General features: G+C 46.4%; 3 protein-coding genes, 1 long non-coding RNA gene and 1 pseudogene across 4 annotated transcripts; 4 read left to right on the forward strand and 1 right to left on the reverse strand.

Moving 5' to 3' along the window:
- The first annotated feature begins 17,153 nt into the window (after positions 1-17,153).
- Positions 17,154-19,147, forward strand: LOC147982200 (secreted RxLR effector protein 161 pseudogene; annotated as a pseudogene).
- A 3,734-nt stretch (positions 19,148-22,881) lies between these two features.
- LOC147982201 (uncharacterized) lies at positions 22,882-24,197 on the forward strand. Its single transcript, XM_087516235.1, has one exon. It carries the CDS (start codon positions 22,950-22,952, stop codon positions 24,195-24,197), a length of 1,248 nt encoding a protein of 415 aa, XP_087372361.1. The 5' UTR covers positions 22,882-22,949.
- Positions 24,198-24,479: 282 nt separating this feature from the next.
- LOC147982202 (uncharacterized) lies at positions 24,480-25,301 on the forward strand. The gene is made up of 3 exons (XR_015600002.1): positions 24,480-24,765; positions 24,874-24,931; positions 25,019-25,301. It is a non-coding gene; the product is annotated as an uncharacterized LOC147982202 (long non-coding RNA).
- A 12,127-nt stretch (positions 25,302-37,428) lies between these two features.
- LOC147982203 (uncharacterized) lies at positions 37,429-39,238 on the forward strand. Its single transcript, XM_087517290.1, has 3 exons — positions 37,429-37,629; positions 37,727-38,677; positions 38,768-39,238. The coding sequence occupies exons 1-3, from the start codon at positions 37,612-37,614 to the stop codon at positions 39,236-39,238; spliced, it is 1,440 nt and encodes a 479-aa protein (XP_087373416.1). The 5' UTR covers positions 37,429-37,611.
- Positions 39,239-40,349: 1,111 nt separating this feature from the next.
- Positions 40,350-41,815, reverse strand: LOC147982204 (uncharacterized). The gene is made up of 3 exons (XM_087517291.1): positions 41,741-41,815; positions 41,310-41,459; positions 40,350-41,047 (listed from the first exon to the last, which is right to left on the reverse strand). Exons 1-3 carry the CDS (start codon positions 41,813-41,815, stop codon positions 40,460-40,462), a joined length of 813 nt encoding a protein of 270 aa, XP_087373417.1. The 3' UTR covers positions 40,350-40,459.
- Between the last annotated feature and the right edge of the window lie 30,274 nt (positions 41,816-72,089).

A 72,089-nucleotide genomic window follows, 5' to 3' on the forward strand; every position in this document is an offset into this window, starting at 1 on the left:
AAAGATGACCCTTGGGCTCCGGAAACCCAAGGGAAAAAGAGGATAGGTGGCAAATGATAAAACCAAGGTTGGGCATTGCTGGAGGAGTTTTATTCAAGGCGAACTGTCTAGGGGTTCCTATTATAACCCAACCGCGTAAGGAACGCAAAAATTCGGGAACATAACACCGATATGACGGAAACTAGGGCGGCAAGAGTGGAACAAAACACTAGGCAAAAGGCCGAGCCTTCCACCCTTTACCAAATATATAGATGCATTAAGATAACAAGATAATATAGTGATATCCAAACAATAAACATGTTCCAACAAGGAACGATCTCCAATCTTCACCTGCAACTAGCAACGCTATAAGAGGGGTTGAGCCAAGCGGTAACATAGCCAAACAACGGTTTGCTAGGACATGGTGGGTTAGAGGTTTGACATGGAAATTTGGGAGGCATGATAAGCAAGTGGTAGGTATCGTAGCATAGGCATAGCAAAAGAGCGAGCATCTAGCAAGCAAAGATAGAAGTGATTCCGAGGGTATGGTCATCTTGCCTGCAAAGTTCTCAGAGTTGACTTGATCCTCGTAAGCGAACTCAACGGGCTCCTTGTTCACGAACTCGTCTCCCGGCTCTACCCAAACAAGAACAACAAGACAACGGAACACAATCAACCACGTGCAATGCTCAAACAACATGATGCAAACATGGTATGCTATGCGGGATGCGGTATGTGATGCATATGCAAGATTTGACAAGGAATGATTGAACCTGGCCTCAACTTGGAAATCCAAGAGTGCCACTGGAAAGGTGAGGTGATTTCGGTTAAAATTGATATAAAGAACACCGGAATCAGATGCACGGTTTGGAAATGGCAAGCAAAACAAATATGGCATCGGTCTGCGATAATCAGCAAGTGACCAACTAAATGCATCAAGATAAATATACTACAACACTCGAACATGACAAAAAAATACATGACAGGGATCCACTCATGATGCTTGATAAAAGATGAACACTGAGCTATGGCTAATTCATCCATTAACAGGTTCAAACAAGCATGACAAAAGTGCAAATGATAACAGGTTTCAGACTTAGTGAAATTAACACAAGTCTGGAATTTATCATCAGGAAGCACACTTTAGAGCATGAAAACTACATGCTATAGGAACTTAACATGGCAAAGAAGGGCATGGAATGAAGCTACTCAAAGCACTTAACAAAAGTCCCTTAGTGATATTAAGCCAAAAGGGGTCAGAAAATACAATTGCAAGCATGTGAACATAGAAAAAATATAAACAGATTCAGACTTAGTGAAAAACTGGAGCATGCAAATCAGTTAACGAGTAGGCATGTTTACGAGCTCGATGCACTCGCTACAGATCATGGCATAACAAACTAAGCATATACCCATCAATAAGACATGGCATAGGAGCTAGACATGGCAAGAACAACAACATAGCATGCACGGATCAATAGCAACATCCTCGGCAAAATCGCTAAACATGTCAACAATCTGCCAGGATTCACTTTATAGCAAAAGTAGAGCTCGATTGACTCAAGCTAGGGTGCTCCATAAATGCAAACAAAGACATGGATGGATAGAGCACCACAATGTTAACAAAACATCCTTACTGATCATCCTCAAAAGAGGCACAGATCACTAGGAAACAACATGAACATATGGCATAACAACAAAATCAGGACACAAATTATGCTACTTTGCAAGCTTGTGCTAGTCACCACAAATATCACAAAAATACATGGAAAGCACCTCTGTAAAGATGACATGGCATATAACAAAACACATGTAGAGCTCAAGATCATAGCATGCACACATTAATCATGGCAAAAATGACAAAATGCCATTTGCTGAAACAGATCTGCCAAAATCATCACATAGCCCTCTTCCAACAGTATTTCGGGCATCAAGATGAGCTCAAATGAAAATGATGCAATGAGATGAAATGGTGTACTCGTCGAGACGAACATTTTTATATGCTACACGTACAAATCGCATCTACGATGAGAGAGTTATGACATGCCAAAGTTTGCAAAAAATAACTGGGAGAGGCAGAAGAAGTCAACCGGATCTAGGGTTTGCATGTGCCCCGAGGTCAGATCCGAGCTCGCCGGAGGTCATGCCGGCATCAACGAACGGTGGCGGCCGGAGTGCGCCATGGGGAGGAGGAAGAGGAGGCCGGCCGGGCTTCGGAGGTCGCTGGAGTGGACGGGGCGGCGCTACGAGGTCGGCGAGGGGCGGCGCGCGACGGCCGGCCGGAGTGCTACGACGGCGAGGCGGGCGGCGGACGGAGCAAGGCGGTGCGGGGCGGCGGGCGATGCGCCGGCGAGGAGGCGGACGGCGGCGGACGCGTGGAGGCGGCGGCGGGCGACGCGCGGGCTTCGGGGGCTCTCCCCGGGCCGAGCAGGCCGGAGCGGGCGCGGGTGGCGGCGCGCCACGTGGCGGGATGCCACTGGGCGGGGCAGCGGCGCGGTGGCGTCCGGCCAGACCGGATGTGTCCGGCGCGGCGAGAGGGAAAGGATCTAGGTTTAGGGTAGGGAAGACCCGAAAATTTCGGGGGAGACCTAGTTTTATAGGTAGGAGGAGCTAGGAGGCTCCAAATTGAGCACGGTTTTCGGCCACGCGATTGTGATCGAACGCTCTAGATTATGGAAGGGTTTTTGGTGTGTTTTGGGACAAATTGGAAGGGTGTTGGGCTGCAACACAAATGAGTCCTTCTCGGTCCCTCGGTTAACCGTTGGAGTATCAAACGAAGTTCAAGTGACACGAAACTTGACAGGCGGTCTCGGTCCAATACAGAAATGTTTAACCCCCACACACGAAAAGAGGTAGAAAGAGGCACCGGAGGACATAGGAGCGCTGGAATGCAAAACGGACAACGGGGAAAATGCTCAGATGCATGAGACGAACACGTATGCGAATGCAATGCACATGATGACATGTTATGAGATGCATGACAAAGGCAAAAACACACGGAGACAAAAACCCGACACCGAGGAAAATAAAATAACTTAGGCCGAAAACGGCAAGAGTTGGAGTACAGATAAGGTAAATTACATCCGGGGTGTTACAACACTCCACCACTACGAAAGGATCTCGTCCCGAGATCTAGGACTGGAAAAACGCCGGGTACTCAGAACGGAGGTGATCCTCGCGTTCCTAGGTGGCTGCACGGTCGGAATGGTGTGACCACTTGACTTTGAGAAATTTGATTGACTTGTTGCGAGTCTTGCGCTCAGTTTCTTCAAGAATAGCAACGGGGTGCTCACGATAAGAAAAGTCTTCTTGGAGTTCAATGTCTTCGAAGTTGACGGTGCGGTCAGGGGTCTTGAAGCACTTGCGGAGCTGAGAGACATGGAACACGTCGTGCACATTCGCAAAGTTTGAACTAAGCTCGAGTTGATAGGCGAGATCGTCTCTCTTGCTGATGATCTTGAAAGGACCCACGTATCTAGGGGCAAGCTTCCCTTTGATACCAAAGCAACGAGTACCTTTCATTGGAGAGACGCGGTGGTAAACATGGTCTCCGATCTCGAAAGCCAAATCACGATGCTTACTATCATAGTAGCTCTTTTGGCACGATTGCGCTGCTTTGAGGTTATCACGAATGACTTTGCACATCTCCTCTGCCTCTGTGATCAAGTTATTTCCGAGAAGTTGACGTTCACCAGTCTCTGACAGTTAAGAGGTGTACGACACTTCCTGCCATAGAGAATTTCAAATGGGGCCTTGCCCGAACTCGCTTGAAAGCTGTTGTTGTAGGAGAACTCGGCATATGGAAGACAATCTTCCCACTTCATACCGAAAGAGATAACACAAGCCCTGAGCATATCTTCAAGGATCTGATTGACACGCTCGACTTGGCGGCTAGTTTGGGGATGGAAAGCTGTGCTGAAACAGATGTTGGTGCCCATGGCCTTCTGAAAAGAATCCCAAAACTTCGAGGTGAAGATGCTACCACGATCTGAAGAAATCAACTGCGGAATGCCGTGCAGAGAGACAATCCGAGAGGTATAAAGCTCTGCCAATTGAGCTGCAGTGATAGACTCTTTGATAGGCAGAAAGTGAGCCACTTTAGTGAGTTTTTCGATGACAATGAATATAGCATCATTGCCACGCTTGGACTTTGGAAATCCCGTCACGAAGTCCATCTCAATGTGGTCAAACTTCCATTCTGGAATGGCAAGAGGTTGGAGGAGACCAGCTGGTCGTTGGTGTTCTGCCTTCACTCTTCTGCAGACATCACATTCATTCACGAACTGAGCAATCTCACGCTTCATTCGAGTCCACCAATATGCCTGCTTGAGGTCCTGGTACATCTTCGTATTCCCAGGGTAGATGGAGAGGAGAGAATTGTGAGCCTCGTTCATAATGACTTTACGAAGGTCACCTTTAGGCACAACAATGCGATCCTCGAAGAAGAGAGTATCGTTGTCATCAAGGCGATAGCACTTATACTTGGATTGACTCTTGGCAATCCCAATCTTCACCTTCTTCACCATAGCATCAAGAAGTTGAGCCTCGCGAATCTGATCTTCCAAAGTAGGAGAGACTTGAAGGTTGGCGAGGAAACCTTGAGGAACAACTTGTAGATTGAGTTTGCGGAAAGCTTCGCAAAGCTCGGGTTGGTAAGGCTTGAGAATCAGACTGTTGCAGTAAGCCTTCCTGCTCAATGCGTCAGCAATTACATTGGCCTTGCCTGGAGTATATTCGATGCTCGGATTATACTCTTGAATCATTTTGACCCAACGAGTCTGCCTGAGGTTGAGATTAGGCTGAGTGAAGATGTACTTAAGACTCTTGTGGTCAGTGAAGATGTCCACTTTTCCTCCCAATAAGAGATGTCTCCAAGTCAAAAGAGCATGCACAACTGCCGCCAACTCGAGGTCATGAGTGGGGTAGTTCTTCTCGTTGGGCTTCAACTGGCGAGAGGTATAAGCCACAACTTTCTTCTCTTGCATCAACACTGCACCAAGACCTTGAAGAGAGGCATCACAGAAGACCTCGAATGGTTTGGATTCATCAGGAGGAGTCAGAACTGGAGCAGTGACTAATTTCTCTTTCAGGGTGTTGAAAGCGATGTCACATTCCGGAGACCAAACGTACTTGACGTGCTTCTGGAGAAGGTTGGAAAGAGGCTTCGCGATCTTTGAAAAATTCTCAACGAACCTTCGATAATAGCTTGCGAGACCAAGGAAGCTGCGGAGTTGCTTCACGTTCTGAGATGGTTCCCAATTCACAATTGCAGACACCTTTTCAGGATTCACCGCTATGCCCTTGGCAGAGATGATATGCCCAAGATAGAGAACCTCATCGAGCCAAAACTCGCACTTTGAAAACTTGGCATAGAACTGATTTTCTCTGAGCTTATCGAGCACCAAACACAAGTTCTTGGCATGATCTTCCTTGTTCTTGGAAAAGACCAAAATGTCATCGAGGTAGACCAAGACGAAGTCATTTGTGTAGGGGTTGAAGATGAAGTTCATCATGCGAGAGAATGTTGGAGGAGCGTTGACGAGGCCAAAAGACATGATAGTGTATTCATATGAACCATAGCTTGTTCTGAAAGCCGTCTTGGGGATATCTTGCTCACGAATTCGAATCTGGTGATAGCCCATACGGAGATCAAGCTTGGAGAATACTTGAGCACCTTTGAGTTGTTCAAACAGCTCATTGATGTTGGGAAGTGGGTACTTGTTCTTTATAGTCTTCTTGTTCAATGGACGGTAGTCAACACAAAGTCGGTCCGTTCCATCCTTCTTCTTCACAAAAAGAACTCTACAACCCCACGGAGAAGAACTAGGTCGGATGAGACCCATACGCTCTTGTTCATCGAGTTGTTTCTTCAGCTCCTTCAACTCTTTGGGTCCCAGCTTGTAAGGACGTTTGCAAACAGGTTCCGTGCCATGCTCAAGATCGATGACGAATTCAACTGGCCGGTGCGGAGGCATTCCTGGAAGCTCTTCTGGAAAGACGTCTTGATATTCGCAAACGACTAGAATTTGAGAGATGGCATCCAGTTCGTCCTTCTCATTGAGAGAAAACAGACGGATTGTATTATCCCGAGCGGCAAAGACAATTACATCCTCAGACGAATGAGTCAATTGAATCTGCCTGGCTGCACAATCAAGATGAGCCTTGTGCTTAGAAAGCCGGTCCATTCCAATAATAAGATCAATATCCGAGTTACCAAGAACCACTGGAGAGGACAGAAACTTGTAGTCGCCCAACATGATAGAGACATCGAGAGCAACCAAACTAGAAGTCAAAAGCTTGCCGGGAGAAACAACTTGCATGACTTTGGGCATAACCTCAGTATCAACATTGTGCTTCGATGCAAATGGAATGACAAGAAAGAATGCGATGCACCAGTGTCAAAAAGTACTTTTGCAGGAACATCGCTAACAGGAAGGTTACCCATGATGACATCTGACGAGTCCTCTGCCTGAGCTGCATTCATCAAATTGACCTTGGCGTGCTTGGGGTTATGCTTGACCACAGCTGTACTTGCCGATCTCACAGGAGGAGGAGGAGGGAGACGCCTCTGATTGAAGCATTTGTTGGCATAGTGACCGTTCTGTTGGCACTTGTTGCACGTGACCTCCGAGAGCGGACGGTGATACGGAGTACTCGATCTTGGAGCTTGAGACGAAGTCTTGTTCTGAAAGCCAGGGTTGGGTGGGTGGGAAGATCCACTGCCACCTTTTCTCTTCTGCTGATAAGGCTGACGGAACGGAGGAGGAGGAAGCCAATACTTTTGCTGCTTAGCCACTTGAGTTGAGGAAGAAGGATTTGCATCTCTGACTCGCTTCTTGGAAGCATCACACTTCAGTTGAGCAGTCTCTTGCTTCATTGCAATGTTGTAAAACTCATCGTACTTCTTGGGCTCAAAGAGGACGAGAGCTAGCTGGATTTCTTCTCTGAGACCACCCCTGAACTGATATATCATGCTCTTCTCGTCAGGGACGTCCTGCTTAGCAAAACGGGTGAGCTTCTAAACATGATGTTGTACTGGTAAACAGACATAGTGCCTTGCTTCAGGTTGTGGAATTCCTCACGCTTGCTCTCAGCCACAATCTGAGGAATATGATGAGCTTTGAAGTCTTGACGGAATTCATCCCAGGTAATCACACGACCTCCTCTGGAATCTTTGTACTGCTGAAACCATTCTGCAGCTTGGTCTTTGAGTTGGAAGGAGGCGAACTTGACAAAGTCCTCAGGCCTGACGTTACTACACTCGAAATGCTTGCATATGTCCACGAGCCAATCATCATCGTCTGTTGCCTCAACACAATTGCTGAAGGTCTTTGGCTGGTTAGCAAGGAACTGGTTGAGTGTAGCAAACTGATTCTGATTGTTGCCATGGCCCTGGTTCCCTTGGTTGCGCTCTTGAAGAAGTTGCATGATCAGCTGCGTGTTTGCATTGGTAGCGGCCATCACATCTTGCCATGCCTCCGGAGGTGGAGGTGGTGGTGGCGGATCAGGATTTGGAGTCGTGCCCGTTGGAGGAGCCATCCTGAAGAGGTTGACATCCGTTAGCAACTTGACAGACAAATATTTGAGCTGAATCAAACGGATTGAAATTGCAACATAAAGTCTTCACATCCGAAAAAAATGAACAAATGCATTCCAATTGAAATGGTCACATATCCATAAATTAAGAAGCCACTTAGAATTGAGGTAGAAGAAAAACAACAAGGTACGGAACAAGAACAAATACTTGGTGAGGATTACTCAATCCCAAACCAACTATCCGCGGAAGAAGAACTAGAGCTACAAGAATTCCCACCTATGAAACTCCCGAACCTTTCCGGTTATGCAATCAGGTGTTGGGGATACAGGGGAAGCATAATATCTCACCCAAAACTAGCAAATCATACATCCAGCTGTATCCATCCTTCAACACATAACCAAGAAACCTTCGGAAATCATTTACCTCAACCTTCGAAAATCATCCGTTATACAAGTTAGGGCAATACTCCCGAACTCCCGCCCCAGTACTGGGTGGCGTCGAGGTTATCTCACCAACAACTGCATAAAAGAGATTTTCGATGTCGGCGAAACTCAGGTATTCCAGAATCTCAACGATAAAATTGTGACGACAACACCTCGGAGCTCAACTCCCCGGGACACTGCCACAACCCCTAAATGACAAGAGGCACCAAGAACAATATTCTCGTCACAAATCGACCGGAACGATTCCAAGATACCCGCGTGATCCTAATTTTTTTAGTGAAATTTGAGAAGAGAAGAGTCAAAACTCTACGTCAGGATTCCTTACCAGAGCAACGAAGGGACTGGGGAGTAAAAAGAATTCCTAACTCTCCGATATATATAATCCTAGATGACTCAAAACATTTTTCTAGACTCAACAACGCCAACGATTCGATCAAGCAGGGGGCTCCTAAGGTCGGGGAAGTCTCTGATTACCAACTTATAACGCCCTCGATGCGTCTATATCTCCTACGTGTCCAAGCACGTCTTAGAGGCATAACTGCATTGAAAGCAATGTCGCAAGTAAGGTAATCTTCACAACAACCCATGTAAATAGATAGAAGGGGAAAAAGGATACATAGTTGGCTTACACTCGCCACGTCACACAAATACATGAATAACATTACAATCATCCAATACACTCATGGTCCGACTACGGTACCAAAATAAAGATCAACCCCCACATGCGACACGGTCCCCGATCGCCCCAACTGGGCACCACTACTGATCGTCTGGGAAGGACACATAGTAACGGCGAGAGTCTTCATCGAACTCCCACTTGAGCTCAAGCGCATCGTCTGGAGCGGTATCATCGGTCCCTGCATCTGGTTTGGAAGTAATCTGTGAGTCACGGGGACTCAGCAATCTCGCACCCTCGTGATCAAGACTATTTAAGCTTATAGGTAAGGCAAGGTATGATGTGGAGCTGCAGCAAGCGACTAGCATATATGGTGGCTAACATACGCAAATGAGAGCGAGAAGAGAAAGCGAAAGCACGGAGGAACAACTATGATCAAGAAGTGATCCTAGAACAACCTACGTCAAGCATTACTCCAACACCGTGTTCACTTCCCGGACTCCGCCGAGAAGAGACCATCACGGTTACACACGCGGTTGATTCATTTTAATTAAGTTAAGTTTCATGTTATCTACAACCGGACATTAACAAATTCCCATCTGCCCATAACCGCGGGCACAGCTTTCGAAAGTTCAAATCCCTGCAAGGGAGTCCCAACTTAGCCCATCACAAGCTCTCACGGTCAACGAAGGATATTCCTTCTCCCGAGACATTCCGATCAGAGTCGGCATCCCGGTTACAAGACATCCTCGACAATGGTAAAACAAGTCCAGCAACACCGCCCGAATGTGCCGACAAATCCCGATAGGAGCTGCACATATCTCATTCTCAGGGCACACTCAGATGAGACATCCTACGAGTAAAACCAACCCTCAAGTTGCCCCGAGGTGGCCCCGCAGTCTACTCGGTCGGACCAACACTCAGAGGAGCACTGGCCCAGGGGGGTTTAAATAAAGATGACCCTTGGGCTCCGGAAACCCAAGGGAAGAAGTGGATAGGTGGCAAATGGTAAAACCAAGGTTGGGCATTGCTGGAGGAGTTTTATTCAAGGCGAACTGTCAAGGGGTTCCTATTATAACCCAACCGCGTAAGGAACGCAAAAATTCGGGAACATAACACCGATATGACGGAAACTAGGGCGGCAAGAGTGGAACAAAACACTAGGAAAAAGGCTGAGCCTTCCACCCTTTACCAAGTATATAGATGCATTAAAATAATAAGATAATATAGTGATATCCCAACAATAAACATGTTCCAACAAGGAACGATCTCCAATCTTCATCTGCAACTAGCAACGCTATAAGAGGGGCTAAGTCAAGCGGTAACATAGCCAAACAACGGTTTTCTAGGACATGGTGGGTTAGAGGTTTGACATGGCAATTTGGGAGGCATGATAAGCAAGTGGTAGGTATCGTAGCATAGGCATAGCAAAAGAGCAAGCATCTAGCAAGCAAAGATAGAAGTGATTTCGAGGGTATGGTCATCTTGCCTGCAAAGTTCTCAGAGTTCACTTGATCCTCGTAAGCAAACTCAACGGGCTCCTCGTTCACGAACTCGTCTCCCGACTCTACCCAAACAAGAACAACAAGCAAACGGAACACAATCAACCACGTGCAATGCTCAAACAACATGATGCAAACATGGTATGCTATGCGGGATGCGGTATGTGATGCATATGCAAGATTTGACAAGGAATGATTGAACCTGGCCTCAACTTGGAAATCCAAGAGTGCCACTGGAAAGGTGAGGTGATTTCGGTTGAAATCGATATAAATAACACCGGAATCAGATGCACGGTTTGGAAATGGCAAGCAAAACAAATATGGCACCGGTCTGCGATAACCAGCAAGTGACCAACTAAATGCATCAAGATAAATATACTACAGCACTCAAACATGACAACAAAATACATGACAGGGATCCACTCATGATTCTTGACAAAAGATGAACACTGAGCTACGGCTAATTCATCTATTAACAAGTTCAAACAAGCATGGCAAAAGTGCAAATGATAACAGGTTTCAGACTTAGTGAAATTAACACAAGTCTGGAATTTATTATCAGGAAGCACACTTTAGAGCATGAAAACTACATGCTACAGGAACTTAACATGGCAAAAAAGGGCATGGAATGAAGCTACTCAAAGCACTTAACAAAAGTCCCTTAGTGATATTAAGCCAAAAGGGGTCAGAAAATACAATTGCAAGCATGTGAACATAGAAAAAATATAAACAGATTCAGACTTAGTGAAAAACTGGAGCATGCAAATCAGTTAACGAGTAGGTATGTTTACGAGCTCGATGCACTCGCTACAGATCATGGCATAACAAACTAAGCATATACCCATCAATAAGACATGGCATAGGAGCTAGACATGGCAAGAACAACAACATAGCATGCACGGATCAATAGCAACATCCTCGGCAAAATCGCTAAACATGTCAACAATCTGCCAGGATTCACTTTATAGCAAAAGTAGAGCTCGATTGACTCAAGCTAGGGTGCTCCATAAATGCAAACAAAGACATGGATGGATAGAGCACCACAATGTTAACAAAACATCCTTACTGATCATCCTCAAAAGAGGCACGGATCACTAGGAAACAACATGAACATATGGCATAACAACAAAATCAGGACACAAATTATGCTACTTTGCAAGCTTGTGCTAGTCACCACAAATATCAAAAAAATACATGGAAAGCACATCTTTAAATATGACATGGCATATAACAAAACACATGTAGAGCTCAGGATCATAGCATGCACACATTAATCATGGCAAAAATGACAAAATGCCATTTGTTGAAACAGATCTGCCAAAATCATCACATAGCCCTCTTCCAACAGCATTTCGGGCATCAATATGAGCTCAAATGAAAATGATGCAATGAGATGAAATGATGTACTCGTCGAGGCGAACATTTTGATATGCTGCACGCACAAATCGGATCTACGATGAGAGAGTTATGACATGCCAAAGTTTGCAAAAAATAAGTGGGAGAGGAAGAAGAAGTCAACCGGATCTAGGGTTTGCACGTGCCCCGAGGTCAGATCCGAGCTCGCCGGAGGTCTTGCCGGCATCGACGGACGGTGGCGGCCGGAGTGCGCCGCGGGGAGGAGGAAGAGGAGGCCGGCCGGGCTTCGGAGGTCGCCGGAGTGGACGGGGCGGCGCGGCGGCGAGGTCGGCGAGGGGCGGCACGTGACGGCCGGCCGGAGTGCTGCGGCGGCGAGGCGGGCAGCGGTCGGAGCGAGGCGGCGCGGGGCGGCGGGCTATGCGCCGGCGAGGAGGCAGACGGCGGGCGACGCGCGGGCTTCGGGGGCTCTCCCCGGGCCGAGCGGGCGCGGGTGGCGGCGCGCCACGTGGAGGGATTCCACTGGTGTGGGGCGGCGGCGCAGTGGCGTCCGGCCGGACCGGACGTGTCCGGCGCGGCGAGAGGGAGAGGATCTAGGTTTAGGGTAGGGAAGACCCGGAAATTTCGGGGGAGACCTAGTTTTATAGGTAGGAGGAGCTAGGAGGCTTCAAATTGAGTACGGTTTTCGGCCACGCGATCGTGATCAAATGCTCTAGATGATGGAAGGGTTTTTGGTGGGTTTTGGGCCAAATTGGAAGGGTGTTGGGCTGCAACACAAACGAGGCCTTCTCGGTCTCTCGGTTAACCGTTGGAGTATCAAACGAAGTCCAAATGACACGAAATTTGACAGGCGGTCTACCGGTAGTAAACCAAGGCCGCATGGCAAGTCTCGGTCCAATCCGGAAATATTTAACCCTCACACACGAAAAGAGGTAGAAAGGGGCACCGGAGGACATATGAGCGCCGGAATGCAAAACGGACAACGGGGAAAATGCTCAGATGTATGAGACGAACACGTATGCGAATGCAATGCACATGATGACATGATATGAGATGCATGACAAAGGCAAAAACACATGGAGACAAAAACCCGACACCGAGGAAAATAAAATAACTTAGGCCGGAAACGGCAAGAGTTTGAGTACGGATAAGGTAAATTACATCCGGGGTGTTACAGTGTACCTGTTTCTTCTCAGGCATAATTTTTGTAATGCATTTTACATAGTGAAAATATTGCTAATTATTCCATGGTGTGTTGTATAGTAAATTTTTAATTAGCCCGCCTGTTTTGCGTATGTACCCTTTGCCTAGACAAAAGAGTTTGCCGCTACCTTAGAAGTTAATTATATTCATTGCTTCGGTTCAGTTGTAGCCTCAATCATTTACATGCGTGAGTAGGTATTCCTTTAATCCCTTCACATGAGAATAATATAGGGCATGGCAGGTTGTATTATTGATGCATGATGCATGTTAACAAAAAGAGAAATTCCAGATTTGCAACGAGTTTTCAGTGATTAATGCGTAGAAAATGCTTGCTTTCCCAATTATAAGTTCCTATGTGTTCTTTGTTAGCCAAGATAAGCTCAGCGTACTTTAGTATTTGCTTTCTGTTGTAATAACGTGTGCATGGGCCTGATGTACTCCTTCTTCCTCGTTTCTTTTCCCTCCCGGTCAGCACTTATCGCCGTGTGAAGGAGTCGTGGGATGGCACGTCTAATCCGGATCACAGCGAGCAGGCCGGGAGATTAGCTAGTTAGTTGCTTCAGTAGAGATAAGGGGAAGTAAATGAAAACAGAAAAGCTGCAAGGTTTGTGCGGCAGCCAGAAAAACCACTCTCTCTCTCTCGAGTTCATCGTTCTCGCCTTCTCTCTCTGATTGATCGCCTCGACAACGACAATTGGTATCAGAGCCCCAGGGTGTTCGATCCTCGGAGCAGCGGCGGTGTTTGATCCGCCGAGGTCATGTCTGGCGACGAGTCGGATGGGAAGAGCAAGGGCGGCGCTAGATCGACGACGCAGTCGCCTTCGTCCAAGGCGCCGGTCGCGCGCCTCACTGGCAACGGCAGCGGTGAGATCCGCGTGGTGGAGCGCGTCGTGCGCGAGGAGACGGGCGCGTCGACGATGCTCACGCGCACGAACTATCAAGAGTGGGCGCTGTTGATGCAAGTCAAGTTGCAGGTCGCCCGCGTCTGGTCCGCGGTGATCGACGATGCCGCCGACGAGAATGACGACCGGCGCGCGCTGCAGATCATCCTCATCGGCGTTCCGCCGGAGATGCTCCGCGTGCTGGCCGCAAAGCACACGGCGAAGATCGCGTGGGAAACCATCAAAACCATGCGGATGGGCAGCGAGCGCGCTCGCGAGGCCAAGCCGCAGGTCCAGCGGCAAGAGTTCGAGGACCTCAGGTTCAAGGACGGGGAGACCGTCGAAGATTTCGGGCTGCGGCTCTCGGCCCTCATCGTTGATCTGGAGCTGTACGGTGACCCAGTCACCGAGCACAAGGCGGTTCAGAAATTCCTCCGCGTGGTGTCGCGGCGGTACCGCCCGATGGCCATGGCGATCGAGTCTCTGATTGATCTCAAAACCATGACCATCGAGGAGCTCGTCGGCCGCCTCTCCGCCTGCGAAGACCACTACGAGCTCGACGACGGCGCGCAATCCTCTGGGCGTCTTCTGCTCACCCACGAGGAGTGGCTGGCCCGCGAGAAGCAGGGCGGCGGTGGCGGATCGTCGTCCAGCGGTGGCGGCGGCAAGAACAAGTCGCCAGCTAAACCTAAGGGTCAGGGCGGCGGCAAGTTCGCATCGGGAAATACAAGCGCAGGCAGATCAGGAGGCTCAGGTGGCAAGAAGAAGAAGGGAAAGTGCCATCACTGCGGCATCTCTGGGCACTGGAAAAAGGAATGCCGAACCTGGCTGCGAGAGCAGGAGAAAAAGGGGCAGCAGGAGCATGCCAACCTAGCTCAAGGGGGGGGGGGGGGGGGAGGAACATGAACAGGGCTTGCTCATGGCCATAGTCGCCAACATCGACACCAAGCACGCCGTCGCTCCTCAGCAGGTATATCTGAATGAGGAAAAAGTAGTCCCTATCTCTTCTCCTGACGGCGTGTGGTTCTTTGACACTAGAGCGAGCAGTCACATGACCGATGATCGGCGGGCGTTCGCGTCCCTCGACGAGTCAGTGCACGGGTCAGTCAAGTTCGGCGACGGCTCGCTGGTATCCATAAGGGGGCGGGGAACCGTCGTCTTCCGCTGTAACAGCGGCAACCAGCACGCGCTCGGCGGTGTCTACTTCATCCCCACCCTGCGCAGCAACATCGTCTTAGTGGGACAGCTAGATGAAGCCGGCTGCATCATAACAATTGAAGATGGGGTCATGATCATCAGGGACCCCTCAAAGCGCATGGTGGCACGCATCAAGTGGTCGGGCAGCCGGCTCTACACGGGCGTGCTCACCATCGACACTCCTGCATGTCTCATGGCGCAAGGCGATGATGCGGCGTGGCGCTGGCACGCACGCATGGGACACCTGCACTTCCGCGCGCTCCGGGCCATGTCCACCAAGCAGCTCGCGCGCGGGATGCCCATCATCGACAGGGTCGAAGAGTACTGCGATGGCTGCGCGCTTGGCAAGCAGCATCGCTCCTCATTCCCGCAAGCCACGGCATACCGTGCACAGCGCACCCTGGAGCTCGTGCACTCTGACCTGTGCGGGCCGATCACTCCGACGACACCAGGAGGCAGCAGGTATTTTCTGTTGATTGTCGATGATTACAGTTGCTATATGTGGATTGAGCTGCTAAAGTCCAAGGACGAGGCGCATGCATGCTTCAAGAAGGTCCAGGTCATGGCGGAAGCGGACGGCAGGTGCAAGCTTCGCGCCTTCCGCTCAGATCACGGAGGGGAATTCAACTCCGTGGAGTTCAGGCAGTACTATGAACAGCAGGGTGTGAAGCACTACACCACTGCACCCTACTCCCCTCAGCAAAACGGAGTGGTGGAACGTCGAAACCGGACGGTTGTGGAGATGGCAAGATGTATGCTCAAGAGCATGAGCGTACCGGCGTTCTTCTGGGCTGAAGCAGTAAAGACGGCGGTGTATCTACTGAACCGCGCGCCGACGAGAAGCCTGGACGGTGTCACCCCATATGAGGCGTGGCACGGCCGTAAGCCCAACATGCAACATTTGCGCACGTTTGGGTGCACGGTGCACGTGAAGAAGACAGGGCCGGGCATCTCCAAGCTGTCTGATCGTTCGACGCCAATGATCTTTGTTGGGTATGAGGAGGGGTCAAAGGCCTATCGTGCATACGATCCCGTGACCAAGAAGGTGCAAGTAACTCGCGATGTCATCTTCGAGGAGGGACGCCCGTGGGCATGGAGCGCTCCGGACGTAGTCACCTCGGCCCCCATGCCAGCCACATTCACAGCGGTGTACACCACGGTGCGTGGGGTTCATGAGCTGGACACGGGCACTGACACACCTCCGCGTCATCACAAGGTGGATTTGCACTCGCTACACCGACATCGGGGGTGGTGACTCCAGGCGGAGGCATACCGACACGGAGTGTGCAGGGCACACCGGCCTCGGAGGGGGCGTCCTCGAGCACAAGCACGCCGACGCAGAGCTCGCCGGCCACATCAATGGAGGGCACACCCACGTCACCAGCAGCTCGCCAGATTCGCTGGGCCACGCCACCGAGCCATGATGAGAATCACCGCGATGTGGACACCAGCGACATACGCTATCGGCGCATCTCCTGCATCCTTGATGAGACGGAGGGGGAGGCAGTGCACGAGGCGATGCTGGTATGCCTGCTGAGCGCAGAAGAGCCGTTGGGCATTGCCGACGCCCTTGCTGATGCTGCCTGGAGAGAAGCTATGGATGCAGAGATGGACTCGATCATTGAGAATTCCACTTGGCAGCTCTCCGATCTCCCTCGGGGACACAAGGCTATAGGGCTGAAGTGGGTGTACAAGGTGAAGCGAGACTCTGCCGGCAACATCATCAAACACAAGGCACGACTGGTTGCTAAAGGATATGCACAACGCGAAGGAGTGGACTTTGATGAGGTGTTCGCACCCGTGGCACGGATGGAGACAGTACGTCTCTTCCTCGCTCTAGCTGCTCAGTCTGGTTGGGAGGTTCACCATATGGACGGGCCCCTGGGGGGGGAGATGTAAGAAAAATTACCAATTTGACCCTTAGTGTTCTAAGTTCAAAAGTCTAGTAAAGTAAAAAATATTTTCGTTAAATCTGCTTTCCCCAACGGAGAGCTTGTCGAGGAAATGTACGTGTCACAGCCACCAGGATACGTTACTGCTGGGAGCGAGCATCAAGTTCTCAAACTTCACAAGGCGCTCTATGGGTTGCGACAGGCCCCGAGGGCCTGGTATGCAAAGCTCAATGAAACCCTGGCTGCCCTTGGGTTCAACAGAAGTCCACTTGAACATGCTGTCTACCGACGGGGAGATGATAGCTCATACCTGCTGGTTGGTGTGTATGTTGACAATCTGATCATCACCGGAAGTGACAAAAGCCAGATTGCTCAGTTCAAGGATCAAATGCAGCAGCAGTTCAAGATGAGCGACCTCGGGCCCCCGAGTTACTATTTGGGGATCGAGGTAGTTCAATCAGAGGGCGCAATCACTTTGTGTCAGAAAAGCTATGCAAAGAAGATACTTGAAGTGGCTGGTATGGCTGAATGTAATCGCAGTCACACACCAATGGAATGCCGACTGAAAGTGAAGAAAGAAGACGACGCCAAGCCCTTTGATCCATCACTGTATCGAAGTGTTATAGGGAGCCTGAGGTACCTGGTGCACACCAGGCCGGATATTGCTCATCCTGTTGGAATTGTGAGTAGATTCATGGAGAAACCAAGTATGACTCATTGGACTGCAGTCAAGCAGATTCTCAGGTACGTGCAAGGCACGCTCAGCTATGGATGCCGGTATGTTCGTGGCGGTGAAGGAAATCTGCTAGGGTACAACGACAGTGACCATGCAGGTGACATTGGTGACAGAAAGAGCACATCTGGACAGACAGTGGCGGAGCCAGCGCCCGGCCACCCCGGGCACTTGCCCGGGCTCTCTGGCTATGGGGCAGCTTACATAGGTGATAAACAAATGGGCAACTTATACTGTGCGTCATGGTTTACCCGGGCAACAGTCCATGCACGGGCGGTTCTAAAACCAAAAGTCCATGCACGTAGGTGATAAGCAATGGGCTAGTTAATTAGGCCTACTATAAGCGTCCGACTAATATTCTAGTAATGGACTAATTAACTAGGCCTACCAAGCATAATGCTGAGCAGTCATGGGGTGCTAAATTCCTTCTTCCAAAATAATTATTTGAGAGGAAAACTAGACGTCACAGCCATGTTTTCGGCACTCTAGCTGTTCGTTTCTCACATACGTGAGATGGACTGGCGGTGAGCGGAGCCTGGCCTGGGCGCGCCGCTGGTGTTGGGCGGAGCAAATCCATCGTCAAAATGGCTTGCATCCTCGAAAACTCGCCGTCTCGTCTTCTTTTTTGATGATTAGATAAGATTGCTTACCGCTTGAAAGATTGGTAGATTTAGGGCTTAAATTTTTAGGTCAGGTGGTGGGGACTGGGGAATTGACCATGCAGGATGATCATCACATCATAAGAGTAGTCTTTTGTTATGGATTTGTTCTAGATAATTAAATGTTTACTTTAAATTCCAAATTACTGAATTTTATAGATGAAGATGTTTTGGTTAGTAGAGCAAGAACTAATGTTTACCACAATGAAGTCTCGAGAAGGGCATTTGCCTTATGACTTTCTTTAGCACAATATTTTTCTTTAGCACAGTATTGATATGCTCTATCTGGTCATCTCTATTTTCTGAAGCTCTTTATTTTGAGCACATTCACAAATTTCACCACTTAATTTATGTGAATTATAAATCCATTTTTTTTATCTTGTAGTATCTTCTAGGACGTTTGGAAGCTAACTCTGATAGCTATACTTTTGCTACCAACATGTGAGTTTGGTTCTAAGCATTGTCGGGTTCTATGTCTTCTGTTGTCTAGTCTCAACTTTATTTTGGTATATGAAACTGAATATTAATATGTTATATATTAGTTTACTTTAAAATTACATTTGCACCACTACTATGTTTATGTTTTGACTTCATTAGTTATGTGGACTTGTGGTTCAGAAGTTTGGGGCTATTTCATATGTTGTGTATCCGAACACCCGATTTTCATTTCGAGGCGAGACACTTAGCCTCAATTTTGTCCAGGCTTCGCAAAAGTTCTGGCTCCGCCACTGTGGACAGATCTTCTTCCTTGGCAGGAACCCTATCTCTTGGACATCACAGAAGCAGAAGATTGTGACAATCAGCTCGTGCGAAGCTGAGTATGTGGCAGCAGGGGCTGCTACTTGTCAAGGGCTTTGGTTGAGTCGACTGCTAGCAGAAATGCGAGGGGGAGCGCCTAAGGCATTCAAGCTTCTGGTAGACAACAAGTCGGCGATAGCATTGGCAAAGAATCCAGTCCATCACGACCGGAGCAAACACATTGATGTGAAGTTTCATTTCATTCGGGAGTGCATCGAAGAGGGGCAGCTGGAGATGGATCATGTTGGCACAAACGATCAACTGGCTGATATTCTGACGAAGGCCCTGGGTCGCATTCGTTTCATCGAGATGCGACAACGGCTTGGAGTTGAAGAAATCGGCAGTGGAAGCTGAGCTTAAGGGGGAGAATTGTTAGCCAAGATAAGCTCAGCGTACTTTAGTATTTGCTTTCTGTTGTAATAACGTGTGCATGGGCCTGATGTGACAGCCGCATGCACGCGCGTAGTGGAGGCGTGCGCCTGTGCACGTACTCCTTCTTCCTCGTTTCTTTTCCCTCCCGGTCAGCACTTATCGCCGTGTGAAGGAGTCGTGGGATGGCACGTCTAATCCGGATCACAGCGAGCAGGCCGGGAGATTAGCTAGTTAGTTGCTTCAGCAGAGATAAGGGGAAGTAAATGAAAACAGAAAAACTGCAAGGTTTGTGCGGCAGCCAGAAAAACCACTCTCTCTCTCGAGTTCATCGTTCTCGCCTTCTCTCTCTCTGATCGATCGCCTCGACAACGACATTCTTATCTGAGTTCTAACTTCTAAGATGATAAGTTGAGCTAATCATCTTGCTAAGAAATAAGGCATGTATCCAGATTATATATCTGTACCTGATAGATTGGTCATTAATTTCTTATAGAACAAGAGTTATTATAGCCATCTCCCAAGGAAATCGATAAAAAACATGTGTACATACTAAATGTTCTTGCAGATCTGTTCTCAGATTGTCAATTGAAGGCGACCACTAGATATTCTCATGCAATTTTAGAAGGTTAATTTGTTTGTGGAATAAAATCCTGATAGTTAAATTGACTGCTTTGCTTCATATATTATTTCCCTCATGGCTTGTAATCCATTCAGATGACTTCCTATTACCCACATTATGTTTTTAAATGCCTATGCTCTATATAATTGGTTGTTCAATTAACATTGGATTCCTCAGTCAGTGCAGCTTCATTATTTCTTGTGTTACATAATGCACAGTTTTGTTATGTTGATTGTTGTCATGACAATTTCCCGTCTGTTATAACTGCAGGTTGATGGTTATGGTATAAGCTTCCTTGCTGATTTTTTTTTTACTTATTCTGGTTACGAGTCTCGTAAAGAACTAAGGTTTCCAGCCAAAAAACTAATAGCACTATGGCTTTGCCCTCCCAACAATGATGGATACAACAGAGCTACTCCCTCCGTTCGGAATTACTTGTCGCAGAAATGGATGTATCTAGATGTATTTTAGTTCTAGATACATCCATATCCGAGACAAGTAATTCTGAACGGAGGGAGTAGTATATATGGACCTTTGCCAAGGGTATTCATTTTTGAACTTCTTGTAGATGAGCTGAGTGCTCTGAGCCAGGCGATACTCGATGATTTACTTAATTGCTTTAGTTTGGTTGTCTAAGATATTAGTAGTATGGACAATTGTTCATTCATAATATGCTTGTAGGGCTAAAGACATTTCAGACATAGCTCATAACTCTTCTGTATGGCTGAACAAGACTACTGAAACATATCACTGTAAAAAAATGATTTCTGAAATCCATTTCTCTTTAGGTTACTTTTGTAGTTCTGTTAGAGTAAATACTAAGAGATGAGTAGGTTCTATTTTTTCTCGTAATCCCTATTGTACAGAAAGCAAAAGAAGCTGCTTTGTGGCGTATGATGCAGAGTTGCAGACTATGAGACCAAGCTATGCCTCCCATGAGTAAGCATATCAAGCTTGTCTAGGACATTGAGGAAAGTTCTCTGCCAGGTGAAAATGTTATGATGTAAGCCTATTAATTTTCTAAGAATCAGATACTGGTCTCTCTATGTAGGATTGTATGTTTAGGCACGCTTCTTGTTGTATATACACACATATACACATTTAAGCAATATCATAAAGAAAAAAGAGTTTAGAGCTGTAGTGATACATGTGGAAGCATACATACTTTTGCAGAAGAAAGAGGGAATTGTAAATCTTTCATGTCTTACAAAATACGTCATGTTCTCATCTGAATTGCAAATATGCTACCTGTCCATAAATTTGTTAATCCAATAGTTGGCTCAGGAGAGTGACATGTATGCAGGTTAGCACATGTCAAACTGAATTTACAGGTGATCGATCCATAGAGATGAAGTGTTTGTCAAATTGCTTGCAAGGGTGATTAGAATTTTACAGGACGTCGCTGAGCTACATAATTTTCCGGTCTCCCTCTCAGTAGAGGGTGTTGACCACAGGTTTCCCCTTGTTTCCTGTTGCAGGCAACACTTTGTTAGAACAGAGGCAAATACTTTATATTAGCAAAGTAAATACTCTGGTCCATAACAACTAAGCCTTTATACCCTAGATACAAAAGCTAGATTTAACTAAATCAATGATTTCCTGTTATTATAGTGTAGTGTACTAGTAACGCATTGGTGACCGAAACAACTTCTTAAATAACTAGAAGGTCGTAGGAAGGGCTTTTTATGTGGTGCTTCAATCGAAGCAATGGTTCTTGTTTTTTTACTGAACCAAGAGGACTGTGTGATGCCTAGGATCAAAGAGCGTTATATCGACTTAGGTAGGACACTTCTTGTCATTTTACTAGATCATAAACTTGCTAAATCTTTATATCACCTGAAGTGCATAGCTTAATTTCTCCTTGTCCTTAAAAAAACTTGCTCCAGTGTTGGGCACCTTTCTTTGATTTATGTGACATCAAATATTTGCATCCATGTGAAGTTGGAACAGATTATTGATAATAACACACGCTACTACATCTTCATATTTTAGGTTGTTGTATCTTGCTCCCTCAACTCTCTACCATTTTGATTACACTTTTCATGGTGTCGGATCAAGACCATGAACAAGGTAACATGAGTGGTCACAACATCAGCAACAAATCCTTTCAAAGATGTGAGGGCTATGATGCACATTACTGTTGGTGTCATATGGATGATTTCCAGAAGTATTTTTTCAAGTGCATGGCTGGCAATTTCAAAGAATAAATGGCAAGCCCTTACGCATCGATACTCTATCTCTCCTTTGGATTGAATGCTATCCTGGTCAGAAGAGTAAATAGCATAAAACTACTAGTTTACAGGCTAGGGTTCCAAAAAACTACCACTTTTTAATTTTTCTCAGAAAGCTACCAAACGCGCGGTCCGCTGTTTCAAAAAACCCAAACCCGCGGTGACTAGCGATTTAACTGTTTTTCTGACGGATTGGGCCCATCTGTCAGCCCACGTGGCCACGCGCGCTCACGGCGCGGCCGTTGACGGCCGTTAGCCGACGCGGTCCGGTCGGAACCAAAGTAGGCGGTCGGGCCACACACTCTCTCGCTCCCCCTCCTCTCCACCTCCTCTCCCCCGCAGTGACCTAGGTGGGCGATGGCGGCGGCGCAGCCAAATGTTGTCGGCGGCGAGCTATTGAGCCAAGGCGGCACCGGCCAGGAGGGCGGTGGACAGTCAGAGGTGGAAAAATGGCTAGGCAACTCGAGCTTCCCGACGCAGCGGTCCCAGCAGCCATCACCGCCCGCGGCTCCTGTGGATCCGGCGAGCTCAGATCCGGAAGTCCGCGCGGCCAGGGCAGTGGCGAAGTGCATCCACGCTGATCCAGCAGGCGGCCACCATTGGGCGTCGTCCTTTGGTGGAGTGAGGTAAACACTGTTTGTTCTTGGCATGCTACTGTATTTTTGGGTGCTTTAGTTCAAATTAGAACTAGAGATAGTAATTGTTTGTTCTTGGCATGCTACTGTATTTTATTGGTTAAGTCATGTATTTTATTGGTTAAGTCAGTGTAGAAGAAAGTGCATTTGGTTAGTTCATTTGGTCAGTACATTCACTGTAATTAGAAGAAAGTTCAGTAATGTTCAGTGACTTAAAAAATGGTTGTTTGTCAATTTAATCCTACAGCTTAGATGAAGAGATTTGGGACTTGAGGCTACATTTCCAAGGAATAGATAATATGGAGAAAAAGTATTCAGTTTCCTCAGATATCAGTTATCTGACCATATTAGCATTGGTTGAGTTGGAGGGCTATGGCATGGATGCATTTCTGACATATGTAAAGGAAGAGGGAAAGGGGCTGGAGGGTGTGGAGGCCCTGGATAGTGAGGAGGCATTAGAGGAAATGCTTGACTTATTTGTTGATAATAAGGTACTGAACATCAGTGTCAGAAAAGCTACTGATCCAAGCCCAGCAGATGAGGAACAGATCCCCATTGATCATGATGGTGATCCTGTTGTTTACAGAGTTTCACAAGAAGGTGTTCTGTACCCTGCCTCTAATGCTAGTTTGCCAGCTTTAACCCCTGATGAGCCCTACATGAACACACAGCAAAGCAGCAATTTTAACAAAGGGAAAACAGTTGTGGAAGAAGATGTAGAAGAAGAAGCAGATGAAGAAGAAGAAGATGTACCAAAGGAAGAACATGAAGTTGAAGATGACAAATCATCTTCAGATTTTGAGATCTTTAGGGGTGATTACAGAGGGGAGAAAATTTCTTACAAAGCTTGGTGTAGGGGTGAAGATGAGGCTGGCACTGATACTGCAGAGCACTTTTGTGCAGCTAACTCAGAACCTTCTGAGTTTTGGGAGGAAGAACCAGTTGTTTCTGAAGATGAAGTAGTAGAGGATCCCGCTGTAACTACAAAAGCAGCCAAAAAGCTTAAGCCAGTTAGAAAACCTGGCCCAACTAGCAAGTCTCACAGTGAGCCTGAGCACATCAAGTTTGAAGATTATGTCCCTGAAGCTGATGAGTACTGTTTTCCAGGTGATTTTGGCATAAGTGATGAAGATGATGCACCAAGGCTGCCATCTGGAAGGAAGAGTAGGAAGAAGCAGAAGAAGGAGAGGATATGGTATGATCCATCAAGGCCTGATGCACATGAGCAGTTTGCAATGCATTTGTGCTTTGAAAATGTAGTTGAGTTCAGAGAAGCACTTGGAAATTTTCATGTGAGGACTCTTAGGAATTTTGAGTATCACAGAAATGAACCAAGTAGGGTTATTGCTTGGTGCTCTGACAGAAAACATGGTTGTGAGTTTTACATAGTTGCCTCCAAGATAGCTCATGAGGCAACTTTCAGTATCAAGAAGATGAACCTGGATCACACTTGTGGAGCAAGTGGAGAGAACACAAAGGTGACAGTCAATTGGGTTGCTAAGGTTTGTGAGGATACAGTCAGATCCAACCCTGGAGCTGGTCACTAGTAGAAAACAGGGCTATGGTCCAGGCCGACTCAGCCCATTAGTCCCGGTTCAGTGTAGAACCGGGACTAATGTGGGCATTGGTCCCGGTTCATGAGCCCAGGGGGCCGGCCGGGCCACGTGGGCCATTGGTCCCGGTTCGTCTGGACCTTTTGGTCCCGGTTGGTGGGACGAACCGGGACCAATGGGCCTCGCTCCTGGCCCACCACCATTGGTCCCGGTTGGTGGCCTGAACCGGGACCAAAGGCTCCCCTTTAGTCCCGGTTCTTGCCACAAACCGGGACCAATGAGGTGCCTATATATACCCTCGCCCGCGAGCAGAGCACTCCAGTGCTCTGTTTTTCTCTGGCCGGCGAGGGGAGGGGTTTGTGGTGCTCTAGCTCACCTCCTATGCACATGAGGTGTTCGATGGAATGCCCGAGCCACACTACTTAAACTTTCTCCTCTCGAAGCTCGACCTCCAAGCTCCATTTTCCTCGAGATTTGTCTAGATTTAGCGGTCCGTCACGCCCCGTCCCCGTCTTCACCGCCGTCGATCACCCGCGCTGATCTCATCACCGACACCACCGTGGTGAGCCTCTTGTTCTTATCTTCTTTCTGAAAGGAAAAATATTCTTACTTGTCTGTTTAGATAGATACTTGTATCATTTTCTTACATTTATTATTGCATCTTATATAGTGCGATGGTTTTGGTATCCGCCCCCGTCGGCCCTCGTCCTGTCTATGATTCGGATTTGGTATGTATATTATCTTCATAACTATTGGTTCATTTATTGTTTATGAAAATTATGCCGACCAACGTGACATAGATTTTATTTATCTAGGATGTATGTGAATCGGAAATGCCAACCGACCCTATTGTCGAGAGGTTAAATTTAGTTGAAGAAGAAAACAATTTGTTGAAGGAAAAAATAAAAAAAATTGAGGAGGAGAAGATGATATTGGAGTTGCATGTTGCGGATGTCGTCGATGATCACAAGATCAAGATGGATGCAATGCGCTTGAAGATTAGAAAGATTAGAAAATATGCCATTCATACCGAGGCTTGGTATCATTATGCCGTTGGATCAATTGTTACCTTGTTTGCGATTATGATCGCATTTGTTTTCGCATTGAAATGTTTTACATAGTTTCAATGTATGGTTTAATTAATTAGATGCTCTGGAGAGCTATATGTTGTTAGATGAGAACTATGTATGCACTTTGGTTTTAATGTGATGATGAACTTCTATTAATTTGGACACTTAATTATATATAATGCACGCAGATGAACCGGCAATGGATGTACGGTGACAGACACACCCGCGAGTACATTAAGGGCGTGCATGAGTTTCTCGATGCGGCTGAGGCAAACAAGCAGAATGGTTTTATGTTTTGTCCATGCACTGAATGTGGGAATACGAGGTCTTACTCTAACCGGAAAATCCTTCACTCCCACCTTCTTTACAAGGGTTTCATGCCACACTATAATGTTTGGACGAGGCACGGAGAAATAGGGGTTATGATGGAAGACGGCGAAGAAGAAGAGTACGATGACAACTATGTGCCCCTTGAATACGGTGATGCTGCAACGGGGGGAGCTGGTGAAGATCAAGAGGAACCAGACAATGTGCCCAATGATGCTGCCACGGGTGAAGCTGCTGAAGATCAAGAGGAACCAGACGATGTGCCCGATGATGATGATCTCCGCCGGGTCATTGTCGATGCAAGGACGCAATGCATTAGTCAAAAGGAGAAGCTGAAGTTCGATCGCATGTTAGAGGATCACAAAAAAGGGTTATACCCCAATTGCGAAGATGGCAACACAAAGCTCGGTACCGTACTGGAATTGCAGCAGTGAAAGGCAGAGAATGCTGTGGCTGACAAAGGATTTGAGAAGCTACTGAAAATATTGAAGAAGAAGCTTCCAAACGATAACGAATTGCCTGACAGTACATACGCAGCAAAGAAGGTCGTATGCCCTCTAGGATTGGAGGTGGAGAAGATACATGCATGCCCTAATGACTACATCCTCTACCGCGGTGCATACAAGGATCTGAACGCATGCCCGATATGCGGTGCGTTGCGGTATAAGATCAGACGAGATGACCCTGGTGATGTTGACGGCGAGCCCCTCAGGAAGAGGGTTCCTGCGAAGGTGATGTGGTATGCTCCTGTAATACCATGGTTGAAACGTCTGTTCAGAAACGAAGAGCATGCCAAGTTGATGCGATGGCACAGTGAGAACCGAAAGAAAGATGGGAAGTTGAGAGCACCCGCTGACGGGTCGCAGTGGAGAAAAATCGAGAGAAAGTACTGGGATGAGTTTGCAAAGGACCCAAGGAATGTATGGTTTGCTTTAAGCGCGGATGGCATTAATCCTTTCGGGAAGCAGAGCAGCAATCACAGCACCTGGCCCGTGACTCTATGTATGTATAACCTTCCTCCTTGGATGTGCATGAAGCGGAAGTTCATTATGATGCCAGTTCTCATCCAAGGCCCTAAGCAACCCGGCAACGAAATTGATGTGTACCTAAGGCCATTAGTTGAAGAACTTTTACAGCTGTGGCATGGAAACGGTGTACGTACGTGGGATGAGCACAGACAGGAGGAATTTAACCTTAAGGCTTTGCTGTTCGTGACCATCAACGATTGGCCCGCTCTCAGTAACCTTTCAGGACAGACAAACAAAGGATACCACGCATGCACGCACTGTTTAGATGACACTGAAAGTATATACCTGGACAAATGCAGGAAGAATGTGTACCTGGGCCATCGTCGATTTCTTCCGACCAACCATCAATGTCGAAAGAAAGGCAGGCATTTCAAAGGCGAGGCAGATCACCGGAAGAAGCCCGCCATGCGCACCGGTGTTCACGTGCTTGCTATGGTCAATGATTTACACTACGTAATCTTTGGAAAGGGTCCCGGTGGACTAGCTGTTCCGAATGACGCTGAGGGACACGCACCCATGTGGAAGAAGAAATCTATATTTTGGGACCTACCCTACTGGAAAGACCTAGAGGTCCGCTCCTCAATCGACGTGATGCACGTGACGAAGAACCTTTGCGTGAACCTGCTAGGCTTCTTGGGCGTGTATGGGAAGACAAAAGATACACCCGAGGCACGAGAGGACCTGCAACGTTTGCACGAAAAAGACGGCATGCCTCCGAAGCAGTATAAAGGTCCTGCCAGCTACGCTCTTACGAAAGAAGAGAAAGAAATCTTCTTTGAATGCCTGCTCAGTATGAAGGTCACGACTGGCTTCTCGTCGAATATAAAGGGAATAATAAATATGCCAGAGAAAAAGTTTCAAAACCTAAAGTCTCATGACTGCCACGTGATTATGACGCAACTGCTTCCGGTTGCATTGAGGGGGCTTCTACCGGAAAACGTCCGATTAGCCATTGTGAAGCTATGTGCATTCCTCAATGCAATCTCTCAGAAGGTGATCGATCCAGAAATCGTACCAAGGCTAAGGAGTGATGTGGCGCAATGTCTTGTCAATTTCGAGCTGGTGTTCCCACCATCCTTCTTCAATATCATGACGCACGTCCTAGTTCATCTAGTCGACGAGATTGTCATCCTAGGGCCCGTATTTCTACACAATATGTTCCCTTTTGAGAGGTTCATGGGATTCCTAAAGAAATATGTCCGTAACCGCGCTAGGCCAGAAGGAAGCATCTCCATGGGCCATCAAACAGAGGATGTTATCGGGTTTTGTGTTGACTTCATTCCTGGCCTTAACAAGATAGGTCTCCCTAAATCGCGGTATGAGGGGAGACTGACTGGAAAAGGCACTCTGGGAAGAGACTCAATAATATGCAGGGACGGATATTCTTGGTCTCAAGCACACTACACAGTTCTACAGAACTCTACCTTGGTGACCCGTATGTCGATGAACACAAGAACAGTCTGCGCTCCAAACACCCGGAGCAGTGCGACGACTGGATTACATGTGAACACATCAGGACTTTCAGCAGTTGGTTGGAAACACGTCTCAGAGGTGACAACACTGTTTGTGATGAGTTGTACTTGTTGTCCAGGGGACCATCTTTGACTGTATTGACTTACAAAGGATACGAGATAAATGGGAATACATTTTACACGATCGCCCAAGATCAAAAGAGCACCAACCAAAACAGCGGTGTCCGCTTTGATGCAGCAACCGAGAGCGGAAAGGACACATATTATGGTTACATAGTGGACATATGGGAACTTGACTACGGACCTGATTTTAAGGTCCCTTTGTTTAAGTGCAAATGGGTCAATCTGTTAGGCGGCGGGGTACAGGTAGACCCACAGTACGGAATGACAACAGTGGATCTGAAAAATCTTGGGTACACTGACGAACCGTTCATCCTAGCCAATGATGTGGCACAGGTTATCTATGTGAAGGACATGTCTACCAAACCGAGAAAAAGAAAAGATAAGGAAGCGAATACATCATACGATGAGCCAAAGCGCCACATAGTTCTTTCAGGAAAAAGGGACATCCTGGGAGTGGACGGCAAGACAGACATGTCTGAAGATTATGAAAAGTTTCATGAAATTCCTCCCTTCAATGTCAAGGCTGACCCAAGCATCCTGATAAACAATGAAGATTATCCATGGTTACGGCGCAATAAGCAAATGCACAAGCGAAGAAAAAGTGAAGACTTTCTCCCGCAATAAGCAAATGCTATGTGGGTGAAATTATGATACCATCCCAACTTTCAACTTTTTCAGAGTTCATTTGAAATGCTTTCATGTCTTATGGTTCGAAACTTTGATACTTCGAAAGTGATTGTCCATTTTGTACACGAAGTGCATCAAGTTTTTGTCGTAACCCTCTCTACTTTTTGGAACATGCTATGTGGGTGAAATGATGATACCATGCCAACTTTCAACCTTTTCAGAGTTCATTTTGAAATGCTTTCCAATTTCAGAGTCATTTAGCTCAAAGAATGAATTAATAGCAAACAGAATGAACTACAAAACTTTTATGAAAATAAAAACAATCAATTAAAATATTATGTTATGATCAACTAAAATAAAACTATAATATTCTTCAATAGCAAAAAGAATATAATTTGTGTGACCTAAAATCAAACTATAAGTATTTAATTGTAAGTATAAATAAAAAATAAATAGCAAAGAAGAAAAAAATTCTAATTTTATAGTAAAGTTATTCATAAACTAGTGATTCACACAAATTTTTAAAAATTCAAATTTAAACTATTTAAAATTTAAAACTAATGGCACTAACAGAAAGTTTATAATTTTTGTGACCTAAAAGCAAAAAGAAATCACTAAAAAACTGTAAGTATTTAGTTTTAAGTAGAAATAAAAAATAAATAGAAAAAAATTCTAATTTTATAGTAAAGTTATTCATAAACTAGTGATTCACACAAATTTTTAAAAATTCAAATTTAAACTATTTAAAATTTAAAACTAATGGCACTAACAGAAAATTTATAATTTTTGTGACCTAAAAGCAAAAAGAAATCACTAAAAAACTGTAAGTATTTAGTTTTAAGTAGAAATAAAAAATAAAAAACCAAAAAAATATAGAAATAAAAAAGAAAAAACCAAAAAAAAATGCCACCTACTGGGCCTCCACGGCCTGAATACGACTAGAAACCCTACATGGGCCAGGATTCAGGCCCGCAGAAGGCCCAATAGGCCCACAGGCAAAGCAGTGTCAAATTAGGCCCATAGGCCTGCTGTTCAGAGGAGTTCGAGAGGGAGGAGGCAGCAGAGCTTATAAACTGGTGTTGGGCGCTGTCAACTAGCGATGTGGGACTAAACTTATGGGCGCGGGGCAGCACAAGGGTATTGGTCCCGGTTGGCGGCCCTAACCGGGACTAAAGGTGGCATTGGTCCCGGTTGGTGGCACCAGCCGTGACCATTGCCCCCCTTTAGTCCCAGTTGGTGCCACCAACCGGGACCAATGGGCTTCGCTTCCCGCCCTTTGGGCTGCCGAAAAGAGGCCATTGGTCTCGGTTTGTGGCACCAACCGGGACTAATGCCCACCTTTAGTCCCGGTTGCTGCCACGAACCGAGACTAAAGCCTCTTCTATATAAGGCCACACTTTGGAATTTTTCATTCTCATCTTGCAGTTGTCGCCCCTGACGCCGCCAGGCTGCCCCGACGCCGCCCAGCCCCCATCGTCGCCGTCGCCCGCGATGCGCGCCACCACGGCCCGCCCCCGTCGCCGTCGCCCTCGTCCCTGCCCCGACGCGCACCGCCCCGTCCCACCCTCGCCGTCGCCCGCGCCGGCCCCTTGCCCCACGCCCGCCGCCCCGGCTACCGTCCCCGTCACCGCGTCCCCGAGCCGGCCGTCCTCGTCGCCGGACTCCAGCCGTCGCCGCCCCCCTCAAAGTGAGCCCCCCCTCTCGAGTGCCACTCTTGCGCCGCCCGAGCGCCCTTGCTCCGCCCCTGCTCCATGGTCGCCACCGCCCGAGCGCCCCGGCTCCGCCCCTGCGCCCTTGCTCCGCCCCTGCTCCGCCGGCCCCGAGCGCCCGAGGAGAAGTAGAGGAGAGGAGAAGTGGAGCAGCAGCAACGCGCTGTCCACTTTTCTGAATTTTTTGGAACAGGAGGAATCTTTTTGTCCATATAGAAGGTGTTTGATGAAATACTAGATGGCTTTGGGCATTTTTGGAATTTTTAAAAAAAATTTGTGGTGAGGTACTGATGCAAGACAAAGGCGATGGCAAAATTTCAGAATTTTTGGAGAGGTTTAGAATAGGTTTTCAACAAGTTATTTGAATCCGATTCAAATTTCATTTGAATGAAATTTGAAAATTTTGAACTATGGATCAGAATATGCTAAATATGTCAAAAATGTTTTTTATATGATGTTTTTTTTCATATATGTATTCATTTTTTTATTTAGGTTGTTAATTAGTAGATATCGATTTTAGGTTAGTGTAGAGGAAAAAGTAAAATAAGGAAAAGGAAGAAAAGAGGAAGAAGGAAGAAGAAGAAGAAGAAGAAAAGGAAGGAGTTTGGAAAGGAAAATAAGAAGAGGAAGGCTTCTTTTTTTTTCTTCGATCTTCTCCTCTATTTTGTTCATGGATATATGCTAAAGAAAATGAGGGGGGTGATAGATGATGATGAGGGGTCGAGAGTGGGACGAGAGGTCGAGAGGTGTCGAGGGGAGAAAGAATATGTTATCAGGGACGAGGGTCATTGAGGGGTCGAGAGAGGGATGAGGGGTCGAGAGAACTAAATAAGAAGAAGAAGAGGAGAGGAAGAAGAGGAGAAATAAATAAGAAGAAGAAAAAAGAAGGGGAAGAAGAGGGAGAAGAAGAGGAGAGGAAGAAGAGGAAGTCTTCTCCTCTATTCTTTCTTTTCTTCTTTTTTCTTCTTCTTCTTCCTCTTTATTTTATCGGGAACGAGGGTCGTCGAGAGGTCGAGGAGCGGTAGAGGAGAAACCCTAAATAGAAAGTATCGTCGGTGTGAGATACATGTACCGTCGGTGTCGGACACTACACCCACATCCCACAAGTGGCGCGGGCTTCGACGCCCACGTCACTTGTGGGACGTGGATGTAGTGTCCGACACCGAAGGCCACATGTATCTCACACCCACGAAACTTGCTAGCTATTTAGGGTTTCCTCTACCAAAAAGAAGAGGAGAAATAAATAAGAAGAAGAAAAAAGAAGAAAAAGAAGAGGAGAAGAAGAAAGGAATAGTGGAGAAGAAGAGAAAATAGAATATATTCTATTTTCTCTTTTCTCCACTATTCCTTTCTTCTTCTCCTCTTTTTTTTCTTCTTTTCTTCTTCTTATTCTTCTTCTTCTTCTTCTTCTTATTAGCCGGAAGTAGAGAGAGGTTTCCTAGTGTCAAAGTATTGAAGAAATCCATGCCTTCATCATTAGCCGGAAGTAACCAGGGCATGTTGGTACGAAGTTCTGCAAAGTTGTTTTGGAATGGAGTCCCGGATAGAATAATCCGCCTTTTGGTACCAATTCAGCAAAGGCCTTCCAAATAGCGATATTCGGAAGGCTCTTGCGAACTTTGTACCAAAAGGCGGATTATCCTATCTGGGAGTCCGTTCCAGAACAACTTTGAAGAGCTTCATACCATCATGCACATGTTACTTTCGCCTAATGATGAAGACATGGTTTTGTTGAATCCTGAGACACTACGCAACCTCCCGACCCCTCGGCGATCCTATCGAACATGAGAGGAAGAAGAGGATAAAAAAAGAAGAGGAAGAAGAAAAAAAGAGGAGAAGAAAGAATAGAGGAGATCTTCTCCTCTATTCTTTCTTCTCCTCTTATTTTTCTTCTTCTTCCTCTTTTTTTTATCGGGAACGAGGGTCGTCGAGGGACATAGATGTAGTGTCGTCGTTGTCGATATATACCCCCTCCCGATAGCTTACTATGATTAGGTAGCTAGTTCTATGTTTGGCACTAATATATCCATCTATCATGTTTGAATAATAATTGCCATGTTGTAAATATTTGTAGAAACTATGCACACCGCCCTAGACGAAGCAACAAAAGAAGCGTTGTTGAGGGACATAATCGCAGAAGGAAGTGATGCCATCTCGTTGTTTCTCAATGAAACCGATGGTCTGGAAGGAGAGGGTGAACAAGCTGGCTACGGTGACCTAATGCCGGTGCAAGAAGAAGAACATGAGGACGGCTCCGGTGACCGAACCGAGTCCGGCCAGGTATATATATTAGTTAAGCCTAAGCTGACTAGCTGATTGATGCATTCATTGTTTTGGTATGTACACATATTAATTAAGTCTTTGTTCTTTTTTCTAGCCCTCCGGATCGAGCACAACTTCGGTAAAGAGACGAGGCCCGAAGAAAAAGTTGAGCTCGGATGAAAAGTTTGAGATCATAGCAATCGCGCCCGACGGCCAACCTATTGAACCCCTCCGGACAAAGAGCGCATTTGTTGCTCAGTGCAGGGTTCTGGTTAGCGACAAGATCCCGATAAGCATCCAGCAATGGTTTAAGCCGGCTACAGAAGACCCTGAGGTCTCTTATGTCAATGATATGCAGAAAAATGATCTTTGGACTGAGCTGAAGTCAAATTTCACCCTACCGCCTGAGGATAATCCAGAGAACCCAGTTAAAGAGAAATTAATCAAGTCTTTTGCTTTGAAGAGGATGGCAGAACTATTCAGGAGGTGGAAGAAAGAGCTGAATAAGTTTGTCGAAAATAATGAGACACCAGAATTTAAGGGCAGATATGGGAATATCAGAGATCACTGGCCCGCATTTGTGGCCCACAAGACATCGGAAAAGAGTAAGAAGATGTCGACGACAAACAAGCAAAATGCTGCGAAGAAGAAGCTTCACCATCGCACGGGGTCAGGTGGCTACCTCGTAGCCCGGCCTAAGTGGTCCAAGACTGAGAATGATCTGGTTCATAAAGGGATCGAACCAGAGACAATTAACTGGCCAGACCGTTGCCGGACTTGGTTCTTCGGGGCTGGCAGAACACTGGACCCTGTAACAGGGAAGTGCATTTGGACGAACGATCAAATGGACATACCAGTCAGTAAGCTTAAGCAGTATATCGAAGCAGCGCAGGAAGGGACGTTCTTTCCAGACAGAGAGAACGACGAGCTCACAATGGCCCTCGGGAATCCTGAGCACCCTGGACGGACACGAGGCACGCCAGGCTCCATTCCGTGGAAGGTTGGGTTTCCGGACGCAGGCGGTTACAAATCCCATGAGAGGAGGAAAAAAGTGCAGCAGACCCAAATGCAGGCGCTGCAAGCAAGGGTAGACGCGATAGAGGAACGAGAAGCAAATCGCAGCAAACGTACTGCCGAAGCCTCCCCCGAAGCTACCCCGCCATCTCAGCGCAGAAGCAGCGTGGCTTCCACCGAGCTGCTTCAGCCGGAGCATGACTTGACGGCTCCTGCCAGCTATCCCGTGGATGCTATAACAGAGTCTCAAAATTGCCACCTTATGACGCAATGGATGAATTTGAAGGTCAAGGCGGCTGTTGGCTCTGTTTTTCCTACTGAACCCGGCGCAACTTTTCACTGCCGGCCGATTCCAGAAGGATATGCTAGGGTGATGGTGGATGAGATAACGGAGGGATTTGAGGACCTCCAGCTTGACCACCCTACCGGTGAAGGGGAGACTCGGCTGGGGTCTGCTCTGAAGACTCCATGCCTATGGCGGAAGGAGCTCATCAACCTTCCGAACTGGACGCCACCGCCTCCTCCTCCTCCTCCGGCGAGTAGGGCACTCCGCCTCCACCGCCTCCTCCTCCGGCGAGTGACGATCAGGGCCCTCGGCCGGCTCCTTCTCCGGCACGCGGCGGCACTCCGCCTCCTTCTCCGCCTGCGCCGACGCGCCCGAGCAGCCAGCCTCCTCCTTCTCCGCCTCGTTAGCAAGGGCGGAAGAGACCTGCCGCTGCTCCAGCTGCTCCGGCGCGTCGTAGTCCTTCTCCTCCGCCTCTTAAGCAAGTAAAGAAGACAACCGCTACGTCTGCTCGGTCGGCGTCTAGCAGTACAACCAGAGGCGGGAGGACATATAGATTCGGTCCTTCTCTGAAGACTCCAGAGAAGTTACCATACGAGAGGACCCAGGAGGAGAACGCCGAGATCACGCGAGAAGAAGTGAAGAAATTCTTTGAAGGGGTGAAAGCAAAGAAACATCCACCTCCGGAGGAGAAGGTAGATCGGGTGAAAGTGAAGTGCACTCTGGCTGCCCTGACAAAACCACCGAAGTCTGATCCGCCGAAAGGAAACTATGACCGCATTATTGGAAAGGAATTTGCCGAAGCGGAGCGGTCGGGAAGTACTGTCAGTGATCAAAGGCTGAAAGAACGACGAGCTGGGAAACAAATTTCCCAGCTCGGCGAACAAGCGAAGCAATCGTGCCCCCCGCTCAAGGTGCCTAGCCACAACGTCGATAATGATCCGAGGATGGTGCCCGGTTATAGCAATCTTGCAGATTACCTGCCCGACGAAGTACATTATGAACCCATGGACGTGCAGATACAAAGATACGAGTACGGGAAGCCTCTCATCAAAGATGAAAGATCTCTATCAACGATGATGCGAAGATTGCATGATTGGTACTTGAAAATCTGCAGAGACTCTGGGGGGAGGAGTACTTTGTATGCGAGAGTTAAACCGGAGCATGACCTCGTTGGAATTGATCCGTTGCCTGTTCCATTTGAGGAGTTCTATCGGTTCTTCAATCAATTGGCCCTCGATAAAACAACGGTCGCCTGCTACTGTCTGTAAGTAGTACTACTTCTGTCATTAAGTTTCTCTATATAGCTTAGCTCTTTCATTGCATGTATTTATAATCATCCTCACTATATTATGCAGATTGAAGATTGTCGAATTGAAGAAAAGACAAGTCGGTGATATTGGGTTCATTAACACATATCTCATAGATGCAACTCAGGTTAAACTTCATGCCGCAGCTACCGAGGCCAGCTTGCTACGATCGTTCGTAATAAATCAAAACAAAGATATAATACTCTTTCCTTACAACTTCAGGTGAGTGTTACTGTCTTGTGCGTATTCGGTTTCCCTTATATATTAGTCAAGGTTATAGTAATGTAATTGATGAGTTATGCATGTGTGTGCAGTTACCACTATATTCTCCTAGAGATTAAGCTTGAGCAGGGAGTAGTAACCATCTTGGACTCTAAACGAAAAGATCCCAAGGAGTATGCGGACATGACTGAAATCCTCAAGAAGTAAGTTAAATCGATCATTATCCACCATATCAGCAACTTTGTTCATTTCCTGATATCAAGTAATTGTTTTCTTTGTCCGGCAGGGTTTGGAGAAAATTCACCAAAACAGTTCCGGGACTGCCGAAGGAGCTGGAATTTAGACACCCGAAAGTAAGTACTATAGTAGCATGTTCCGCGCATCTCCTAGTGATTCAAGCGCTAGTTTCATCAATACCATTTAGCATTCTTGCTTATCAGTTTGATTGACCTCTATTTCTTGTAAAGTGGTTGTGGCAGGAACAAGGGAATGATTTCTGTGGATACTACATCTGCGAGTCCATCCGCCACACGACCTGTGAGCGGGGCGGGTACTCTAACGAACAATATGAAGTACGTAAATAACAACATTCACAATTTTATTTTATTACCATCATTTGTGTTGAGTTTCATTCATTTATATATATATATATATATATATGTATTGACCCCCTTCTTCAAATTAGATGTTTCGGAAGCGGGATGAACTCCTAGCACCAGCTCGCATGCGAGCAATTCAAGAGGAATTGGCGGCATTCTTTCTTGACCACGTGATCCCTGAAGACGGAGAATTCTATGTGGACCCTGAGTCCGTATGATTACGATAATTATTGTATATATGTAGCCGGTAGTGTCAGATAGATATACGAGAACTTGTTGTTCGACCAATCTCTCGGAGAAGGAGAGGTGGTCGATATCACTTCTCTCTGTATATATGCATATATGTTCATGACGATCTTCTGTTTCCTTCGTTTGCTTACTAGCTAGCTAGCGTGTCTAGTCCTCTCTATATACGTATGTATAGTACGTAGCGTCGACCAAGCACGGACATAAGAGAGGACACTTCTCTCTATTAATTATAACTAGCTAACACAATATATGAAACACCTAAATTAACCCCGCAAAACCCCCAACCCCCCCCTTAAAAAAAACAAAAACCCCAGCCACAGAAGTGCTGACGCGTGGATGCCTATTGGTCTCGGTTGGTGCCACCAACCGGGACCAAAGGGTCTCCTGACTGGGCTCTGCGCAATGCCCACGTGGAGGGCCTTTAGTCCCGGTTCTGGATTGAACCGGGACTAAAGGGGGGAGGTATTAGTACCGACACTTTAGTCCCGGTTCCGGAACCGGGACTAAAGGCCCTTACGAACCGGGACTATAGGCCCTTTTTCTACCAGTGGGTGTTGACACAATTATGTCATACACAAAGAAGATGTTTGGTGTGCATGTGCCTAAAAGCTTGGCATATAGGGCAAGGAAGCAAGCAGTTGAGGTTGTGCAAGGAGATCACAAACTCCAGTATCACAGAATAAGGGACTACCTGCAGTGTGTGCTAGAAACTAACCCTGGCAGTAGGTGCATAGTAACAACACATGAGGACCCACTTAACCCAGCTCCTACCCCAAGGTTTCACTATATGTTTTACTGCTTGTTTGCATGCAAGGAGGGTTTTCTGAATGGATGCAGGCCATTTATAGGTAAGTATTCAAAAATTTATATGCTTTTTAAACATTGATGTACTTAGGCACTCATGTTATCATGTTAGCAGGTCTGGATGGTTGCTTCATCAAGCTAAGCACTGGTCAGCAGATATTGGCAGCTACAGGGAGGGATGGCAACAATAACATCTTCCCAATAGCTTTTGGTGTTGTTGATAAGGAAGAGACAGACAGTTGGACATGGTTTCTCACACAGTTGAGAACAGTCATTGGAACTGGCAATAAGTTTGGCAAATACACAATTATGTCTGACAGGCAGAAGGTATTGTTCCTAGTCTTTACATTTGCCTTTACATTTGCCATGAGTATAATGTTATTTAGTAGATGAGTAACACTTAAGATTACCTTACATTGAACAGGGATTGTTGAATGCAATAGATGATGTATTCCCTGACTCTCCACAAAGGTTTTGTCTTAGACATATTTATGCCAATTTCCAATCTGCTGGTTTCAGAGGAGAGGAACTTAAGAAACATTTAGATCAGGCTGCCTATTCCTTTACCGAACATGGACATGATTTAGGCATGGAGAATTTGAAAAAAGAAAGTTTAGAAGCTTGGCAGTGGTTGTCACAGATACCAGAGCATACCTGGGCTAGGTATAAAATGGACACTGTGTGCAAAACAGACCTGGTAGTAAACAACCTTAGTGAGGTTTTCAGTAGAATATTGGATGTTAGGAACAAGCCAATCAGGACTATGTTAGAGGGCATAAGAACAAAGCTGATGATTAAGTTTCAGAAGATCAGAGAGAAGATAGAGACATGCAGATGGGAAATCACACCTACTTATTCAGAGATTTTAGAAGAGGGGAAGAAGTGGGCTAAATATTGTGAAGCATACATGGCAGGGCCAGGGATATGGCAGGTCACAAGTAGCTCTGAAAACACATATTGTGTTAATTTGAACAATGAGACCTGTGACTGTAGGAGGTGGGACATGACAGCTATCCCCTGCAGTCATGCCATTGCTGCAATGCAGAAAGTGAAGATACACCCTGAAGACTATGTTTCTGCTTTTTTCAAGAAACCCATGTATTGTGAAACATATAAGCACATAATATTCCCTGTGCCAGGTCCTGACCATTGGCCTCATACACCTAGTGATGATATTTCTCCCCCTGTGTTTAGAGAAAAGAAAGGTAAAAAACAAACTGCCAGGAGGAAAGGCCTGTTTGAGGTGCCAGCTAAAAAGGATACTTCTAGGATTGGTACAGTGACATGCAGCAACTGCAAGAAGCAAGGGCACAGGATCAACAATTGTGGTGTCCCTTTGAAACCTAAGTTCCAGATGAGGCTGAACAAGCACCAGGTATGTCCATTCATTCCATTGTTACATTCATTGCATTGTTACATTCATTTCATTTGTAGGAAAATAGTTCTAACTAATATTGTTGTGTAGGAAAATAGAGCAAACTACTCTGAGGCTGGTTCTTCAATGGCTGCAACTGCACAAAGGCCACCAAGGGTACCTACTGCCTCTGCACCTGCACCAACTCCTCCTCGAACAACAACTGAGTCAACACAGACAGCTTCTAGGTCAAGGAAGAGGGAAGCACCAGCTACAACAGCAGCACCACCACCTCTCAAGAAGAGCAGGACCAACACCTCTTCTGCAACAGTAGTACCACCTCCCAAGAAGAAGAACACAACTATTTCTGGCAATGGATCAAGGTCTTCTCCAGCAAAGAACACCAGGTCATCAAGGTCTTCTCCAGCAAAGAACACCAGGTCAGCTGCTGCCAATAGAGCTGGCACTGGATCTTTCATTGCTCCTAGACAATCTGGTACAAGTGCTGTGCAGGATGGGTCAAAGAGGGTCAGGAAGCCATCTAATAGGCTGAAAGATTACTTTTATACAAGTGGTAACTAGCTGAAGTTGTTGAACTCCAAGTGCTTGATACTGTTTGATTTGGTTTGTAATAACATTGCCTCACTAAGTACTTGATACTGCACTGTTTGATTTGGTTTGTAATATGGTACTGTATGTGGATTCTGCACTTGTTTGCAACTTCATTTCATCTCTAACTTTTATCTATATGTGGATTCAACACTTGATATACACCTTACAGATAGAAACATAGATAGAAAGATAGTCTCATAGATAGTCTCATAGATAGAAAGATAGATCTCTAGAAACATACATAGATAGATCTCTAGATAGATAGATAGTCTCATAGATTACATAGATAGATAGTCTCATAGATTACATCAAAATCTCACAAAAACTACCAAAACTCTCTCTCAAATTGACTTACAGATAGAAAGATAGATAGCTAGATCAGTCATAGCGCTCAAAGAAACGGACCCACTTGGCCCTAGTTGCTGGATGAGGAGCCATGACTGCCCTAATCCTTGCCCACCTAATTATCTCCATGAATGATCTTACCCTGTCTCCAGTGAAAACTAGCTCTAGTTCTTCATCATTGCACTTATCCAGTACCTTGTTGGTGAGTCGGCGGTTGAACTCCTCTTGCTGCTCATCCTGGGCCGCCTCTAAGGCCCTCTGCCTGCGCCTCCTCCTCCTCCTCCTCCTCCTCTGTGCAGCAGCTGCTGTCCTAACCTCCACAGCCTCCCCCTCTTCCTCTGTGACATCTCCCATGTCAGGATCCATCTGTAGGGTTTCTTTTGGGTGGCGGCTGGTGGAGTGACTGCGAAAGGGTGGGGGTGGGGAGGGGTTTATATTGACAGATGGATGGGGTTGGGTTTAGTAGGCCTAGGGTTGCATTTGGTCAGAGAATAGTGGGCCACTAAGCCCAATTACCCATAGAAATAATATATGTAGGCTAACAAATAACATCTAAAAGATAGAAGATCAAGTTGAACACTTAATAGCATACAAGATCCATTTCCACAACTTAGTAGCATAAGAGATCCATTTTCCACTACATAATAGCATAGGAGATTCATTACAACACTTAATAGCATAGGTGATCCATTACAACTTAACAACATAGTAAATAAGGTCCTTACACTAGGTTAAACTTCACATTCCCCCAAAATGTACACCCATAATCACTTGCAGTCATGCCAGGCCACATCCTTATATAAAGGCCTTTGGATGTACTTACTTCACCAACATATCAAAGCCACTTCAAGACTCAAGGATGGCCTTGATTTGCTCTAACTTCTCCTTGCTGCCATACCCTTCTTTCAGCAGCTCAGCAACAACAAGCTCAAGCTTTGCCTTCTCCTTCTTAAGAACATCTCTGTCAACTTGAACATCCTTCATAGCCTTCCTGGTGTTCTTGATGATATCAGCTTGGCTCTGCAAAATGCACCTCTGCTCTTTTGCAAGTTTGAGCTTTTCCATCTGCACCTCCAACATAGCTTTCTCCTCTAACTCCTTCTTCTTCTTCTTCTCAAGTTCTTCCTCCTCCACTTGTTTCTGGTGCACCTTCTTGTCCACCCTACCATCCTGCCAATCAAACATCTTGGATACATCATCAACAAGCTTGGTGTACTCAATGCAAAGCTTGTCATTTTCAGTCCTAAACTTGGCCAACTCCCTTTCATGTTCACTCTTAAGCCTGGCCAACTCCTTCTCAAACTTCTCCTTGTCCTGTACCCTTCCAAAGTTCTGCTCATGGAACATCTCCCATAGCTTGCACAAACATCTCTGAAGAACAGTTGGCCAAGGCCCATCAACCCACTCTACAACACCACAATTCACACCATTTTCCTGCATTTATAAATGTGATAAGTTATTACAAATGGACTAGGAGCTTATTTCAGTTCCATGATTAACTTGTATATACTTGATAATTTCTAACAATGAATAACATAAATGAGATATGATAAATTATTATAATGCCATGATTAAGTTTCCAAAGTAACAAAAATACATAGCAGAAAAATGTTTATTGGCATCATATCAAACAAAGTGCTGCATCATATCAATCATCAATGACCATACATAGCAGAAAAGTTTATTGCCATCTAACCTGGACTGGGCAGCCATAGAAACGCCTTCCTGTTAAAGGCCCTTCAAAAGCAACACGCTTAATAGGCCTCATTTGATGCATAATGCACTTGGGATGAGCAAGCTCAAGTTGGCCACAGAAAAGGGGCTCCACAGTGGTGTCTGGTTCCTCCTGCAACCAAAATAACCAGCAAACACTAGTTTCAATCTGCACTCAACACCAGAATATACTTGCACGCTTCATTAAACATGAACACTAAAAAAATCCCCAACTCAACATGAACCCTAACACTGTACTGAGATGAACCCTAGCTTACATCAATCCTACAATCAAACCCCAGCCTCACTATTGAACAAGAATCCTACAACACCAACACTACACTTAGCAAGATTCATGGCGGTAGCCTAGGCCTACTAGCACCTAACCCTAACCCTAGGTGGCAAAGAACTTACCATAAGTCCCATGTCCATGCTGACGACCTCGCAGTCCTCCTCCGAGCTAGTTTCCTCGTCGTTCCAGGAAGGCATGGTGGCAAGGAGGTCAACGGCGAGCCACCTCAAAGACGGCGAGCGGCGGCGAGCTCGTACTGGAGCAGGGGAGTGAGAGCAGGGGAGTGAGCGAGCAGGGAGAGAGTGAGTGAGCAGGAGCGCCCGACCGACCGAGGGGGTTTATTTACCCCCGTTCCGACCGGGCCGCACGGGCTAACGGCCGTCAACGGCCGCGCCGTGAGCGCGCGTGGCCAGGTGGCCTGGCATGTGGGCCCAATCCGTCAGAAAAACGGTTAAATCGCTAGCCACCGCGGGTTTGGGTTTTTTGAAACAGCGGACCACGCGTTTGGTAGCTTTCTGAGAAAAATTAAAAAGTGGTAGTTTTTTGAAACCCTAGCCTGTAAACTAGTAGTTTTATGCTATTTACTCTGGTCAAAATGACAACTTTGTTGTTTGGTTGTTTCTGTAGGCCATACCACAGAGGTTTGTGGAGAATTTCAAAGGTCGGATCTATGAAGCTATCAAGCTAGAAGCTCCTCAGTTGTAGTTCAGATCATAGGCTTGCTATAATTCTCTTTTACGATTCAGAATTTTAGTCCAGATCATAGGCTTTCTATGATTCTCTTTTACGATTCAGAAATTTAGTCGAGGAGTCTTTGGCTATGTGCAGCGGTTATCATACATCATCCTCACCTGATGATTTCATTTTGTGGATGCTTGAGTTTACAAAATTTAGTTTCTCCCCGTCCATCGTATCTAGACGTATCATTCATGACAGATGTTCAGTTTCAGCAAGTGTATTAGAGGAGGAAAATTAGCGCTAATTTGGATTGTATGAACACGTAGACAACTGCATAAGCAGGATTAGTGCGCACTTATGCCCAAGATGCGTGGCGCGCCCCAGCCTATAGTATATATTTAGTAGTGCCCGTTTTGAGAATAAGTGTAGAACAGCTAGCCACACCCATGGATTGGTTTTGCAAAATCAGGCTCAGTCCTGGCTCAGTTGAGGCCACGATGGCGTGCGCGAGAGGGACAAAAGGCAATCACGGAGGTGCATCCAGTATGACAATGGTAGGGCTAGCTAGAAGCGATTGCCGAAATGGTAGGTCTGACGTCCCCCGGCCGTATAAGAAACAAAATTGACGTGTCACTGTATAAGAAAGAAAACTAACACATATGCCCATGCGTTGTAACGGGAGTGAATATTAGCATATTCACCAGTGTGGCATGATAGCATTCAGAAGGTATCACACAACAGGGAGACATACATCAAGCTCTAAAAAAGTGCATATCAGTCATACATTAGTCACACAACAACCCTTAACACATGTGCTAAGGATCAATTAATTCTCATTATAATCCTAACATCTACACTTAGTTAGCTTTACACCTTCGCATATCCAATTTGTAGCACACTGCTTGACCTCGCTACGACATGTGTCCGACTTGTAGCAATGGTGGTCATCCTTATTGTGTCTATGTGGTCGGCTTTGCTACGTTGCCCGCATTGGCTTTGCTATGTGGTCGACTTGTTGTTTTGGCATCGCTTATGTAATTGGTTTTACAGCACGGCGGTCCAATTTTTCGATAGAAAAATAATAGCGGCGACTGATGTTACATTGGCGTGCTTCCAGATGTAGCAAGCAATTGGCCTTCCAGCGTTGTGTTATGCTTGGAGCAACAGGGCCTAAAACAGTTGTGTATGCCGTTTGCAGTAACAATGCTCGATTGAAAGTTGCATGTACATTAACCAGGTATTTTTTTCAAGAAAGTAAAACTTGATATCAGCAAAAACACCAAGAAATAAAAACATTTACTTACACATTGAAAAGGTTAACATGTCGCCCAAAAATCAAAGCCGATGGCAGGTCGTTTGCTCCTTTTTTCATTTTTGAGTAGTTTGCGAGCGAGAGCCGATTGATCCCATGAAAAGAAGGCCGCAACATCTCTCGTGTTGCACACATGTTGGGGGTTGTTTTATTAGTGCGCATTAAGATTCAGCCATCACTCACCAGCTATATATACCACTCCAACCAGATATCTTATATCTTTTGTTAGTTAGATACAGCCATGCCATACACTCCATCGGACATGCAAGCACATCCCGAGCCTACAATTCAGCCATACTCCCCACATTTCCGTGTAGAGACAACATTTAATTCTTTTGCCAGGCTCTATTCCAACAATTTCATTTAATTAGAGCCAATCTTAATTCCTTCACTCCCGCACCATACCCTTCGTTTGGGCTTGATGATCTCGACAACTATCCGGCGTATATAAACAGATGGATTTTTGCGGATCAAAGCGAGGTGGGATAAATATTCAAGCGAACACTCTCTATCTAAAAAAATGTTTGCACTTTTAGAATTTTTTCAAAAATTGGTTGTGTTTTCGTATTTGTAAATAAATAAAAAATTGGATTTTCAAAAAATGTTCGTGTTTTGAAAGTTTGTTCGGAATGATTTTGTCCTATTTTTTCACAACTTTTAACAAATGTTCAGAATTTCAGAAAAGGTTCCCGTTTTCAGAGATTGTTGACAAATCTTAAAAATGTTCATGTTTTCATTTTCAGGAGTTTCAAATAATGTTCCCATTTCCAAAATTGTTTGAAAATGTGTTAAAAACGTGTTTTGAAATTTTGTTTGGGTTTTTCAAAAATTGTTTGGAATGTTTTTGTTCAAAATTTTCACAACTTTTCAGAATTTCTATTGGAATTTCAAAAAATGTCCGCGTATCCACAAATTGTTCATTTTTTAAAAAAATGTTCAGGATTCAATTTCTTTTCCCGAATTTCATTTTTTTATGTGTTCCCAATTTTGTTCCGAGTTTCAAAAAATGTTTGTGTTTCCACATTTTGTTTTTGAATTTAAAAAATGTTCTTGTTTGAAAAAATTATTCATGATTTTCAGAAAATATTCCTGTTTTTAAAATTGTTTGAAAATTTTCAAAAATGTTCCCATTTAAAAAATGTTTTTAAAATTGTTTGAAAATGTGTTAAAAACGTGTTTTGAAATTTTGTTTCGGTTTTTCAAAAACTGTTTGGAATGTTTTTGTTCAAAATTTTCACAACTTTTCAGAATTTCTATTGGAATTTCAAAAAAAGTCCGCGTATCCACGAATTGTTCATTTTTTTAAAAATGTTCATGTTTCAATTTCTTTTCCGGAATTTCATTTTTTTATGTGTTCCCAATTTTGTTTTGAGTTTCAAAAAATGTCTGTGTTTCCACATTTTGTTTTGGAATTTAAAAAATGTTCCTGTTTGAAAAAATTATTCATGATTTTCAGAATATGTTCCTGTTTTTAAAAAATAATTCATTTTATTAAAATATGTTTACAAATTTGTAAAGTGTTTGCGCTTCACAAAACATTTTGGTATTTTTTCGACAACAGTTGCGATCAAAAATTTAAAAATATTCGTATGGGCGCTGGAAATTGGTTATTAAGATTGTGCACTGTTTTATGACCAGCAATGCTTAGTAGGTTATCTGGTTGGTGTGTGATATTTCTAAGATGACGTCCTGGCTTCGATCCCCACTTAGGCATCTTTTTTGGAGCTACAGTATATGTCATCGCAGCCTATTACTATTTTCATGGGCCGGCCCAGATGTTTGTGAGAAAATTAGGTAGGTCCAACTATAAACGAAAAAAAAAACCACGGGACAAAAAATATTACGCAAATGTTAACGCCCACACGTGTGGGCGTTGACCATCTCGACCACACGCATCCATCACCGTCCAGTACTATATGCACGAATCTTAATATAATCTGACTGATTTTCTGTGCCACGTAGGACAAGGCGTGTGTGTGATGTGTGACATAGTTCGCCCACACATCCTATTACTATTTTCATGGGCATCCATCCTGGCTTCGATCCCCACTTAGGCATCTTTTTTGGAGCTACAGTATATGTCATCGCAGCCTATTACTATTTTCATGGGCCGGCCCAGATGTTTGTGAGAAAATTAGGTAGGTCCAACTATAAACGAAAAAAAAAACCACGGGACAAAAAATATTACGCAAATGTTAACGCCCACACGTGTGGGCGTTGACCATCTCGACCACACGCATCCATCACCGTCCAGTACTATATGCACGAATCTTAATACAATCTGACTGATTTTCTGTGCCACGTAGGACAAGGCGTGTGTGTGATGTGTGACATAGTTCGCCCACACATCCGTTTTACCACACGAAGGGACCGGTGTGTGGGCGTTTAGCAGTTCATCCACACACCAGTTTTCAGTCACGCACAAGGGCTAGTGTGTGGGCATTTGCCATCTCGCCCACACGCCCGTCTCCTCTCCCACACGTAAGCTGCTAGTTGCCATGTGTTTTTGCAGCGCACATGGCAACTGTCTCTAGTGTGCTTTATAAGCAGGTGGCAACTCTCTTTTTTTTACCCGAGTTGCCATGTGTTTTTGCAGGGTACACGACAACTGCCTAGTGTGCATGTAAGCAGATGACAACTGTCTTTTACCGAGTTGCCATGTGTTTTTGCATGGTACATGGCAACTGCCCCAACGTGCACGTACATGGCAACTGCCCTAACGTGCACGTAAGAAGATGGCAACTCTTCCTTTTTATATGGCAACTGCCCTAGCATGCTTGTGAGCACATGGCAACTCTCTCAACTGCCTAGTGTTAGTATGTGGCAACTCCTAAAGTTATGAAATCATGGCAACTACATTAGATCAGACCATACATGGCAACTGCAGTTGAGCAACCATGGGAACTGCAGTTGTCCGACATGGCAACCATAGTTCAGCGACATGGCAACTGTAGATAAACGAACATGGACGAGGGTCTGGACCATGGCAACTGCGGGCGCGCGGTGGGCGTCACGCGTCGCGTGCGGGACCAGAAGGGTACGAGGCCTGACATACGGGCGTGTGGGCGTTATCAAATTCGCCCACACGCACGCGTGTGAGAGAGTTCAGGAGGGAAAAAAGATGTGTGAGCATTAGTTGTTTTGCCCACATGTAGGTGTGTGGGCTGGTTGCTGTTCATGCCACACGAGGCGTGTGGCACAACTATCCGATACACCACACGTGTGACAGTTATCGGAACCTAAATATTATGACCAAACCAAAAATACCTATTCCCTTGAAAACCAAGAATATCTATTCTCTTTAATAATAGGTATAGATATAGATATAAATATAGATATAGATTACAACTGCCAGGAGGCCGAGGGCTTTTTCCCGTCAGAAAGCAAGCCCCTGCCGAGGACCCGCACTTTGCGTCCTTTTCACTTTTCACCTTTTGAATTTTCTCATACTGTAATTAATGCATGTTACACAGCGCTTGTCCTCCTATTGTGTTGTGTCCATATGTGACGTGGTTTCACACGATTGATTAGATGAGGTGGAGAAACACCAACGTATTTATGTTAATAGAAGAAATTTCCGTTTATAGAAAATGAGTGGGTGGCATTTTCCAATTACGGGAGTGCACTCAACTCCACCTGAAAGTGCAGCTGCAATTAATAAGCAATTATATTAGGGAGCTTCCGTATGAGGGTTGGGAATTAGTTACAGTGAAGTCATTTTCTTACTCCATGCTTCTGGATTCTTAACATTGTGTCTACCTCATATATTGTTTTCTCGCATATCAATGACGTTGTGTCATCTGACTGATTTCTTCTGGTTCTGTCCTGTAGGGCCCACTTGTTAGGGCGGTGTGTGGGCAACTCAATGGTGTTTCCCTCTATCCCACGTGATTCGACTTCGACGCGCTCCCTCCTCGACATGTAAGAGCATCTATGGCCGGACACCTCAAACTGACCTCAAACGCCCTGGCAGACGGCCCGGTCACTGATGGTAAAAAAAAACGATCCAAACAGGCTCCTCATACCGGTCCTAAATGTCCGGGCTAACCGGCACCCCTCATATCCAGTTCAAATCTGAAGCGGGTATGAGGAGGCTCTGGCATGTCCGCCACCTCGGACCAAGCAGGCCGACACTACCTCAAATTGCACAAATCCTTCCTCCCCCACCCACCCCCAACCTAGCCGATTCGACTTGTTCCTCTCTTCTCCCTCCTCTGCCCCGGCCTAGCTCCATCGCCGTAATGAAGCCTCGACGGTGCGGTCACCGCCACAACAGTCGTCCCATCCGTTCTCCCCGCCACGGACATCGTCAATGGCCCTGACGCCACCGTGGTACATCCGGCAACTCTCGGTCTACAATACACTTTATGTGTTCGACACATTGTCCCACCTATTTTTGTGTGATCGTTTCATAGACAGATCGATATAATCTGATGGTTCATCGGATGAGGAGTACAGACTCACATCTTGATGAAACGATTCAAAATGAGTTCTTCAATTCGTTGGATTCTGACGAAGAAGATGGGATGATCATGCTCATGAGAATCCAACATGAGATGGACCAGGGGGTGGAGCACATTCTCAACTTTAAGGGCTCGATCAAAGGGAGAAGAGTTTTGAATTGGGATAGGGACTCTGGAGCACTACTACTCTACAATGACTACTTTGCTCCCAAACCAACTTTCCCTGATGAACCATGGTTTCGTCGACGTTTCCGTGTGCGCAAACCATTATTCTTGCACGTCGTGGAGGGAGTGGAGGAACACGATGAGTACTTCAAGCTCACTAGGTATTGTTGTAGACAACTATCATTCTTTGCTAAGCAGAAATGCAGTGCTGCTCTGAGTATGCTTGCACCTTGGTACTGTCGTCGATGCCATTGGTGAGATGGTCCGGATGGGGGAGAGTACATGCCTAAAGACCACTATGAGGTTTGCCCGCGTCGTGGTGGAGGTTTTTGAAGCGGAGTATTTGAGAGAACTAAATATGGAGGATATAGAGAAGTTGTTGGCTATTGGAGGGGCAAGAGGTTTTCTAGGAATGATCAGTTCAATTAATTGCATGCATTGGCAATGAAAAACTGCCACAAAGGTTTGCACGGAATGTACCAAGGTCGCATAAAAGAGGTCACCGTCATAATGGAAGTAATGTCATCAGATGGCCTACGGATTTGACAGGTTTTCTTTGGAATGCCGGTTCTCACAATGCTATCAATGTGCTTCAACGATCTCCCATGTTCAGAAGTGTTTGTAATGCGGAATCGCCGTCGTGCAACAACACTATCAACTCCCATGACTACAACATGGGGTACTACCTTACTGACGGTATCTATGCTCACTGGGTGGCATTTCTGAAGACCACATCTGATCCCCATGGCAACAAACAAAGCCACTTTGCAACAATGCAAGAATCAGCTAGGAAGGATGTGGGAGAGGGCATTCGGAGTGCTTCAAGCTCATTGAAGAATTGTTCATGGAGTTGCAATGATGTGGGAATCAGAGACTTTGTGGCAGCTGATAACATGTTGTGTCACTTTGCACAGTATGATTGTCGAGAACGAGGATGATGGGGTAGCTCAAACCAATGATTTTGAAACGCCTAGAGAACAAATCAATATCCCAAAACAACAGGATGCAGATCAACTTAAGAATTTTCTGCAGATGCATCAGAATCTTTAAGATCATCAGGTGCACGCACAACTACTCGGTGATCTTGCGGAGCATATGTGTACCCCAATGAAAACTAAAGAGCTAATGTTTGAATTGTACATTTAAAATATAATTTTATTTGCTATGTATTTCCGCAAACAACAATGTTATTTACGTCTGACATTCATGTGTATGATGGATGGATTTGCATGAATTTAAGAGTTCGGGTATGAGTTGTGTAGCTGTTGGGCATGAAATATTAGCTGTTCGACGCGATCTGAGAGCCTTCCTGAATGCGTCCACCAATGTATAGGAGACCGAATTTATCATGTCTGACTGTAGATGCGCGTGCGTGACAGGAAGAAGGGCTGTCAAAAGGAGGATCATTATGACAATGCTAAGGCTCGCTATGCGCTAGCAGCGATCGCCTAAATCGTCACATACCCGTACATCCTCGGCGTCCTATAAATGGAGCGCAATAAACACCAGAGTCCAGAGGCCGTGGCAGCTCCGTCAAAGCAAGCTCCAGCGACAGATGGATACGACATGTGGTGATTTCAATCGATTTAGAGCATCTCCACCACCAGCCCTATAGGACAAGGAGTGTTTTTAGGAAGTAGGTGGGCAAAAAACGAGTTAAATGTAGTGGAGGTCCTAAAAGTTTCATTGGGATGTCACTTTAGACTGATTTTTTTTCAAAATGCACCATTAAGTTCTTATTCATTAGTAAGTGGTTCACCAGAGGTTCTTTTTTCACGAGTGCTCGCTTACCTGCCCGCATGGCACGCTGACCCATGCCATGTTGATAGAGGGCCCAACCGCCTGGCAAGAAAAATACTGGAGGTCCTAAAAATTTCTAGGCAGTGTCATTTTAGTCCTATTTCTTTCAAAATGCATGTTTAGATCCTATTCTATAGTAGTTGGTTCCCCTGAGGTCCTTTTTTGCACGACCAATCGCTGGTGTGTTTGGTTGCGCGTTGACCCGCGCCACGTCGACTTAGGGTCACTAGCAGATGAGGAACATTGCAAAAAAAAAAAACTATTGTTTTGTCGCTACCGTCCCTTAGCTATGTGATTTTCGCTACTCTTCCACAAACACTAGTTGTAGGCATTGATTTAGTTTGATTTGCACTATTTAATTAAGGTTCTCAAAACACTTGCTCTGATTTGAGGTTAGGCTGTAGGAGCTTGTGTCGGAGGCAGCGCTGCTGACGATGTTGCAACGCTCCTCTTCGTCACCCGCTTCCCTGCCGAGGAGCATGCTACCCCAACCATGGCAACGGCATGGGCCCGAGAGAGATATATAAATAGAGAGAGGGGGGGGGGGTGGGGAATGTCAAGAGGGGGGGGGGTTTACAAAGAGCTTCTTGTAAAAAAAAAGGGCAGCCGCAACGACCTCTAATTTGACGTGGCATGGGTGAGCGCGTCACGCAAGCTGGTCAGCGAAAGATCGTGCAGAAAAGACCTCGGATGAACCACTTACTACAGAATTAGGACCTAAATATGCATTTTGCAAGAAGTAAGACTAAAGTGACACTACCCAGAAATTATTAGGGCCTCCAATGTTTATTTCATGCCTAGCGCTTGGGCCCTCAGTAGACGTGGCATGGGCCAATGCGCCACACGGCTCTCGTGAAAAAAAGGACCTCATGTGAACCACTTACTAAAGACATAAGACCTAAAGGTGCATTTTGGAAGAATCAGGACTAAAATGACACCCCGATGAAACTTTTAGGACCTCCCATGTATCTAACTCACGCACCCACCGCTGCAGATTCGCCGCAATAGACCACCGCCGCCCCTTCTCCGTCCACCTGCGGGCCATCGCTGCTCCACCGTCCGCCCTAGTTTGTTCTCCCTGTGTCGCGACCGCCGCATGTCAATGGTTGTTCCGCCGTGTCCCCATTTTGTGTCCTAGCAGTTGCCGGAGCCGCACAACCAGTTGCACCACCGCAGCGGCCGAACAGAGGTCAGCGACATTTGGCTGGCCATAGCACGTCGTTCTGGAGCTCTTGGACGGATAGCTAGCTTTGTCATGTCATGGAGCACTTCTGGTGGCCGTTGCCCACCCCCTTCGGGCAGGCGCAAGAAAATGACCACTCGTCGGCCGGATTTGTTCTCCTCGCACACAGGTTGTTCGACGAAATAACTATAAAGGGAAAAAGTATTTCATTTGTGTTTTGTTATGCATTTGTAGATATGTGGCTTGATACATAGTTCCGTATTATAGATGTGTTCATGTGACTCGAAATATTATGATTATTCCTCGTCGGATGAGGAATTTGATTTGACGAAGGAGGAAGATGTTTCTATGATTGTGATGATGCATAAGAACAAGATGCCGAAGCACGGAGGTTTAGTTTTTGGCCGTGAGTTTCTATGGAGAGAAAGGAAAGAGGCGGGCGACCTATTGTGGCGCAACTACTTTGCCCCAAGACCTCGCTATCCAGAGATGTATTTTTGACGCTGATTTAGGATGTGCACGGGCTTGTTTCTTCACATTTGCAATGATATGAAGCAACATGATCGGTCCTTCATTCAAAGGAGGAACTGTGTCGGAGGTCTTGGACATAGCACTGAGCAAAAGGTCACTACCGTATTGTGCATGGTGGCATATGGTGGTCCGGCAGATTTCGTTGATGACCACTTGGCAATGGGAGAGATCACTTCAATCTTCTTCATCGAACAATTTGCGAGGGCAGTGGTGGAGCTGTTCCGTCGAGAGTATTTGAGAGCACACAATGCTGAAGACATGACGAGACTTTTGGAGATGAAAAAGGCCCGTAGGTTTCCAGACATGCTTGGCTCCATTGATTGCATGCACTAGAAGTGGAAGAATTGCCATGCAACATGGCATAGACAATACAAAGGACGCAACAAGGATGCAACCATCATTTTTAATGCAGTGGCGAATCAGGAGACACGGATTTGGCATGCCTACTTTGGGATGCCTGGATCTTGCAATGATATCAATGTGCTTCATCAATCTCCTCACCAAGTTAGACAAATGGGAACAAACACAGGTGACCTTTCAAGCAAATGTCGCACGTACAACTTTGGGTATTATCTTGCGGATGAGATTTATCCAAAGTGGGGTACTTTCGTCAAGACAGTTTCAAAACCCCGAGGTAAGCAAGAACTTTACTTTCACAACGCTCAAGAAACTGCTAGAAAAGATGTGAATAGGTCATTTACGATTTTGCAAGCCCAATTGGCTATTGTGCGAGGAATGGCTAGGTTTTGGGATAAAGATATCCTATGGTACATCGTGATCAGCCTGTGTGATCTTACACAATCTGATCATGGAGAACGAGCGTGGTCAAGATCTAGACTATAGCACCTATGACCTCATGGGGATTCCGGTTTGGCCGTGTCGGGTGCAAGACCATCTCCGTCGCTTTGTTGAGGTCTACGATGAGATTCGAGATTTTTATACACACGAAGATCTCCAAAAATATGTGATGGAGGAGTGATCGGGTGTGCATGGGCGACAAGGAGCATAGTTTGCATATCTATGCTTATTTCATTTATGTGCTAAACTTTGTTGTTGAGCTTCAAAAACAATTTATGTTACCGATTTGATGAACTATGTAATAATTTTCTGAACTATAAAATAATATGTAGTTTGTTTGAAATTCATTTGTGATGCATTTGTTATTATTTGTGTGCAAATTCTATATCCAAATGGTGTTTGGCTGCAGGGCGACTGCCGTGTGGCTGCCCTACTTTAGGGCTGTTGTTGGAGACGGCCACTTCTCGTGCCCAAAAAACATCTTCTAGTGCACAAAACAATTCACTTCATCAACTTGGTACGAGTGTGGTAAAGTGGACCAGGGCTGACTGAGGCATGATCGCACGGGCATGGAGACAACAGCCGACTGACGCTTCCGTATTTGATCAATGTGGGGGCACCATTAGAAAAGGTAGGGATATCTTTGTCAAAACACTTTACATGTAGTTAATAAAGTTCTGAATATACATATAAATGTACTAGTAAAAATATTCTGCAAATTGTATGTGGGGGCCATGGCCCCCACCACCCCACCCCTAGATCCGCCACTGTGGCCGAGCCCATTGGAGTGGGAAAAATATCTTAAACATGCATGGTAAACCTAGCAGAACATAACAACTCCAGGGTTCGGTTGTCACGATTTCATAAACAGGGAGTAAAGTGGAATTCACGTGACAAATTACAACTTTTCTACACTATAGTAAAGAGTGAAACATTTCGATAAAAGGTGGATTTGTTGACTCGAAATAAAGCATCAAAACCAAGCGGCATGCCCAGTGAGCACACTTAAGTCATCTTGATATTTGTTTTTCAAAATGAGTATCAAGGAGATACAAGCAAATGAACACATATCCGGCGTCTACATAGTTGGAATGCACACAGGTAGTTCCATTCCTTTCTACACAAACCCGTTCTTCTCAAAATGCCATGCCACACTGTCTACTGCCTAGGATTGAGGAATGCTAATTTTGCAAATTTCATTGGCATCAAATGAATGGAAAATTTGTCTGATTAGGTCTATATATGTTCCATTCCTTTCTCTCCAGGAGCATCAACTGGTTAACCCATCTTAGCCTAGATCTCAGGGATATTAGTGGGAAAAGGATACGTAAATCAATAAGTTTGAGTGGGTAAACTTCCGTCCCTAGGTTTACATATAAGTGCTAGTTACCAGACCATGTTGACCACAATGAAATTCTCAACATTGTACGACAAGTTGGAGTTCCCAACATTTCTATCTACACTTCAATGGAAGGAGTAAAAGTGCACTAGATGATTAAAAGAAGGGGGAGTAGAAGTGCACTATGAAAAAAACTCCTAGCTAACACCATGCATCATGTCTAGTCGATATAGTTACACACTACACGTTCCAGGTCGAAGCTTGGTCCATAGGTAGTGGGAAGTAGGACTGTACGAGGTCCCACACGCACTTTCCTTTACGCGAGGCCCTACACACCCATGCATATGCATGCATGCCCATGATCATGGCGTGGCTATCCGAAACGGAAACCTGATCACTTGGGTGGCTTTAATTTCGAGCTGTTTCGTCCGAGGGAGGAAACAAGCTAGCTCAGCGAGGCCATAAACCTGACCACTTGGGCGGCTTTCACCTTCCTTGGGAGGCTGGGTTGCTTGAGGTGAGGAAAGGGGAATCAAATAGTAAAATATGCATATATGTGGGGGCAAACAATAAAAAGTTCCATTGAAGCCCTCCTAATTTTCTCAACTTCACATCATTTTTAAGGTTGGGGGCAATCGCCCCCCCTCCCCGCGTGCGCGCCACATACACATAGATTTGCCATTAGTTATAGTCTTATAGTCTTGCTATGAGATGACCTGAGATTGTACAATTGCTAGTTCATACTCAAATCATGAGTGCACACGTTGGAAAAATTTCCTGGCTCCGGTCTTAGATGCTCCGGTGGTTTCGAGGGTTTCCGGACTTGACCGAGAGAAATCCCTTCCCGGGGAAAGCTGATGCAGGCAACGGCGACGTCCGCGGTTGCCAAATCTCCCTGTTATAAATTTTTTCAATTTGGTCGTTCAAATTTATGGTTCGCTGTGTGTTCAAATGTGTAGCCTCGTTCAAATTTCTTGCAACATGTACGTACTTGTTCATCGATTTAAACTGCGCTGGTGCATGTGCCTTTCACGCAATGTTTGAAGCCACATTATGATTTCACACACTTTGATGAGCTGTTGCTCTTCAATTTATGTTAATCCGATGATCGATCTATAGCCTTGCACCGCACTGAGATTTTATGGTGTTTGAATGAATTACAGGGGAAGGCTTCCTAGCTAGCTACGTTTCCAAGGCCGCGTGGGAAGTAGTACAGCAAGCAGATCGAGGACTACAACAAGCCAAGCCGCAGGTAATCCCATTGAGGGAGTCCTGGATTAGGGGGTGTCCGGATGGTAGGACTATACCTTTAGCCGGACTCCTGGACTATGAAGATATAAGATTGAAGACTTCGTCCCGTGTCCGGAAGGGACTTTCCTTGGCGTGGAAGGCAAGCTTGGCGATACGGATATGTAGATCTCCTACCATTGTTACCGACTTTGTGTAACCCTAACCCTATCCGGTGTCTATTTAAACCGGAGGGTTTTAGTCCGTAGGACAACATATAGAACAACAATCATACCATAGGCTAGCTTCTAGGGTTTAGCCTCTCCGATCTCGTGGTAGATCTACTCTTGTACTACCCATATCATCAATATTAATCAAGCAGGACGTAGGATTTTACCTCCATCGAGAGGACCCGAACCTGGGTAAAACTTCGTGTCCCTTGCCTCCTATTACCATCCGGCCTAGACGCACAGTTCGGCACCCCCTACCCGAGATCCGCTGGTTTTGACACCGACATTGGTGCTTTCATTGAGAGTTCCTCTGTGTCATCGCCATCAGGAAGGATGCCTCGCCCCATCTTTAAAGACGGCACCGTTGCTAAGGGAGCTTTGGCTGTCGGCCAAACCCTCCGGCTAGGTGGTTTTCTTATGACCGCCTGTTCGGCTTCTACGCCGACGATGACCTCTCGAGCCATCAAAAACAATCTTCATGTCAGCTCGGAACTTGCCGAGCAGTTAGATCCAATGGAGCTCTCCTCCATAAACGAGCTCTTGGATCGCATCGCCGCCCTGGGAGTCACTACGAATTACGACCAAATTGGGCCGAAACCCGATCTGAGAGAGATTAACTCTCCCCAAGTCACCCATCACGTTGCCGTGGTAGAGGGACAGTGCGGCGACCCTTCATCTATCTTAAGGACTAGCTACGTCCGGATTCCCGATCCCTCCAAGCCGGATACCCGCGGAGGGGAGGATATCACTCAAGACCTGAACTTAGATTCAGGCGACGGGCTGGATTCATTAGACAACATCCAGGAATCCAAATTTTCGAGTTCGGAAACTCCTCGGCCTCTGAGCCTCAAATTGGGTGAGGCTTCAGATTTAATTCCACCCACCCACCCGAACACAAGCGATCTATCCCAAATCAGGCAAGAGCCTGAAGAAACAGTACATCATTACTGGGCCAGATTCCTCCTGGTTAGGAACAGGATAAGGGACTGCCGCGAGGAAGACGCAATCTCAATCTTCTGCAATAATTGCACGGACAAGGGAATCCTCAACGCCATAAGTCGCCGTGATATTACACGCTTCGCTGACTTGGCGTCCATCGTACGAAAGTACTGTGCGATGGAAAGCGCCTGGAAAACCGAAATAAAATTTTCGGACGATCCGGCCCTGAATACAAACCCAGTCCGAAATAAAAGGGTGCATCATCGCCAGACACCCGGTCAAACACCAAAAAGCAAAAACCCTCTACAGGGCATGGAACCGTACTGGAAGGATGGCTCAATGGACCCTGTAAAATTCACAGTACAGAGGACGCCACACCAACTCACAGCCTTAGAGCATGTTGGATACTCCGGCAGGTGGCCAAAATTGGCGAAGATCTCCTAATTCCGGAGGCCACAGAAAGCCACCCCAGAGACACCAATACGGTATTAACAGTCTTCGAGACTTTCGCATCGAATAATATGCGAAAAAGGACACTCCACAGCCTTGCCGAAGTCTACCAAGTAGCAACAATAAACCCATGGAGTGACACGGCTATTACCTTTAACGCCAGTGATGAACCTAAATTCCGAATAGCCCGAGCACCAGCCGCATTGGTCCTCAGTCCAATAGTGGACGGCTTTCGTCTTACCAAGGTACTCATGGACGGCGGCAGCGGATTGAACCTCATTTACGAGGAAACCCTTCAAAAAATGGAAATAGACTGGAACCGCATTGAGCGAAGCAACACAACCTTTAGAGGAATAATCCCCAGTCGGGAAGCGCGCTGTACAGGAAAAATCACACTAGATGTGGTGTTCGGCACGCTAGATAATTACAGATCCGAAGAGGTCACGTTCCATGTGGCTCCGTTCAGCAGCGGTTATCACGCTCTGCTAGGGCGGGAAGCGTTTACAATCTTCCAAGCAATACCCCATTACGGGTACATGAAGCTCAAGATGCCTGGGCCTAATGGGATCATCACTCTCGCTAGTGATCCGGACATAGCACTCCGCGCCGAAAACAAGACAGCCGCACTGGCCCTTGAGGCACTATCCGAAGCCCTAGCGGCTGAGGAACTGACTACGCTGCGCTCCACGGTGAATAGGGATGATGTGGTACTCGACAAAAGATCCAAGTCCACCTCCTTTAAACCGGCGGACGAAATAGTCAAATTTCAGGTCCATCCAACGGACCCCAATAAAACAACTTCCATCGGGGCATAGTTAAACCCTGATGTAGACGCCGCAGTTCCTACGAGAGAACTGGGACATTTTCGCCTGGCACCCTTCAGACATGCCAGGAATCCCACGCAGGCTGGGCGAGCACAGTTTAAATATCCTAAAAGGATTCAAACCTGTCAAACAAGCTCTTCGGTGTTTTTCCAAACCGAAGAGACAAGCCATGGGAGAGGAGCTAGCAAAGCTATTGGAGGCCGGATTCATCAGAGATATAAAACATCCGGACTGGCTAGCAAACCTGGTGATGGTACCAAAGAAGGACAAATCATGGCGCCTGTGCGTTGATTTTAAAGACCTTAACAAGGCTTGCCCAAAGGATCCCTTCCCCCTCCCCCGCATCGATCAAATTATCGACGCTACCGCAGGACACGATTCGTTGTGTTTCCTCGACGCATATTACGGCTACCATCAATTCAAGATGGCAGAATTAGACCAAGCCGCAACGGCATTTATCACACCATACAGCCCATTCTGCTTCAACACAATGCCCTTCGGGCTCAAAAACGCCGGCGCAACATATCAGCGCATGATTCAGACATGTCTGGCAAACCAGATCGGCAAAACAGTGGAGGCATATGTAGATGATGTGGTCATCAAAACAAGACATGTCGAATCTCTAGTAGACGACTTGAGGCTCACATTTGATAACCTCCGAACATACGACATCAAGCTCAACCCGGAAAAATGCGTTTTCGGTGTTTCAGCCGGAAAGCTCTTGGGCTTCATTGTATCCGGTAGAGGAATTGAAGCAAATCCAGCCAAGATCCGAGCTCTGTCACAATTGGATATCCCAAAAGACATCAAACAAATACAAAAGTTAACCGGATGCCTGGCGACTCTAAGCCGCTTTATCTCCCGCTTGGGAGAAAAGGCCCTCCCCCTTTACCGCCTCCTTCGGCGCACCGAACACTTCGAATGGATGGATGCAGCCACGGCCGGACTCGACAAAATAAAAGTCATATTGGCAACAAACCCAGTCCTTGCCGCGCCAAACATTGGCGAACCAATGCTATTGTACATTGCAGCAACACATCAGGTTGTAAGCGCAGTGCTCGTCGTCGAACAAGAAACGGACGGACACAAATTCCCCCTTCAAAAGCCGGTCTATTATGTGTCCACTGTCCTCACTCCATGGAAATCACGGTACCCGCATTATCAGAAGATTGCTTACGTGGTATTCATGGCATCCCGGAAGCTACGACACTACTTTCAAGAGTGTTCAATAACACTAGCCTCGGAAGTACCACTTAACGATATTATAAACAACCGTGACGCAACGGGCCGGATTGCAAAATGGGCCATTGAGCTCCTCCCGTTCGACATAACTTATAAGCCATGGCGAGCCATCAAGTCGCAAGTTTTGGCCGACTTCGTCGCAAAATGGACGGAGACCGAACTCCCTAAAGTGTACGACACATATTCAAATTGGATCATGCATTTCGACGGCTCCAAGATGTTGGCCGGACTAGGGGCTGGCGTCATTTTGACGTCCCCCACAGGAGACACAGTTCAATACATACTCCAGATTATGTACACAGACTCCAACAATGCAGCCGAATACGAGGCCCTTTTACATGGTCTCTGGATGGCAGTATTCATGGGCATTCAACTCCTAGAGGTGCGCGGGGACTCGAACCTCGCAATATCCCAAATAAATGAAGAGTTCGATGCCAAGGATCCAAAAATGGCAGCTTACCGCAACGCCGTCCTAAAAATGTCAACTCGGTTCGAAGGGCTTGAATTTCACCATATAGCCCGGGAAAATAATCAGGCGGCAGATGTCCTGGCACGCATCGGCGCAAAATGCGATGTAGTCCCCCCAACATCTTCTTGGAAAGGCTGTTCAAGCCATCCGTAGTATGGGAAGGGGAGCCAAACAATAACAGCCCAGACCCAACCGCACTGCCCGACACCGAACATTCTGACACAATCGGAGGCTCTGCCAATGAAATAACACTTTCAGCCCACGTAATAATGGCCGTCATCGCCCCGTGGACAGAACCATTCCTCGCCTACCTTACTAGGAAGGAACTCCTCGAGGACCAAAACGAGGCACGCTGCATAGTGCGGCGATCCAAAGCCTACAAAGTTCACGAGGGAGAGCTTTATAAGAAAAGCACTACCGGAGTCCTTCAAAGGTGCATCTCCGAAGAGGAAGGGCGGAACCTCTTGGCTGAAATTCATGCCGGACTTAGCGGTAATCACGCTGCAGCTCGGTCCCTTGTAAGCAAGGCCTTCCGCACAGGCTTTTATTGGCCGACGGCCCGGGCAGACGCCCAGGACCTAGTCCAACGATGCGCCGGTTGCCAGCTCTTTGCAAACCAAAGCCATATGCCACCCACCGCCCTCTAAACTATCCTCATCACTTGGCCCTTCGCGGTATGGGGGCTTGACATGGTTGGACCCCTTAAAGGCGGAACCCACAAGCAAAAATACTTACTGGTCATGGTGGATAAGTTCACCAAATGGATAGAAGCCAAGCCTGTTAAGACGGCCAAATCCGGACCGGTGATAGACTTTATATCCGGGGTTGTACACCGATACGGCGTCCCCCACAGCATCATCACTGATAACGGCACGAACTTTACGGCCGACGAGGTAAAACTCTGGTGCAAAAACATGGGCATCAAGCTCGATTATGCTTCCGTCTATCACCCACAAACTAACGGTCAGGTCGAACGTGCAAATGGTCTTATCATGAGCGGCATCAAACCCAGATTAGTGCGGTCCCTCAAGGAATCTAACACGCACTGGGTAGAGGAGCTCGACTCCGTACTCTGGGGGCTGCGGACCACGCCGAATCGCACCACCGGATACACACCATTCTTTATGGTGTACGGCGCAGAGGCAGTTCTGCCTTGCGACATAATTCATGACTCACCTCGAGTGCGCATGTACGAAGAAAGAGAAGCCGAACTCGATCGGCAGGACAGTTTGGACGCATTGGAGGAGGAGCGTGACATGGCAAAAGCCCGTTCCGCATTCTATCAACAGCAGGCTCGAAGATACCAAAGCAGAGAAGTACGGGCCAAAAATTACAACGTTGGCAAATTAGTTCTACGCCTGCCGGACAAGAAAAAGGACAAACTCAAGCCCAAGTGGAAGGTCCCTTCATAATTGACCAAGTCCTGACTGGTGGAGCGTACCGCCTGCGAGATGCATCGGATAACCGACTTGAGCCGAACCCATGGAACGCAGCCCGTCTCCGAAGACTCTATGCCTAGTGCCGGACTCTGTGTTCATCTCCTTCCTCTGTCCATTTTTTATATACTGCCTGTCTTACATTTCTCTCCTTCTCCCCTTCCTTTCTCTTATAGCCTTTAAAGGCTCATCAAATGACGTTCTATTCGCACTCATTAAACATGGGGGCTTCTTTTACCAGAAGCTTATTTATACGGGCTTCATGCCCAACACATGTGTGACACTTCCGCATGTACCTTTTATTTCACCATTATATGCATCGATATGACTTAAGTTTTGGCCAAGCTGGGTTGCCTGGCTCCTGTGCTTACCCCTATGTTCCCGATTATTCGGCTAGGCGGTAAAGGGAGCACCTCTGCGATTGTTACTGCCGGATCAGCCGGATGTGTACCTCAGACTGGGTGAAGCCGAAAGCTAGCGTTCTTAAGGGAATATTCGGTCGGTGACCTAAAAGATGATCTTTTTACTTATTTATTTATGCACCCCCAGATGCTTTTTTCTGCGTCTTTTTCGCAGAATGGGCATGCACTTTAGGGCATGCCTCCCATGGAAAGGAACCCCTAACGGAACTATTCTCCCTTGAAGATGTTTCTTACTAACCACGTAATATAACATAACTAGTCGGGCACTTGTCGGTTCACGCACTAATGACCCCTACGCCTGGTCTCCATGCATTCCCCGGTTCTTATATAACCGTATGGGAATTCGGACACACTCCGGACCGTCCGGTCCCGAGGCTGAAGCAAAAAGGTCGGCCATGACAAACGATCTACAATCCGGCTAGAAGGCATTATAAATGTCAATTAAATTACATAGTCATTCTGACTGATTGTATTCCTCTTCAATACCATCCAACAGGCTGTCTAATTTACAGTTCTTCTGGGAATACTTTGCGGCCAATTCTACTTGGCCGTATACTAAGCTTACAGGGATCTCCTTCCCATCGGGCCCCACAGGACCGACCTCGGCCATGTGGTTGCAGTCAGGCTTTGTGTACCGCGTCTTCACCATGGCCCAGGCCTCCCTAGTGCCTTGACGGCAGGCCGATTTCTTCCACAATCGGAAGCGCCGCTGTGCTCCCTTTAGCTTCTCCGCAAGCTCTCCAAGACCTTCGGGCACGGAGATGGATGGCCACAGGGCCTGGGCAACGCCTCGCATCGCCTTCCGAACTCGCTCGAGCAGTTGTGAGAGCTCGGGAAGAAGGTCACCCGTAGAACCAAGCATCTCCTCTGCAGGACGACCTGTTAGCACACCTACAGACATTACTCTGTTAGTCGACTTCCCCGCCGAACTTTTTTTCCCCAAAGGTTCGTTCAAGTACTTACTAAATATGCCGCGCCGAAGCCGCTGATTCTTCTTAACGGAGTCTGACAGCTGGGCACGAACATCTTTCAGCTCGATGCCCAGCTTGGTGTTGGCATCTTGGAGATCGTTCTTTTACCGCCTCACCTTTGTCAGCACCTTCTCACCAGCCTTCAGCTGGCGTAGGAGGTGTTGCGTTTCCGGATTCAATCCGGCGCCATCTGCAATTTCATTTGTCAGATTCGCACCCATTCCGTGCTTCGCAAAATACTTATCTTTCGAAGTGTATATTACCAGAGGGAGTCTCCTTGGGCTCCCCTGCCGCGGCTAGTGCGGCCTCAAGTTGGGCTTTGCACTCTTCCAGCTCCTGGGACAGTAGGGAATTCTTTTCTGTAAGAACGTGCATAACATATGATCCTTAAATCAGTTATTCTAACTGTTTCAAGTCTCGGGGGCTATTGGTATATATATATAATTACCAAAATTTTCTTACCCGTATGTCTTTTACATATTGCTCCGTGGCTCTGGCTAGACCATTTTGAGCGGCACGGAGGTACGCATCTCCCGACTTGAAGGCATCTAATGCCTCTTGGGAGAAACAAGCGTAGCGAAAAATTGTCCGGCGATGCCTGTGGTTTATGGCACTCTCCACCTCAGAGTTGGTGGCAGACAACCTGTCCACATCCTCCGTCGGAGGAGCGTCCGGTGCGCGCATTGTGTTCGCCTCCGCCTCCAAGCCAGGCTTTGGAGCCTGGCTGGTGGAGGCGCGATTGACAGCCTCTCCGAATATAGTCCGGCGAGGTCTCTTTGTCCTGAAAAGAGAACGAGTGTTAATATGCCTTAAAGGTATAACACCTGGGATAAGGAGGCGCGCCATACCTCTGTGCTGACGCCTCGGTCCGGACTGCACCTCTTTTCTGCCCACGGGGCCCTGCGGCCCCTCGTCGGCTTGTCGCCGCAGGTTCGGCCTCCCGTCTCAGAAACCTCCCCTGCAAAGTTCGGTTGTAATCAGGAAACTGAAAACACGAGAGGGCGGACCCCTATTCGGGGTAGTGGGACTTCGATCTCAGTTACCTGGGAGGCCGGGATTAGCCCTGGGTAATCGGCCGTAATGGCCACCAAGGCGTTGTCCTTGCTCAATTGATGGAACACTCCATCAACCAGCTCCACAGATACGCCCGAATCCTCTTGAGGGGCCGGGTCGAGGGACCGTCCTGGGTCCTCGGGTTGTGGAGGAGGGCTGTTTATTTCTTTAACAGCCTGGCGCAGTTCCTGCGTTGAAGTCGCTAGACTGAATATTTAACGATGGGGATATAAAACGGATGGGTAAGATGCGACCACTTACCCAGCTTGGAGGATTGTACATAGAAAATCCACCCTTCGGGTCGACGCGGAGAAAATCCTCCTCTTCTCCCTTGTACAAAGCGGACAAGGTCTTTGCTAGAGCCGCAGCTGAATCCGGCCCCTTACGGCCGTAGCGGGTGGCATCGTCCTCCCCGTTGAAGTCCCACATGGGGTGGCCTCTATACTGTAGCGGATGCACCCCTCGCATGATGCATGCGGCCATGACCCCGACCGGAATGAGCTAACAATCTTATCCGGCCCATCAGGTAAATAATGTCCTTGTCACTTTCCCTCTGAGGGCTCCGTCGACGCCAACTTAGGCGCTTCTTTAGTGGGGCACTGTCGAACTCAGGAGGCCGATCCGGACAGGATCCGGCAGCGGGACGTCCTCTATGTAAAACCATTCTGAAGGCCAGTCCTCGGACGCCTTCTTTGGGGTTCCGGATAGATATCCGGTCCCGGCGATGCGCCACACTTCGGCTCTGCCCACTTGATATATTGACCCCTTCTTAGAACGGGGCACGAGGCAGAATAGCTCTTTCCACAGCCCGAAATGAACCTCAACACCCAAGAACAGCTCGTAGAGGGCTACGAAGCCCGCGATATGCAATACGGAGGCAGGCATGAGATTGTGTAGCTGGAGGCCATAGAACTCCAGGAGCCCCCGGAGAAATGGATGGATTAAATCCGAGCCCTCTTATTAAATAAGGGACGAGGCACACCCGCTCTCCTTTGGAGGGATTAGGGGCACTCTCCGCTTGCTCTCCGCCATTATAGATGGCAAGACCTGTTGGGGAACGTAGTAATTTCAAAAAATTTCCTACGCACACGCAAGATCATGGTGATGCATAGCAACGAGGGGGAGAGTCTGATCTATGTACCCTTGTAGATCGCAACGGAAGCGTTGACACAACGTAGAAGAAGTAGTCGTACGTCTTCTTCCCGATCCGACCGATCCAAGCACCGTTACTCCGGCACCTCCGAGTTCTTGCCACACGTACAGCTCGATGACGATCCCCGGGCTCCGATCCAGCAAAGCTTCGGGGAGGAGTTCCGTCAGCACGACGGCGTGGTGACGATCTTGATGTTCTACCGACGCAGGGCTTCGCCTAAGCACTACAACGATATGATCAAGGTGGAATATGGTGGCAGGGGGCACCGCACACGGCTAAGGAACGATCTCAATGATCAACTTGTGTGTCTAGAGGTGCCCCCTGCCTCCGTATATAAAGGATCCAAGGGGGAGGGGGCCGCCGGCCAGGAGGAGGGCGCAGGAGGAGTCCTACTCCTACCGGGAGTAGGACTCCCCCCCCCCCCCAATCCTAGTTGGACTAGGATTCCCTGAGGGGGAAAGAGAGAGAGGGGGGCCGGCCACCTCTCCTAGTCCTAATAGGACTAGGGGAGGGGGGAGGCGCGCGGCCACCTTGGGCTGCCCCTTTCTCCTTTCCACTAAAGCCCATTAAGGCCCATATGGCTCCCGGGGGGTTCCGGTAACCTCCCGGTACTCCGGTAAAATCCCGATTTCACCCGGAACACTTCCGATATCCAAATATAGGCTTCCAATATATCAATCTTTATGTCTCGACCATTTCAAGACTCGTCGTCATGTCTGTGATCACATCCGGGACTCCGAACTAACTTCGGTACATCAAAACTCATAATAATTGTCATCGTAACGTTAAGCGTGCGGACCCTACGGTTCGAGAACAATGTAGACATGACTGAGACACATCTCCGGTCAATAACCAATAGCGGGACCTGGATGCCCATATTGGCTCCTACATATTCTACGAAGATCTTTATCGGTCAGACCGCATAACAACATACGTTGTTCCCTTTGTCATCGGTATGTTACTTGCCCGAGATTCGATCGTCGGTATCCAATACCTAGTTCAATCTCATTACCGGCAAGTCTCTTTACTTGTTCCGTAATACATCATCTCACAACTAACATATTAGTTGCAGTGCTTGCAAGGCTTATGTGATGTGCATTACCGAGAGGGCCCAGAGATACCTCTCCGACAATCGGAGTGACAAATCCTAATCTCGAAATACGCCAACCCAACATCTACCTTTGGAGACACCTGTAGTACTCCTTTATAATCACCCAGTTACGTTGTGACGTTTCGTAGCACCCAAAGTGTTCCTCCGGCAAGCGGGAGTTGCATAATCTCATAGTCATAGGAACATGTATAAGTCATGAAGAAAGCAATAGCAACATACTAAACGATCGGGTGCTAAGCTAATGAAATGGGTCATGTCAATCAGATCATTCAACTAATGATGTGACCTCGTTAATCAAATAACAACACCTTGTTCATGGTTAGGAAACATAACCATCTTTGATTAACGAGCTAGTCAAGTAGAGGCATACTAGTGACACTAAGTTTGTTTATGTATTCACACATGTATTATGTTTCCGGTTAATACAATTCTAGCATGAATAATAAACATTTATCATGATATAAGGAAATAAATAATAACTTTATTATTGCCTCTAGGGCATATTTCCTTCAGTCTCCCACTTGCACTAGAGTCAATAATCTAGATTAGACAGTAATGATTCTAACACCCATGGAGCCTTGGTGCTGATCATGTTTTGCTCGTGGAAGAGGCTTAGTCAACGGGTCCGCAACATTCAGATCCGTATGTATCTTGCAAATCTCTATGTCTCCCACCTGGACTAGATCCCGGATGGAATTGAAGCGTCTCTTGATGTGCTTGGTCCTCTTGTGAAATCTGGATTCCTTTGCCAAGGCAATTGCACCAGTATTGTCACAAAAGATTTTCATTGGACCTGATGCACTAGGTATGACACCTAGATCGGATATGAAATCCTTCATCCAGACTCCTTCGTTCACTGCTTCCGAAGCAGCTATGTACTCCGCTTCACATGTAGATCCCGCTACGACGCTTTGTTTAGAACTACACCAACTGACAGCTTCACCGTTTAATGTAAACACGTATCCGGTTTGCGATTTAGAATCGTCCGGATCAGTGTCAAAGCTTGCATCAACGTAACCTTTTACGGTGAGCTCTTTGTCACCTCCATATACGAGAAACATATCCTTAGTCCTTTTCAGGTATTTCAGGATGTTCTTGACCGCTGTCCAGTGATCCACTCCTGGATTACTTTGGTACCTCCCTGCCAGACTTATAGCAAGGCACACATCAGGTCTGGTACACAGCATTGCATACATGATAGAGCCTATGGCTAAAGCATAGGGAACATATTTCATTTTCTCTCTATCTTCTGCAGTGGTCGGGCTTTGAGTCTTACTCAATCTCACACCTTGTAACACAGGCAAGAACCCTTTCTTTGCTTGATCCATTTTGAACCTTTTCAAAACTTTGTCAAGGTATGTGCTTTGTGAAAGTCCAATTAAGCGTCTCGATCTATCTCTATAGATCTTAATGCCCAATATGTAAGCAGCTTCACCGAGGTCTTTCATTGAAAAACTCTTATTCAAGTATCCCTTTATGCTATCCAGAAATTCTATATTATTTCCAATCAGTAATATCTCATCCACATATAATATCAGAAATGCTACAGAGCTCCCACTCACTTTCTTGTAAATACAAGCTTCTTCAAAAGTCTGTATAAAACCAAATGCTTTGATCACACTATCAAAGCGTTTATTCCAACTCAGAGAGGCTTGCACCAGTCCATAAATGGATCGCTGGAGCTTGCACACTTTGTTAGCTCCCTTTGGATCGACAAAACCTTCTGGTTGCATCATATACAACTCTTCTTCCAGAAATCCATTCAGGAATGCAGTTTTGACATCCATCTGCCAAATTTCATAATCATAAAATGCGACAATTGCTAACATGATTCGGACAGACTTAAGCATCGCTACGGGTGAGAAGGTCTCATCGTAGTCAACCCCTTGAACTTGTCGAAAACCTTTTGCGACAAGTCGAGCTTTGTAGACAGTAACATTACCATCAGCATCAGTCTTCTTCTTGAAGATCCATTTATTCTCAATTGCTTGCCGATCATTGGGCAAGTCAACCAAAGTCCATACTTTGTTCTCATACATGGATCCCATCTCAAATTTCATGGCTTCAAGCCATTTTGCGGAATCTGGGCTCACCATTGCTTCTTCATAGTTCGTAGGTTCATCATGATCTAGTAGCATGACTTCCAGAATAGGATTACCGTACCACTCTGGTGCGGATCTCACTCTGGTTGATCTACGAGGTTCAGTAGTATCTTGATCTAAAGTTTCATGATCATTATCATTAACTTCCTCACTCATTGGTGTAGGTGTCGCAGAAACAGTTTTCTGTGATGTACTACTTTCCAACAAGGGAGTAGGTACAGTTACCTCGTCAAGTTCTACTTTCCTCCCACTCACTTCTTTCGAGAGAAACTCCTTCTCTAGAAAGTTTCCGAATTTAGCAACAAAAGTCTTGCCTTCGGATCTGTGATAGAAGGTGTATCCAATAGTTTCCTTTGGATATCCTATGAAGACACATTTCTCTGATTTGGGTTCGAGCTTATCAGGTTGAAGCTTTTTCACATAAGCATCGCAGCCCCAAACTTTCAGAAACGACAACTTTGGTTTCTTGCCAAACCACAGTTCATAAGGCGTCGTCTCAACGGATTTTGATGGTGCCCTATTTAACGTGAATGCGGCCGTCTCTAGAGCATAACCCCAAAATGATAGCGGTAAATCTGTAAGGGACATCATAGATCGCACCATATCTAATAAAGTACGATTACGATGTTCGGACACACCATTACGCTGTGGTGTTCCGGGTGGCGTGAGTTGCGAAACTATTCCACAATTTTTCAAATGTACACCAAACTCGTAACTCAAATATTCTCCACGATCAGATCGTAGAAACTTTATTTTCTTGTTACGATGATTTTCCACTTCACTCTGAAATTCTTTGAACTTTTCAAATGTTTCAGACTTATGTTTCATTAAGTAGATATACCCATATCTGCTTAAATCATCTGTGAAGGTGAGAAAATAACGATATCCGCCACGAGCCTCAATATTCATCGAACCACATACATCTGTATGTATGATTTCCAACAAATCTGTTGCTCTCTCCATAGTACCGGAGAACGGTGTTTTAGTCATCTTGCCCATGAGGCACGGTTCACAAGTACCAAGTGATTCATAATCAAGTGGTTCCAAAAGTCCATCAGTATGGAGTTTCTTCATGCGCTTTATACCGATATGACCTAAACGGCAGTGCCACAAATAAGTTGCACCATCATTATCAACTCTGCATCTTTTGGCTTCAACATTATGAATATGTGTATCACTACTCTCGAGATTCAATAAGAATAGACCACTCTTCAAGGGTGCGTGACCATAAAAGATATTACTCATATAAATAGAACAACCATTATTCTTTGATTTAAATGAATAACCGTCTCGCATTAAACAAGATCCAGATATAATGTTAATGCTCAACGCTGGCACCAAATAACAATTATTTAGGTCTAATATTAATCCCGAAGGTAGATGTAGAGGTAGCGTGCCGACCGCGATCACATCGACTTTGGAACCGTTTCCCACGCGCATCGTCACCTCATCCTTAGCCAATCTTCGCTTAATCCGTAGTCCCTGTTTCGAGTTGCAAATATTAGCAACAGAACCAGTATCAAATACCCAGGTGCTACTGCGAGCATTAGTAAGGTACACATCAATAACATGTATATCACATATACCTTTGTTCACCTTGCCATCCTTCTTATCCGCCAAATACTTGGGGCAGTTCCGCTTCCAGTGACCTGTATGCTTGCAGTAGAAACACTCAGTTTCAGGCTTAGGTCCAGACTTAGGTTTCTTCTCTTGAGCAGCAGCTTGCTTGCCGTTCTTCTTGAAGTTCCCCTACTTCTTCCCTTTGACCTTTTTCTTGAAACTAGTGGTCTTGTTGACCATCAACACTTGATGCTCCTTCTTGATTTCTACCTCCGCAGCTTTCAGCATTGTGAAGAGCTGGGGAATTGTCTTGTTCATCCCTTGCATATTATAGTTCATCACGAAGCTCTTGTAGCTTGGTGGCAGTGATTGGAGAATTCTGTCAATGACGCAATCATCTGGAAGGTTAACTCCCAATTGAATCAAGTGATTATTATACCCAGACATTTTGAGTATATGCTCACTGACAGAACTGTTCTCCTCCATCTTACAGCTATAGAACTTATTGGAGACTTCATATCTCTCAATCCGGGCATTTGCTTGAAATATTAACTTCAACTCCTGGAACATCTCATATGCTCCATGACGTTCAAAATGTCGTTGAAGTCCCGATTCTAAGCCGTAAAGCATGGCACACTGAACTATCGAGTAGTCATCAGCTTTGCTCTGCCAGACATTCATAACATCTGGTGTTGCTCCAGCAGCAGGCCTGGCACCCAGCGGTGCTTCCAGGACGTAATTCTTCTGTGCAGCAATGAGGATAATCCTCAAGTTATGGACCCAGTCCGTGTAATTGCTACCATCATCTTTCAACTTTGCTTTCTCAAGGAACGCATTAAAATTCAACGGAACAACAGCACGAGCCATTTATCTACAATCAACATAAACAAGCAAGATACTATCAGGTACTAAGTTCATGATAAATTTAAGTTCAATTAATCATATTACTTAAGAACTCCCACTTAGATAGACATCCCTCTAACCCTCTAAGTGATTACGTGATCCAAATCAACTAAACCATGTCCGATCATCACGTGAGATGGAGTAGTTTCATCGGTGAACATCATTATGTTGATCATATCTACTATATGATTCACGCTCGACCTTTCGGTCTCCGTGTTCCGAGGCCATATCTGTATATGCTTGGCTCGTCAAGTATAACTTGAGTATTCCGCGTGTGCAACTGTTTTGCACCCGTTGTATTTGAACGTAGAGCCTATCACACCCGATCATCACGTGGTGTCTCAGCACGAAGAACTTTTGCAACGGTGCATACTCAGGGAGAACACTTCTTGATAATTTAGTGAGAGATCATCTTATAATGCTACCGTCAATCAAAGCAAGATAAGATGCATAAAAGATAAACATCACATGCAATCAATATAAGTGATATGATATGGCCATCATCATCTTGTGCTTGTGATCTCCATCTCCGAAGCATCGTCGTGATCGCCATCATCACCGGCGCGACACCTTGATCTCCATCGTAGCATCGTTGTCGTCCCACCAATCTTATGCTTCCACGACTATCACTACCGCTTAGTAATAAAGTAAAGCATTACATCGCGATTGCATTGCATACAATAAAGCGACAACCATATGGCTCCTACCAGTTGCCGATAACTTGGTTACAAAACATGATCATCTCATACAATAAAATTTAGCATCATGCCTTGACTATATCACATCACAACATGCCCTGCAAAAATAAGTTAGACGTCCTCTACTTTGTTGTTGCAAGTTTTACGTGGCTGCTACGGGCTTAAGCAAGAACCAATCTCACCTACGCATCAAAACCACAACGATAGTTTGTCAAATAGACTCCGTTTTAACCTTCGCCAGGACCGGGCGTAGCCACACTTGGTTCAACTAAAGTTAGAGAGACAGTCGCCCGCAAGCCACCTATGTGCAAAGCACGTCGGGGGAACCGGTCTCGCGTAAGAGTACGCGTAATGTTGGTCCGGGTCGTCTCGTCCAACAATACCGCTGAACCAAAGTATGACATGCTGGTAGGCAATATGACTTATATCTCCCACAACTCACTTGTGTTCTACTTGTGCAAATAACATCAAACCATAAAACCTGGCTCTGATACCACTGTTGGGGAACGTAGTAATTTCAAAAAAATTCCTACGCACACGCAAGATCATGGTGATGCATAGCAACGAGGGGGAGAGTCTGATCTACATACCCTTGTAGATCGCAACGGAAGCGTTGACACAACGTAGAGGAAGTAGTCGTACGTCTTCTTCCCGATCCGACCGATCCAAGCATCGTTACTCCGGCACCTTCGGGTTCTTGGCACACGTACAGCTCGATGACGATCCCCGGGCTCCGATCCAGCAAAGCTTCGGGGAGGAGTTCCGTCAGCACGACGGCGTGGTGACGATCTTGATGTTCTACCGACGCAGGGCTTCGCCTAAGCACTACAACGATATGATCAAGGTGGAATATGGTGGCAGGGGGCACCGCACACGGCTAAGGAACGATCTCAATGATCAACTTGTGTGTCTAGAGGTGCCCCCCGCCTCCGTATATAAAGGAGCCAAGGGGGAGGGGGCCGCCGGCCAGGAGGAGGGCGCAGGAGGAGTCCTACTCCTACCGGGAGTAGGACTCCCCCCCCAATCCTAGTTGGACTAGGATTCCCCGAGGGGGAAAGAGAGAGAGGGGGGCCGGCCACCTCTCCTAGTCCTAATAGGACTAGGGGAGGGGGGAGGCGCGTGGCCACTTGGGCTGCCCCTTTCTCCTTTCCACTAAAGCCCATTAAGGCCCATATGGCTCCCGGGGGGTTCCGGTAACCTCCCGGTACTCCGGTAAAATCCCGATTTCACCCGGAACACTTCCGATATCCAAATATAGGCTTCCAATATATCAATCTTTATGTCTCGACCATTTCGAGACTCCTTGTCATGTCCGTGATCACATCCGGGACTTCGAACTAACTTCGGTACATCAAAACTCATAATAACTGTCATCGTAACGTTAAGCGTGCGGACCCTACGGTTTGAGAACA

This window comes from Triticum urartu, chromosome 3A, assembly GCF_056163025.1.
Source record: "Triticum urartu cultivar PI428250 chromosome 3A, HENAU_Tu73, whole genome shotgun sequence".
NCBI lineage: Eukaryota > Viridiplantae > Streptophyta > Magnoliopsida > Poales > Poaceae > Triticum > Triticum urartu.

Excerpts from the sequence above, each read along its gene's own strand:
- LOC147982203 (XM_087517290.1), top strand. Across the intron at positions 38,678-38,767 it reads TGAGGCTGAACAAGCACCAG|GAAAATAGAGCAAACTACTC; the intron begins GTATGTCCATTC and ends ATTGTTGTGTAG.
- LOC147982201 (XM_087516235.1), top strand. The coding sequence starts at position 22,950 with ATGGAGAAAAAGTATTCAGTTTCCTCAGATATCAGTTATCTGACCATA.
- LOC147982204 (XM_087517291.1), bottom strand. The coding sequence starts at position 41,815 with ATGCCTTCCTGGAACGACGAGGAAACTAGCTCGGAGGAGGACTGCGAG. Across the intron at positions 41,460-41,740 it reads GCATGGACATGGGACTTATG|GAGGAACCAGACACCACTGT; the intron begins GTAAGTTCTTTG and ends TTTTGGTTGCAG. Across the intron at positions 41,048-41,309 it reads TCTATGGCTGCCCAGTCCAG|GAAAATGGTGTGAATTGTGG; the intron begins GTTAGATGGCAA and ends TTATAAATGCAG.